Below are 72,089 nucleotides of genomic sequence, written 5' to 3'. Positions count from 1 at the left end.
AAAGAATTTTCCACATAAGAATTTTTAACAAGAAAAGTGTTTTCAAGAAAGATGATGTAGTTATGGTCCCTAGAGACATTTTCACAAGAAATACTGTGCAAATGTTTCCTGAAAAAAGGTACAACCATGGCTTTGTAGTTGTAGAAAGTAATTTGTTTCAAAAACAAATTGTGTTACCACAAAATTTTCTAGGTCAGAATTCTTTGCTAGAAACGCGTTTCCATAAAATATGCACTTATGGTCCTGGGAGACGTATTTTAAAAGAATTATTTTTCCAACGTTTCGTGAATAAGGGAACTAACGGCCATAAAGTTGTAAAAAGTAATTAGTTTCAGTAAAAATTGCTATACCAGAAAATTTTCTAGATAAGAATTTTCAACTAGAAAAGTGAAAATATTTTTCCAATGTTCCTTAAAAAAAAAGGCACTAACAAGGCCATACAGTTATAGAAGGTCATTTGTTTCAGCAAAAATTGTCTTACCATAGAATTTTCCTTGTAAGCATTTTAGGCTAGAAAAGTGTTTCAAGGAAATATAAGGCACTAATGGTCCCTAGACACATATTTTTACTACAAATATTTTACCAACTTTTCTTGAAAAAAGGCTCCAACAAAGCCTTAAAGTTGTAAAATGTAATTTATTTTAGTAAAAATTGCCTTACCACCTATTTTTCTAGGTCTGAATTTTCAATGTTTCCAAAAACAAAATGCACTAACAAGGCCTTTAGTTGTTCAAAGTAATTTGATTCAGAAACATTTGCCTAATAAAAACTTTTCCAAGTAAGAATTTTTAGCTAGAAAAGTGTTTCCAGGACACATGTGTCACTAATGGTCCCTACAGACGTATTTTTACTAGAAATACTTTTCCAATGTTTCTTGAAAAAATACACTAACAAGGCCTTGTAGTTGTAGAAAGTAATTTGTTTTAACAAAATTTTACTGGTAAGAATTTTCAGCTTGAAAAGTGCTTCATGTAAACATGATGCACTAATGATCCTTGGACACATATTTTTACTAGAAATATTTTTCCAACGTTTCTTGAAAAAATACATCAACAAGGCCTTATAGATGTAGAAAGTAATTTGTTTTAGCAAAAAACGTTTTACCTCAAAAATTTTCCTGGTAAAATGTTTTGCTAGAAACGTATTTCCAAGAAACATGAGGCATTAATGGTCCCTGGAGACATATTATTACAAGAAATAATTTTCCAACATTTCCTAAAAAAGGCACTAATAAGGCCTTATAGGGTTAAAATGTAATTTTCTCCACCAAAAATTGCCATACCACAATATTTTCCTAGTCAAAATTTTCAATTTTTCCAAAAAAAATGCACTTACAAGGCCTTATAGTTGTTGAAAGTAATTTGATTCAAAAAAAAGCTGGCTTACCAAAAAAGTTACCTAGTAAGAATTTTTGCTAGAAAAGTGTTTTCAGGAAACATGAGGCACTAATGGTCCCTACAGATGTATTTTTAAAAGAAATATTTTTCCAATGTTTCAAGAAAAAATACAATAACAAAGCCTTGTAGTTGTAGAAAGTAATTTGTTTCAGTAAAAATTTTTGAGTAGAAAATTTTCAGCTTGAAAAGTGTTTGGAGGAAAACAGGAGGCACTAATGGTCCATGGACACGTATTTTGACTACAAATACTTTTCCAAGGTTTACTAAAAAGTACGAACAAGGCCATAAAGTTACAGAAAGTTATTCGTTTTAGTAAAAAAAATTTTAGCACAAAATTTTCCTTTTAATAATTTTCCGCTAGAAAAGTGTTTCCTAGAAACATAAGGCACTAATGGTCCCAGGAGATATTTTTTTTCTAGAAATACTTTTCCAACATTTCCTGAAAAAAAAAAAGCACTAAGAAGGCCTTATAGTTGTAAAATGTAATTTGATTCAGAAAAAACGCCTTGAGCAAAAACATTTCCAAGATAGAATTTTCAACTAGAAACGTTTTTCTTGCATAAGTGTTTTTACTAGAAATACTTTTCCAACATTTCCTAAAAAAATACATTAACAAGCCTTGTAGTTGTACAAAGTAATTTGTTTTAGTAAAATTTTCCTTGTAAGAATTTTTTGCTTGAAATTTTTTTCAAGGAAATATGAGGCACTAAAGGTCCCTGGATAGGTATTTTTACTATAAATACTTTTACAATGTTTCCTAAATAATGTACTAACAAGGTCTTTTAGTAGTAGAAAGTAATTTTTTTTAGCAAAATTTTGTTGCAAAGAATTTTCCTACAAAATTGTCCCTAGAGACGTATTTTTAATTGAAATACTTTGCCAATGTTTCCTGAAAAAAAGGCACTAAAAAGGCCTAATAGTTGTAGAAAGTAATTTGTTTTAGCAAAAATTTCCTTACCACAAATTTTTCCTGGTAATTGTTTTCGACTACAAAAGTGTTTCCAAGAAACATGTGGCACTAATGGTCTGTGGAGACATATTATTACTAGAAGTACTTTTCTAATTTTTCCAAAAAAAGGCACTAACATGGGGTTAAAGTTTTAGAAAGTAATTTATTTAAGCAAATATTGACTTACCAAAACAAATTTTAGTAAGAATTTTTTGCTAGAACAGTGTTTCCAGGAAACAAGAGATAGTCCTTGGAGATGTATTTTTACTAGAAATATTTTCTAACATTTCCTGAAAAAAATGCACTAACAAGGCGTTATAGTTGTAAAACATAATTTGTTTCAGCAAAAATTGTCTTACCACAAAATTGTCATGTAAGAATTTTATGCTAGAAAAGTGTTTCCAACAAAGATGAGTCACTAATGGACCCTAGAGATGTATTTTTTATAAATTTATGTTTTCCAATTTTTCCTTAAAAAAGGCTCTATCAAGCTCTTATAAATTTTGAAAGTAATTTGTTTTAATAAAAATTGCCTTACCACAATTTTTTCCTGGTAAGAATTTTTAGCTAGAAAAGTGTTTCCAAGAAACATGAGGTTCTAAATATCTCTGAAGATGTATTTTTACTTGAAATACATTTCCAATGTTTCCTTAAAAAATGCACAAACAATGCCTTATATTTGTAGAAAGTACGGTGGTTTCACCAAAAATTGTCGTACCACAAAATTTTTTTAGTAAGAATTTTCAACTAGAAATGTTTTGCCAGGACTCGTCAGGAACTAATGGTCCCTAGAGACATACTTTTACTAGAAATAGATTTCTAACATTTCATGAAAAAAATACCCGAAAAAGGCCTTATAGTTAGAGAAAGTAATTTGTTGTAGCCAAAATTGATTTCCCACAAAATTTACCTAGTAAGAATATTCTGCTAGAAAAGTATTGAATTTAAGGAAAATAGAAATACTTCATTGACTTCATTAACTTATTATAATCAGAGTACATGAACCTCTATTTATAATAGAGGAAGGTAGTAGTGTCCAATTATAATAAAACTACCTTTGTCCCAATTACACCCAATCTCTAACACTCAAAGATAAGTCCTAGAATAATTAAATAACTCAATATAGATAAAACACAAACATAACTCAAATTAGAACTCTTCTAGGACGTGATGGTAAGATAATGATGCATTTGTGAGTTACAAGGGGGTAGTGGTCTCTCTTATAATACTCTTAGATATGTGGGTCTTCCCTGGTCGTGTGAGCTGGTGCCCATCTTCAAACAAAAAGTGTTTCCAGGAAACATGTACTTATGGTCCCTGGAGAAGTATTTTTATTAAAAATAGTTTCCCAAAATTTCTTTTAAATGTCACTAAAAAGGCCTTATAATTGTAGAAAGTAATTTGTTTTAGCAAAAAATACCTCACCACAAAATTTTCCTAGTAAAAATTCTCAGCTAGAAAAGTATTTCTAGTAAACATGAGGTACTTATCATGAGAAATATTTTTATTAGAAATACTTTTCCAATGTTTCAAATAAAAATTCAGTAACAAGGCCATATAGTTGTATAAAGTAATTTGTTTCTGTAAAAATTGTTTTATGAATTATAATTTTCGACTAGAAAAATGTTTCCAAGAAACATGAAAAACTAATGGTCCCTGGAGACGTATCCTAACTTGAAATATTTTTTGAATGTTTCTTGAAAAAATGCACTAACAGGACCTTCTAGTTGTAGGAAGTAATTTGTTTCAGCGAAAATTGCTTTATAAAAAATAATTTTGGCAAGAATTATCTGCTAGAAAAGTGTTTCCAATAAACATGAGGCACTTATGGTCCCTAGAGACGTATTTTTACAAGAAATACTTTACCAACATTTCAAGAAAAAAGGCACTAATAAGGCCTAAAAGTAGTAGAAAGTAATTAGTTTCAGAAAAAAAAATTTAGACGAAAGAATTTTTAGTTACAAAAGTTTTTCAAGGAAACATGAGGCACTAATGGTCCAAGGAGACGTATTTTTACTAGAAAATATTTTTCCAATGTTTCCTGGAAAAAAGGCACTACCAAGGCCATACTGTTATAGAAAGTAATTTATTTCGGCAAAAAATTCTTACCACAACAAGGTCTTATAGTATTTGAAAGTTATTTTATTTGAAAAAAAAATGGTTTACCAAAAAAATTTCCTAGTAAGAATTTTTGGCTAGAAAAGTATTTCCAGCAAACATGAAGCACTAATGGTCCATGTAGATGAATTTTGACTAGAAATACTTGTCCAACTTTTCCTAAAAAAAATGCACTTACAAGGCCTTGTAGTTGTAGAAATTAATTTGTTTCAGCAAAATTTTCTTGGTAAGAATTTTCATATTGAAAAGTGTTTCGAGGAAATATGAGGAACTATTGGTCTCTAGAGATGTATTTTTACTAGAAATACTTTTCCAATGTTTCCTTAAAAATACACTAACAACACCTTATAGTTGTAGAAAATAATTTTTTATAGCAAAACATTTCTTAGCACAAAATTTTCTTGTTAAGAATTCTCGACTTGAAAGGAGTTTCTAGGAAACTTGAGGCACTTATGGTTCCTGGAGACGTATTTTAACAAGAAATATTTTTCCAACATTTAATGAACAAAGGCACTAACAAGACCTTGTAGTTGTAGAAAGTAATTAGTTTCATAAAAAAATGCCTTACCTAAAAATTTTCAAGGTAAGAAATTTTAACTAGAAAAGTGTTTTAGGGAAACTTGAAGCACTAATGATCCAAGGAATTACTAAAAAATATTTTTCCAAAGTTTTTTTAAAAAAAATAGCACTAAGACGACCATAATGTTATAGAATGTAATTTGTTTAAGTAAAAATAGCTTTACCACAAAATTTTCTTAGAAATAATTTTTAGCTAGAAAAGTGTTTCCTGGAAACATGAGGCATTAATGGTCCCTATAGATGTATATTTACTACAAAATAATATTCCAACATTTCTTTAAAAAAAAGGTTCTAACAAGGCCTGAAATTTGTAAAATGAAATTTGTTTCAGCAAAAAATTGCCTTACTACATATTTTTCTAGAAGAATTTTCAACGTTTGCTAAAAAATGCACTAACAAGGCCTTATAGTGAAAGTAATTTGATTACGAAAAAATTGTCTTACCAACAAATTTTCTTGTAAGAATTTTCTGCTAGAAAAGTGTTTCTTGGAAACATGAGGCACTAATGGTCCCCATAAACATATTTTTACTAAAAATATTTTTCCAACGTTCCCTGAAAAAATGAACTACCAAGGCCTTGTACTTGTAGAAAGTAATTTGTTTCAAGAAAATTTTCCTCGTAAGAATTTTCATCTTGAAAAGTGTTTCGAGAAAACATTAGGCACTAATCGTCCTTGGAGACATATTTTTATTAGAAATATTTTCCATTATTTTCTAAAAATACTCTAGAAAAAGGCCATATAGTGGAACAAAGTAATTTGTTTCAAAAAAAAATATTTACCTCAAAATTTTCCTAGAAAAAAATTGTTAGGGATTAGACACCCTAATTCAAAACTAACGAGTGCAACAACAACAATCGTAGAAGAAAGGAAAATCAAGCAAACAAAAACACACAAGATTTGTACAGGTTCACCACTCTTCGCCGGTCTACTCACCCTTCTCGACCCCTGATAGGTATGGTTTCTCCTCCCATGTATCTCTTGCAACTACTTTATCTTCTATTTCTATTCTCTCTTGCTACAAAGATGCAATGTCACATGAGTGTTGGCAAAAGGCAATGCAAACAGAACTACAAGCTCTAGAGGAGAATCACACTTGGGATATTGTTACCGCACCCCCCGCCCCCCTCCACATCTTGCTATTTGGCCTCTTGGGAGTAAATGAGTTTTTTCTATCAAGCTGCATTCAGATGGACCTTTGGATCTATACAAAGCCAGCCTTGTAGCGCTGGGGAACAAGCAAAAATATAGGATTGATTATGAGGATACATTTGCTCCTGTTTCCAAGATGACCACAGTTCGAACCATATTAGCCATTACAGCCTCACAGTCCTGGCCACTGCATCAAATGGGTGTAAAGAATGCCTTTCTCCAAGGTGATCTACAAGAGGATATCTACATGAAGCTTCCCTCTGGTATGACTACTTCTTCTCTTAATGTTGTCTGCAATCTATGCCATCCTCTATATGGGCTTAAGCAAGCTCCTGAGATTGGTTTGACAAGTTTTGCGGTACACTTATTCTCCACAAGTTTACATAGAGTTAGTATGATTCCTCTATCTTCTATCACAAGTCTGTCGTGGGCATGGTCATTCTCTTGGTTTATGTGGATGACATTATCATTACTGGCACTGACTCTAGCCTAATTACTAAGCTTCAACAAGTGTTGCATGCAACTTTTCTTATGAAGGATCTTGGCCAGCTCACGTACTTCTTAGGGATGGAAGTACGTCATTGACCCAATGGTATTTTCTTAAACCATCATAAGTATATTCAAGATATTATTACTCTATCTAGTTTGGAGGAAACTTCATTGATCGCTACTCCTATGGATGTCAATGTTAAATACAGGAAAGATGAAGGGCTCTTCTTGATGATCCTACTATCTATCGAAGCCTAGTTGGGAGTTTGATATACTTGACCACAACTCATCCCGACATCTCCTGTGTCGTTCATCAGGTTCGTCAATTTATGTCTTCTCCTCGGCATCTTCATCTTGCGGCAGTTTAGCACATCATCCACTATCTGCGAGGTTCTCCTACTCGTGGATTATTCTTTTCTATAGGCTACATGCTTTGACTTGATACCTACAATGATGTTGATTGGGCTGGGTGCCCCGATACCCAAATCTCTACTACAGGTTGGTGTGTGTTTTTAGGAGATGCATTGATTTCTTGGAAATGTAAGAAACAAGACCGGGTGTCCAAGTCCTCTACAGAGGCCGTGTATCATGCCATGTCTACTGTGTGTTCTAAAATTATATGGCTACGCAGTCTTCTTGTTGAGCTCTATTCTTCAGACTATCCCTATACCTCTCCATGCGGATAATAGGAGTGCTATTCTGATTGTTGCCAACAGTGTTTTTCATGAGCGCACCAATCACATTGAGGTTGATTGTCACTCTATCCATGACACTTTGGAGCGCCGGGTAATATCTCTTCCATACATCTCTTTGGATCTTCAAATGGTTGATGTCTTCACCAAAGCATTGCCTCAACCCCAACATAATTTTCATATTGGCAAATTGTTGCTAGTTGACTTCCCAACATCAATTTGAGGGGGGATGTTACCATATGTTGGAATGTATATAAGATAAGTTTTATGTTAATATTTTTTTTATAAATTATGACATGTACATAGGTTAATTAGAAAGGGATTAGTTGGGCTGGGTTGCATTGTATTTAGCCCATGGGCTGTATTGTAATTTATCTAACCCTAAGTTTATATAGTAAAGAAGAAGAAGGGAGCCGCAATCCCATTTTTCCAGCCTCCTTGGTGTCTTCTTGCTCACAATAAACTCAAAGCTTGATGCTCTTCTCCTTGGCTATTCTGTCAGCCTCTTGTGGTGGTGTTTCTGTCCACCAAACTCAGAGCTTGGAACTGTTGCTCTTGGTTGTGTCGTCAATCTCATTTGGTGATGGTTCTGTCCATGCAAACTCAGAGTTGGGAGCTCTTATCCTGGATGTTCTGTCAGCCTTCAGTGGTGGACGTTGGGTGTTCTCATCAGGCTTCACTCATCTAGAAATCTTTGTCAGCACCCAAATCCTTAATTGCAAACTTCTTGGACAACTCTCTTTTCACCTTATCTATTTCCTATTTACAAGCACCTACTATCAATGTGTCATCAATATATAGTAGTAGAATGGTGTAGGAGTCATCAGGCTTCTTTAGATAACAACAATGATCCATCTAGCACCTCAAGAAACCAAGACTACTCATGAAGATGTCAAAATTCTTATACCACTATCTTGAAGCCAGTTTAAGACCATACAAGATATTTTGAAGTTTGCACACCATTTTCTCCTTTCCTTGTGCTTTGAAACCCTATGTCTGCATCATGTAAATTTCTTCCACCAAATCACCATGAAGAAATGTTGTCTTTACATCCAACTTCTCTAAGTGTAAGTCTTCATTTGCCACTAATTGAAACATTGTTCTAATAGTAGTCAATTTCACTACTGGAGAGAAAATCTCAGTGTAGTCAATGCCTTCTTTTTGTTGAATGCCCTTTACATGCAGTCTTGCTTTGTACCACTTGTCGCCATCATCTTCATCTTTTATTCGGTGCACCCATTTATTCTTCAAGTCCTTCCCTTTTGGTAACTCGGTCAATTGCCATGTCAGATTGTATAACAATTAATCCATCTCATCCTTCATGGCCAACTCCCACTTGGTTGATTCATCAACTTGCACGGCTTCCTCATAACTCTCTGGTTCACCTTTATCAGTCAACAAAATATAATTCAACGTAAGGGAGTATCTCTGTGGTGGTCTGCTAGATCTGAAAGATCTCCTACGTTCAGTCACAAGAATGTCCTGATTTACTTATGGTGGTATATTTTTTAAGTCTTCCTAAGCAATACTCTCCATCTCAATGACTGGAAGATCTCTCAACTGAATCACGTCAGACTTCTTAGCTTCATTACTTGTACTCTCAGAATCTGTTCTCAACCTATCTTTATAAAAGGCACCTTAAGTGAAGATCACATTCTTGCTCTTGATAACCTTACGACTTTGGTCATCCCAAAAATGATAATCAAACTCAGTACGACCATAGCCAATAAAAAAATATATATCATAGATTTAGCATCAAGTTTACTCCTAATAGTAGAATCAATATGAATATAAGAAACACAACCAAAAACTTTCAAGAAAGAAAGGTTTACCTCTTTGCCGATCCAAAACTCTTCTAATACTTTGCAATCCATGGTGTTGAAGGACCTCTGTTGATCAAATAGGTGGAGGTGCTAATAGCCTTAGAACCAAAACATCTTTGGCAATCTCCTATCTTCCATTGCTGGAATAATTCACTATGAAGATGAAATAGTTTACAAGAGATATCGCACACACTCACATGTGTTTTTCTCTAACCTCTCTGGGGATGCAACTCAAAATCCTTCTTCATGATGATGATGAAACCCTAATAGCAGTTTAGCATAATGTTTTGATTAGGCTCCACTACTTAACAAGAATTTTCAACGTTTTCTAAAAAAATGCACTAATAATGCCTTATGGTTGTAGAAAGTAATTTGATTCAGAAAAATTGCCTTACCAAAAAAATTTCCTAGTAAGAATTTTCAGCTAGAAAATTGTTTCTAGGAAACCTGAGGCACTAATAGTCCTTGCATATGTATTTTTACTAGAAATAGTTTTCCAATATTTCCTAAAAACAACAATAACAAGGCCTTGTAGTTGTACAAAGTACTTTGTTTCAACAAAATTTTCCTAGTAAGAATTTTCAGCTTTAAAAGTGTTTCAAAGAAACATGTGGCATTAATGGTCCATTGGAAATGTATTTTTACTAGAAATGCTTTTCCAATGATTCCTGAAAAAATACACGAACAAAGCCTTAGAGTTGTAGAAAGTAATTTGTTCCAACAAAAATTGTCTTACCCCAAAATTTTCTTGGTAAGAATTTTCAGCTATAAAAGTGTTTCCCGGACAAAAGAGGCACTAATTGGCCCTGGAGACATATGTTTACTAGATCATTTTTCCAATATTTCCTACAAAATGTAATAACAAGGCCTTATAGTTGTAGAAATTTATTTGTTTCAGCAAAATTTTCCCGGTAAGAATTTTCATCTAGAAAACTTTTACAACCTACACAAGGCACTAATGGTCCTCAAAGACATATTTTTACTAAAATATTTTGCCAACGTTTCCTAAAAAAAAAAACAGCCACTAACAAGGCCTAATAGTGTAGAAAAGTGTTTCCAGGAAACAAGATGCACTAATGGTCTGTGGAGACGTATTATTACTAGAAACAATTTTGCAATGTTTCCTAAAAAAAAAGGTATTAACAAGGCCTTATAGTTGTAGAAAGTAATTTTTTTTAGCAAAAATTGCCTTACCACAAAATATTTTTGGTAAAAAATTTCAGCTACAAAAGTGTTTCCAGGAAACATGAGGCACTAATAGTTCTTGGAGCCATATATTTTTATAAGAAATACTTTTCGAAAACTTCCACAAAAAAGGCACTAATAAGGCATTGTAGTTGTAAAATGTAATTTTATTCTGCAAAGATTGCCTTACCACAAAATTTTCCTGGTAAGAATTGTCAACTAGAAAAGTGTTTCTAGCAAATATAACTCACTAATGGACCTTGCAAATATATTTTTACTAGATATACTTTTCCAATGTTTCTTTAAAACGCACTAACAAGGCCTTAAGGTTGTAGAAAATAATTTATTTCACCAAAAATTGCCTTACCACAATATTTCTGATAAGAATTTTCATTTCCAGCTAGAAAAGTGTTTCTAGGAAACATGAGGCACCAAATGTCTCCAAAGACATATTTTTACTCGAAATAATTTTTCAACATTTCCTGAAAAAATACACTAACAATGCCTTATAGTTGTAGAAAGTAATTTGTATCACCAAAAATTGTCTTACCACAAAATTTTCCAAGTAAGAATTTTCAGATAGAAATGTGTTTCCAGGACACATGAGGCACTAATAGTCCCTATAGATGTATTTTTACTAAAAATACTTTCCCAATGTTTCAAGAAAAAATACACAAAATAGCCATATAGTTGGAGAAGGTAATTTTTTAAGCAAAAATTGAATTACCACAAAATGTTTTGCTAAAAAATTGTTTCCAAGAAAAACAAATTAAATCAATTGAGACTTTTTATTGGTACCTTTGGGTTTTTTATCCTTTTCTTGTGAAAGACAAGCATTACCCAGTTTAGTGATTATTTTCACTATTTTTGTTCGAAATCCTTTGATGTTGGTTTCGACTTATGTTTTATCATCCATTTTTTGAGAGTGCTTCCTGATTCATACTTATCCTTGGGACTTTATGATGGAGAAAATTATTACTAAATCTATGTTATTTGTTTCAAGTTGAGATCACCGCCATTACCTCCCAGTTTGAGGGGGAGAAGTAGAGGAGAAGTACAAGAAAGAGATACTTTATTCTGTAAAATTACAACATATGGAATAAAATATCTCTTTCTTGTACTTCTTCTTCTACTTCTTCCCCTCAAATTGGGAGGTAATGGCAATGATCTCAGCTTGAAAAAAATAACATAGATGTAGTAATAATCTCATCCATCATGGTGTCCCAAGGATAAGTACGAAACTGGACATGGACTCTCAAAAGGTAAAAAGGGGTGATAAAACATAAGTCAAAACTAACTTCAAAGGATTTTGAACAAAAATAGTGACAATAATCACTGAAGTGGGTAATGTTTATCATTCACAAGAAAATGATAAAAAAACCCAAGGGTACCAATAAAAAGTCTCAATGGATTAAAAAATACCCACATATATAAAAAGGTAAATCAACCGAAGCGACACACAAGAGTTTGGGCCAAAGGGGTATGTGAGAGTCAAAAAAGGATGGTATGAGAAAGGTGTTCATTTTCAGGATTCCATAGATGGTAATCTAGGGAAAAGAGATAAGGAAGAAGGAAGAAGGAAGAAGAGAGAAGAGAAAGAGAAGATAGAAATATGGTACATGTCCAAAGTGAGGAGAAATTAGGGTCTTGGACTTCATCCAAACCCTTCCCATACGGTATATTTATAGGTATCAAAACTACCAATATTACAAGTATACCCTTCACCCAAACAAGAGTGAAGAAGAGACAAAAAATTTAAACTAATTACATTAGTGCCACCCTAATTAAATCATATCTTCCAACTCTCCCCCTCAAGCTGGGAGGTAATGGTAATGATCTCAAATTGAACCAAATAACATACATGTAGTAATAAGCTTCTCCATCACGATGTCCCAAGGATAAGTATGACCCCAGGTACAAACTCTCAAAGGGTAGAAATGGGTGATAAAACATAAGTCAAAACCAAACTCAAAGGATTTCGAACAAATATAGTGAAAATAATCACTAAAGTGGATAATGCCTGTCATTCACAAGACGGCGATAAAGACCCACGGGTACCAATAAAATATTTCAATGGACTAAAAATACCCATATGAATAAAAGGGACCAGTCAAAGAAATGCTTCAAAAGGGTTGACCAATAAGGGTAAGTGAGAGTCAAATAAAGGATGGTAGGAGAAAGACTGGCAAAGGGTAATGGGTAAAGAGGAAAATAAGATGTTGAGGCCACCATATGCTTTATTTTTTTAAGAAATTCAAATTCCACATTAGACAAAACAATGCCGACAAAAGTCAGCAAATAATGAACCCAAGGCAATCAACCGAGGAGTTCTTCTTCAGAAAAAAATGTCTCAATCAAAGAGACACAATAGCAGTAGCGAAAATGGGCCAATGCCCAAATAACATGCACCACATGTGCAGTTGTATAGTAGTGGATAACCGGTAAATAATAGAAGTCCTTAAGATTAATAAGGACATATGAGATAATTTGCAGCGAGTCCATCAGGAAGTGGTGCCCCAAGTAATAAGTTTGATCTGAGTAATAAGCTACCTATACTTCAAAATAATAATCTAGGCAGAGATAGAAAACCGAGTTGAACGGAGTGAAATAGTAGACTAATATAACTGAGTCATAGAAGAAATATGTATAGAACTTGGGACCTGAACAAGTATAAACAAGGCAAAAAATAAGTGGGCCGAGTCAGGTTGACCTGGACCCGAGTTGACCACTGAGTTGACTTGGTCCGAGTTGGCCCGAGTTAACTCGATAGACTAGTGCAGAAACAGTAAGCTTTCACTTGGTGAACTTTGGCAGGTCCGATTCGAGATTCGGATAGAACCAGTACTAGTTTAATTTTTCCTAACTTAGGAAAACTTAAATCAGCAGTCATCTTCTTCCTTGACATCGAACGGAGCAAGAGAGCAGCTTATAGAAATGGCAACCACAGTAGGAAACTTTCAAAGAGAACCTCGACAGAACGGAATGGTAGAGGATCAAGATCAACATTCAAGAAAATCAGTAGTATGATCAAGATCAAGTTTTCGGAGCAGAGTTTCTTCCTCAATGGTGCTTCGAAATAGAGTGATGAATCTCTCTTCTCCGTCGAAGAAATAATCCAGCAAGATACTCAGCAGCTTCTGTCAATGATGAATAAGAAAAATAGAATAGCGAAGCAGTAGTAAACAAACAGAGAAGAGGATCTGTTGGAAGATAAGCTCAAGCTCACACGACCAAGGAAGGCCCACATCTAAGATTATTATAAGATGGGCCACACGACCAAGGAAGGCCCACAAGATGGGACCAAGCCCATAAGAAGTAGGACCCACAATGATTACCATGAGCTGGCATCCTTATCACATTAGTTAGAAGATCAAGAAGGACTCACAAAAGTATCTTATCTTATGGTTATGTCAAAGAAGAGTTTTAGTTTGAGTTATGTTTGTCTTTTAACTATATTGAGTTATTTAATTATGTTAGGACTTATCTTTAAGTGTTAGAGTTTGGGTGTAATTGGGACAAGGGTAGTTTTATTGTAATTGGACTCTACTACCTTCCTCTATTATAAATAGAGGTTCATGTACTCTGATTACAACAAGTTATTGAAGTCAATGAAGTATTTCTCTTTTCCATAAATTCATTAGGATCCTTCTAAGACTTCGTCAGATTTCATCAAAATAACAACGTCTTCAGGATAATTTGGATCCTGAAAATCATAGCTCTGATACCATGTTGATTTTCAGTATTCCATAGATGATCATTTAGGGAAAACAAATAAGGAAGCAGGAAGAAGAGAGAAGAGAAAGAGAGGACAGAAATATGGTACATGTCCAAAGAGAGGAGGAAATTAGGGTCTTGGACTTCATTCAAACCCTTTCCCATATGGTTTATTTATCGGTATCAAAACTACCAAGATTACAAGTATACCCTTCACCCTAATAAGAGTGAAGAAGAGACAAGAAATTTAAACTAATTACATTAGTGACACCCTAATTACATCACAACAAAATGTAACTGACAAAAAAGGGTAAGTGAGATATTTTTCTGATATTGTTGATCAATAACAGCAACTCAAAAAGTGACACAAAATATTCGGTTTAAATTCAGATTTTTGAATGCAACAAGATACCGGCATGACCTTTGATTCTTCCAATATATATACTTAAATATATATCAGATTGACATAAATTTTTTTTTTATGAAACTAGGATTAAATACCTTTCATCCAAGTATTACTTCTCTTCATAAAATATACTTCTTTTGAGATAAATAATTTGATAGATTTCGGTCTCTCTAATCTGGCCAAATTAAGTACTCTTTTTCCTTTTTCCAGCATGACCATTGACTCCTCCAAGGTCAATATCTCCATATAAAGAACTCAGATTGAGAATTGGTTGAATAGGTAAGCACTTTTGTTCCTTGAACCTCTCTGTTGTTGCTCGAACCTCTCTTGCAATCTGACACTTGTTGCTTCCAATATTTATTTCTATTTTTAGAAAACTCAAATTGTAAAAAATCATTTTTTGTTGGAAAGTAGACTCAAATATCTTTTTTGTCAATATATAAAATGCAATATGAAAAGCTAAGTATAGAGGTGAGAACACAAAGCAAACAACAAGTATAGGGACAAAAAAAAAAGATAATTATGAACCTAAACTATTAGAGATAATAGATCAGAAAATGATCACATTATCTTTGTGGATTGACCGAATCAACTCACAGAACCTGCTCTAATACCATTTGAAGTTGGGTCCAAGGCCCATCCCATATTGACTAGCCCATATAGAAAGCCTCTTTCCCAACTAATAAACTCATGATCTTTGTACTCAATAACCCATGTAGGACTATTCCTTAACATATTTGAAGAGACTTTTGTTTATGATTTTGTAGGTACTTTTGGGAACTTCCGAGGTTTCATGTTGCAGACGGTTGGGAATTGGAATCTGATGTTTTTTATGTTCTATGGAAAAGGATAACAAAGAGAATTTTCATTTATGATTTCTGAATTATCTTTGGGCTAAGGCGCTTTGCACTTTAGTATTACCAAAATTTGAAACAATCATTAAAGTATTTGTAATCAAGTTGAAATTTAGAAAATGTTGCACAAAAGATTATTTATTTTTTCAATGTTTTTTTATGTGATTCAATATGTTTCACATTTGGTAATATACGCATAAAAAAATGTGGATGTAAGAAAATGGACAAAATGAACCTCAATTTTTATTATAATTTGTTATATAGTTTTAAGTTAAAGAAAAAAAAATTTCTGGTTGGTTGCATGGAGTAATCAAATTAATGGTAATTAAATTAAATTGAATTATTTTATTAATTAATATATAAAATTAAATTTTATTACAATAATTTGAAGGAAAAGAATGTGTATCAATAAAGAAAATTTTTAGAAATAAAATAGAGTTTTTTTAATATTTTTAAGGTTTGACAATATATTAAATTGATAATGAAAGGTATGAAATTGATTAGAATATAATTTTTAATGTTAATATATATTTCAAAATTTTAAAAAATAGAAAGTAATAAAAAACATATTGACAAATAATATTTAAAAAAATTAATTTTTTTTAAATTTTAAAATATCTTTTTAATATATAATGATGTGATTTTTATTAGTTAATATTTATATTTTATATTTTATTAAAATAAATAGAAGATAACTGACAAATAAGATTGTTAAAAACTAAAATAAATTTTAAAATACATTAAATCGATAATCATAGTTGTCAATCATATTTGAATATTTTTAATAAACAATAAATATTAAAATTTATATATTTTTAAAAAATTAAATTTATTGAAATGTGTTCCGACAAAAAATATTTATGAAAACCATTAAAAAATTACTAATTATTTTTAAAATTATGAAATGTCTAAAATCAATAATAAAAGGTATTAAATAGGTTATATTTTTTAATTACTTAACTTATTTTTTTATCATTATAAATATAAGGTAATAAATATTTTAGTAATAAATTTTATTTCTAAACTCGATAATAATTTTTCATATATGTTTCAATTAAGAAATATTTTAAATCTATAATAATAGGTGTTAAATAGGTAAGAGTAAGATTTTTTAATTAATTAATATTAAAATTTTATATTTTATTATTATAAATATAAGGTAATTAAAATTTTACAAATAAATTATATTTTTAAACACTAAAATAATTTTTTAATATTTTTATTTAATAAATATTTTAAATTGATAATAAACGGTGTGAAATAGCGAGGATTAAAATTTATTATTTAAAAATATACCTTTTTAATAAATTATTATTATAAATATATCGTTTTAAAAAGTGTACCATTAAATTTTATTTTAAATTCTAAAATGTTTGTTTCAAATACTTTTTCAATTAATAGATATTTTAAATTGGTAATAAAAGGTATTAAATAGGTATGAATAATATTTTTAATTAATTAATATAATTATTTTATTTTTATTACTATAAGGTAATAAAAAAGTGTGCCAATAAATTTGTTTTCTAAACTCTAAAAGAAAAATTTTCGAGTAGTTTTTCAATTAATAAGTATTTTAAATAGATAATAAAAGGTGTAAAATAGGTAAGAGTAATATTTTAAATTAATTTAATATACTTATTTTATATTTTATTATTTTAAATATAAGGTAATAAAAAGTGTATTGATAAATTTGATTTTTAAACTCTAAAATAAAATTTTCAATTAATAAATAATTTAAATTGATAATAATAGGTAGTACATGGATGATGAGGTAGTTTACCACGTAATATTTTAAATTGATCTTGAGGGTTTGTGTCATTTAATGACATGGCATCCTACATGGGTGATGAAGTGTCTTGAAGATGGCGTGTCAGTTGTGTCGTTCGATTCATCGGGTGCTGATGTGTTATTATGATGTGGCACTTTGTAATCGGTCAAAAATTATGTGTCACTTTTAACTATACATATGTGCATTTGATAGTCAAAGTTGGGTTTTTTTTTAATAAGTTAAAAATTTCTTATTTGTGTAATTATGTTTAAAAAGTTGGGTAATGTCGTAAAAGTCATTTTTTAAATACAGAAAGGAGTGCATCTTTCACCTTAATAGCTTTCTACCTCTTTTTTGCTCCTCATTGTACTGCGAAAGGTAGGAGATACTAAAAGTGTATCATTCAGCAAGAAACCTCACACTCCCAGCTTTCTCTGCAATGAAGCCTCTGCCTCAGGCATAATGGCCCTTTTTGCTTCTTCTAGTTCGTCTTCTTCTCCTTCTCCTTTCAAGCCATCTCTTTCATCTCATTTGACCGTAATGTCGCTCAAAGATAAGATCGTTGAGAAGATTTTAGAGAATCGTGTCACATTGATCGTTGGAGATTCGGGTTGTGGTAAGTCGGTTTGATATACCTAATCGATTTTTTAGCATTCTTTACAGTTGAAGAAGTTTCAAGAAGACATTGTCTTCATCTTTCTTGGATAACGCGGTCACTGGTTATCATGCAAGTTGAACTACTCTAGTTCTGCCTTCTTTTATTTGCTTCTTTGTTTTGATTTTGGTGTTTCATGGTTTCTCCTTGTTATCCTGGTGCTTCTGGTGTTATATTGGTCCTTTTGCAATTGCTCTATTGCTTCATTCGCAGAGCACCGTGACTTTGAAATAAGAATGGGGCTTCTTCTATTCGAGGGGAATTTATTTGGTTAGCTATGTTAAATCGGTGTTGCATGAAGCAAGGTTGTTTCGGGGGAAAGCACAAATAGTATAGGTTGCGAATCCGGTTCACAAGAGAACATCACCTGGATTTTTTACGTGACTACCATGCAGTTTTCTTTTTAAAGAAATTGATGGCACGATCGGGCTCAGTTTCTCAAGAAAATTTCGTCCATATTGGCTTTCCTAGTGTAATGGTGTTATACCTTTCTAGTAAAATGTGGAGTCGTAATTAATTTTTTTCTGAAAGTCTAAAACAAGAAGCGGAAAAATGTCACACATTTTGTTGTTAGTGATGTAGGCCTTGATCCTCTGTCAATTCCTCATCATTTTGTTCCTCTTGCTCTACTCTTCAAAGTTATATGATAATTGAGGAACCTTTTTAGTTACTCATATATTATCATCTTCCAAGTCACTTCACTTTTCCTTTTTTCACAATAAAAAACTTTGTTACTAAGGCATTTTTTGGATCATTTCTATCTTATTGTTTGTTATTCCTTGTTTCTATTTCAGTACATTCATTGATTTTTGCCTATTTTCCCTTATAGGATTTACATACACACGTATCACTTGATGGAAATAGAGATAAAGACAACTGGTGATTGAATTAGAGACATACTCAAATTGTAGACTTCTAATCATTTACTGTCTCTGTTGTAACTCTATAAGTAGTATACACTTAATCAGTAATAATCACGGTAATATTATTCTTCATTCCTATACTCTACATAGTATCAGAGTTTGATCGATTAATCATAACCAGTTTGTCATCGCTGGAAATACTTATAGAAAGCAGCATTCATCTCTACAATTTGAGTCTGTCTCTAATTCAATCACCAGTTGTCTTTATCTCTATCTTTATCTCTATCTCTATCATCATTGTCTAGAGTTAATTCTTTATTTTTTTTTTGGAGAAAAGTATTTGTAGAGATTTTGTATCACTTTATGTATGAAACTGATATTTTTCTGCTTTTCACTTATATTTCTTTCTTTTTAAAAAAAATTCCCCCTTCTTCTTACGAAAGTTAAGAATCGGTCATCAATCTGGTTGCAAGGCTATTGTAAATGTGATAAGAAACTATGTTGGAAATTTACATTCTAATTCTTTAATCGAGTTGAATTGTTTATCTATTTGATACTTTACTGGGCATTTTGATTGGGTTAAATAGATGAAATTGAGTTTGCTAAAATGAGATCAAACTCACATTCCAATGTTGCATGATATGTTCAGACGAATTTGTCTACTTCGTAGAGGGCACTAAACATTAGGGTGCTATAAAATATGTGATTTTTTTTTGTGGCCACTTCACCATAAAAAGCTTCATAATAAACAAGGCAAAGGAAATGTTGTCACTATAGACTTAAGGGCACATGAACTATCAGGAATTGGGAAACAGCCATACCATAGATGATCTTCTTACATGGAAATTAGAAAAGGCTTTTTTGGAGAAAAACCATGCCGTAAGCAATGGACATAATGTTGTTGTCAATGTATACATGAGAAGGTCATATGAAAAAGGTGGAAGGCCATGTAATTATGTAATCAATAGTTTAACTTAGTACTCTTTCATTAGGAGCAGGTACATGTTATGGTCCCTAGCCATGGATCGAGTAACTCGGCATGGGATTTGTGAATCCAGCACTGTCATAGAGTTGCTGCTCTTGGTAAGGAGGAAAAGAAGGCTTTTTTCTTTGGTGTTCTCGGTAAGACTGAAAAGGAGTCTCCTTTCTTTGTTTTTCATGGTAAGGGTTGAGAACCCTTGCTGGTCGTAGACAGTAAGGGGTTGAACCCTTGGTTGCTCACTTCTAAGAGGCTAAGGACCCTCTTGGCCAGGTACTGATGTTCACGTATGATGGATTAGGTGTTCCTAATCCTGCCTTGTTCGTGTATAGGCTGAAGCAACTCTTTAGAGGTTCCTCTTGGGTTGGGGATTGGGGAAACCCCTAACCTTGCTTGGAATGAAGGAGGGAAGGCCCCTGTTGCTGCTGTGGATGAGGGAGGCTACAGCCTCTGAGTGAACTCGAAAAAAACTCGAAAACAGCAACAATCCTTTCCTCTTTAATTTTGTAAAATCAATGCAAACAGAATTCAAAAAGGAAGAGAATAAACCCAAATCAAGAGAGAAACTATACCTGGAGCTCGTCAAGGAGACCTCCGAAACCCTAGAGCTCTTCAAGGAGAACTCCAAACTCTATTTAATCTAATTCAATGCTTGACCTTCTTCTATTTCTCTACCCTCTAAATAGGGTTTGACGTCATTAGAGTTTTAGGGCTTTAATTGATAATTCTGCCCATGCGACCTGGATCCTTACATACTTAATGAAAAAAATATACTTAAAACAATATAAATTATGAAATTTAAAAGTAATTAACTCAGTGAGTCATTGTCGCTTCCTTTGGGTGACTCGATGAGCTATTGAGTCTTCAACATCTGCACCCCCCCCCCCCCCCCCCCCCCTGCCCCCTCCTTGGAGAAAGAGCTTGTCCTCAAGCTCATAAGTTGGGTAGACCAGTTTGAAGTTGGCCAGTTGTTCCCATGTAGCAGCCTCTTGTCCGGTGTCCTTCCATTGTACTAGAATCTCCCACTGGTTATTAATACGATTGGCACACAATACCGTAGCTGGAGTAAGAATAACCCATCCATTGTCCACCGGAGGAAGGGACGGGATCAACGAAGGAGGTAGACCCTTAAAGGGTTTAAGTAAGGAGACATGGAATACATCATGGAGTTTAGCCATTGTGGGAAGTTGTAATTGATAGGGGACTGGCCCGATGCATGGAATAATAGAGAAAGTGGTAAGGATGGACTCATAGCTAGACATAGTCACCTTCTTTGTATGTGATATCCTGTTGTCCCTCGTCGTAGAAGTCCTTCATACGAACTTGTGATTTGAGGAGGCGATCCAAAATATTTTGTAAGACCTGGTCTCGTTCAATGAGTGCTTGATCAATAGAGTCCACGCGAGTGGAGCCTAGAGTATATGAGAGAAGCAAAGGAGGATCTCTGCCATAGAGAATGCTGAAGGGAGTAGACTATAAAGCGGTGTGGAAGGAAGTGTTGTAACAATATTCCACTCACGGTAGCCATTGAACCCAATTTTTAGGACGATCGCCACTAGACATCGAAAATACATTTCCACAGTGCGGTTAACCACCTCTGTTTGGCTGTCTGTTTGAGGATGATAGGATGATGAGAACTTCAACTTGGTGTCGCATAGATGAAACAATTCACGACAAAAAGTGCTGGTAAAGACATCATTAAGATCACTAACAATCGATTCGGGAATACCATGTAAACGAACAATATGCCTAAGAAATATTTGTGCCACTCTGGATGTTGTATATGGGTGTGCCATGGGGATAAAGTGAGCATACATGGAGAACCGATCCATATCCACAAATAAAATTGACTTGCCCAAAGATTGTGGAAGACCTTCGACGAAGTCCATAGAAATATCGGCCTACACCTGTGTAGGAAGTGCCAAAGGCTGTAGAAGACCAGTGGAACTTAAGTGTTCGGCCTTATTACATTGACACACCAAACAAGATCATACATATGCTACAATGGAGGTCTTCATAGCCTACCAATAGAAATCCGCTCGAATGTAATGCAATGTTTTCTGGATGCCTTCATGAGTGTTGTCATGGTATGCGGAGATGATGGCTGAAACAAAAATTTGTAATAAATAAGAGAATCATGAATGGTCCATCTAGAGTCCATGGCCCCCTCTATAAATTTCTTGTGCATATCGAGAAGAACCGAATTGCTGGCATTTTCCTCCTTGACCAAGTCTAAAAGAATAAAACGAGGCTGATTGATAGCATATAGAAGCGGCAGAGTCTCCAAACGTCGTGATAAGGCATTGGCTGCCTTGTTTAACCTGTCTGCACGGTATTCCATAGTAAAGTCGAATCCCATCAATTTACAAATCCATTGTTGTTGAGGAGAAGTCGTGAGTCACGGCTCCAACAAATATTTAAGGTTGTAATGATCAGTACGAATAAGAAATGCGCAACCCCATAAGGACGGGCGCCAATGTTGGATAGTTTTGGCCGACCCGATTAACTCGTGTTCATATACTGGCAATTTGTGTGTCGTACTGCCAGCTATCAGCTGAAATATGCAATAGGGTGAAAGTGCTACTGTAGAACGGCCCAATGCCCCCACCTGATGCGTCACACTCAACCTCAAATAAATCTTCAAAATTGGGAAGTTGCAAAACTGGTGCAGATGCAAGAGCTAATTTGATATCTGAGAAGGACTGTGTGGCCTGATCATTCCAAATAAAGGAATTTTTCATGAGGAGATTTGTCAATGGTGTTGTTATCGGTCCATAGTTTATGATAAATTTCCTATAATATTCTGCCAATCCCAAAAACCCTCTAAAAGCAGAGGTATTCATAGGTTGCGGCCAATCGACAATAAATTAAATTTTCTCCGAATCAACTGTGACCCCATCATGGGAAATAATATGGCCGAGATAGCCACATGTGATGTCACAAATGAGCATTTCGATTTCTTTATATATAATTGATGGGCATGTAACAGTTGAAATACCAATCTTAAATGATCTAAATGTTGATGCCCGAATTGGCTGTAAATGAGTATGTCATCAAAGAAAACAAGTACGAATTTGCAAAGATAGTTGCAGAATACCTCATTAACGCCTAGAATGTGGATGGGGCGTTGGATAACCCAAATGGCATGACCAAAAATTCAAAGTGGTCGTGATGAGTGTGATAGGACATTTTCTCGATGTCATCTAGATGCATACGAACCTGATGATATCCAAAGCGCAAGTCCAATTAGGTGAATATATATGACTCGTGCAATTCATCTAAAAGCTCCTCCACCACAAGAATAGGGAACTTATCTTTCACATTTTGGGCATTCAAATCCCAATAATCGACACAAAATCGCCATGTACCATCATGTTTCTTAACGAGGACTAGTGACAAAAATGGTGAACGACTACTGCAAATAAGGCCTTGTTGTAGCATGGTTTGGCATTGTCTTTAAATTTCATCTTTCTGTAGGTATGGGTACCAATAAGGTCAAACGATCACCACTTTTGAGCCCTATTTTAAACATATCCAATGGTCACAATGCCTCAAGGGAGGCAGCCTAGAGGGCTCTTGTAACAAGTCCGAGAACTCATCCAGGAGATGTTCTATATTATTGTCCGGATTGTCCTGTGTGTGAATCGTATGAATGTGACGTGGCTTGTCCACGTGACTGCCCTATAATAGTACTTGTTGTCCGCCCGTTTCAAAACTCATAGTAAAATCCCATAAAATAGGGCCTAATTTTTGCAACCATTTAATACCCAATACCATATCATACCCAAATAGAAGTATGACAAAAAAAATTGAATGAAAGAAAGTCGTACCGATTGAGAATTTTACTTTTTTACTGATGTCGTAGCTAGGAACATTTTCTCCATGGGCAACCGAAATTGTTGTTGTTGAGTGTGGAAGTATTTTTAGTTGAAGGTGTTGAGCAGCGGTCCAATGGAAAAAATTATGTGTACTTCCCGAATCCGGAAGGTTGACAAGGTCCTGGTCCATCACCCAAGTGCGGACTTGCATGGTTTTGGTGGATTTCTGTCCTATAATGGCATGCAAAGAGATTTCTGGTGGATCCTCCTCAGTAGAATCATCAAGTTGTTGTGGTTTTGTGATTTCATCAACCTCTAACCATAACAAACATTTATATTGATGGCCTGCCCTGTATGTTTCATCACAGTTGTAACATTAGTTCTTTGCCCTGCGCTTAGCCATCTCCACACTCGTTAATTTTTTAATATACTGGGCGGGCGGGTTGCTAGGCCTTGAATCTGCTACAGGAGTAATACTGGGATGATTTCTGACCTGTTGCCCTGTTGGAGAGGCTATCTGTGGGTTAGTGTTTCACCTCCTTTGCTAGTTATTGGAAGGGTTCCAGTCCCTTTGCCAAGTTGGTCTCTTGTTTTGAACTTTTTGTCAAAGTTCCAGTGCACGAGCTAGATTCATTGTTCGATCTAAGTCAGCAGGTGCGTGGAGCTCCATCTCTAACCTTAATGACTCAGTAAGGCCTGGTGTAAATAAATTGACTAGCTGGTATACGCGAACCATCTGAATGGCTCATGCCAATTTTTCTTGGAACTGTTTTTGATATAGTTCCACTAGGCCAGTTTGTTGTAATAGCAATAGATCCCCCAAGGGGTTACTGTGGGTTGGAGGACTTAATCGGATAGTGCATAACTCCTTAAACTCTTCCCAATCCAGCACCAATATATTCAACTCTACTTGATGAAACCAGAGTTGTGCTTCATCAAGCATGTGGAAGTCGGACAGTCCCACCTTATCAATTTCTAATGTTCTCTGATGGGTAAAAAACTTTTTGCAGCTATGTAACCAAATCAAGGGGTCATCTGACCCATTAAAAGTATGGAAGTCAAGTTTTGTATACCTTGGTACGGTGCCTCCTCATTGGCTGAAATTTCCCATCTGGTTAGGAAAGGCAGTGTGCCCTGTAAATTGGTCTCTCCCTGTGTTTAATGAGTTGTCCTCACCTCTTTGTTCCGGGGTTGAATTTCTTCCCACTATAATATTTCCCAACATTCCAGACAATCTATCAATCTGGAGATTAATATTTGGAATTTTTTGTAACTTCTCCATGATTATGGCAAACTTTCATTCATTCTCTACTTATTTTTCTTCCTGTGTTTGCTGCTCTCTGATCATCAACTCTTTTAACTCACCATTGTTGGGCTCCCCCGTGTTACCCTACTCTGATACCAAGTTTTTATAGTCCCTAGCCATAGATCGAGTAACTCGGTGTGGGATTTATGAATCCAACACTGTAATAAAACTGTTGCTCTCGGTAAGGATGAAAAGGAGGCTCTTTTCTTTGGCTGTTCTCGATAAGACTGAAAAGAAGTCTCCTTTCTTTGTTTTTCTCAGTAAGGGTTGAGAACCCTTGCTGCTCGTGCTCACTACTGAGAGAGTAAGGACCCTCTTGGCCAGGTACTGATGTTCACGTATGAGGGATTGGTGTTCCTAATCATGCCTTGCTCGTGTATAGGCTAAAGCACCTCTTTAGAGGTTGCTCTCGGGTTGGGGATTGGGGAAACCCCTACCCTTTCTCGGAATGAAGGAGGGAATGCCCCTCTTGCTGCTGTTGATGAAGGGGAGGCTACAGCAGCTGAGTGAACTCAGAAACATAAACAATCCTTTCCACTTTGATTCGGTAAAATCAATGCAAACAGAATTTAAAAAGGAAGAGAATAAACCAAAATCTAGAGAGAAACTATACCTGGAGCTCGTCAAGGAGACCTTAAAAACCCTAGAGCTCGTCAAGGAGAACTCCAAACCCTGTTTAACCTAATTCAATGCTTGTCCTTCTTCTATTTCTCTACCCTCTAAATAGGGTTTGATGTCATTAAAGTTTTAGGGCTTAAATTGACAATTTTGTCCCTACGACCTGGATCCTTACATACTTAATGAAAAAATATACTTAAAAAATATAAAATATGAAATTTAAAAGTAATTAACTCAAAGAGTGATTGCCGCCTCTTTTGGGTGACTCAGTGAGCTATTGAGTCCTCAACATTACAAAACCTTGTTTCTGGTACCATAAATGTGTTAAAATTTCCAGATATGAACCAAGGTGGAGACATCCATTTGTCAAAGTAAAAAGGCTTGCTATTAGATTTTTTGTATCAAATAGATTTATGTTTAAAACAACAATCTAGCCAATTGATGGGCCAACCAACTAGGGGTTTCATTGGTCAAACTGTTGGAAGTGGGTGTATAGTCTGGTTTAGGCCTCTCATGTGGTTTCAGATTTTTGAGAAGGGTGCAAATGCCTGTTTGAATGAACAAACCTATTGTAACCAACTTGATTTATTCAATTGACAGCAATGATTTACGTTGCTTGATCTATTAATAGAGTTTTGACTCTAAACTATGGGACACCTAGGTCTTTTGGTAAACTTCATCTTATTTGAAGACTTTAGATGGAAAAAATAACTGGTCAATGGTGATTAAATAGAGTCAATGTTGCTAGCTTTTTCCCATCCTTGTATTTTCTTGAGTATATATTGATGTGTGTTAGAAAAAGGATGTATAGTCAATTTTTTCTAGTAAATAGGTCAATATTTTTTCTATTTTAGCCATTTGATTTAGATTGAAAAGTAAATTTCATTTTTCCTCTTTTAATGTTTTTTACATTTCTGATGTCTTCATGCTTGATATTCAGTTCTCTATGGATTATACAGTCTCATTTTTCAAGCTTGTCAAAGTATCATGATATGTAGTGCTCATGGAAGTGTGGTTTCTCTTTCTCTTTTTATTTTTTATTGTTTCTAAATAAGTTACTCTAGTTTTGCTTAAAGGATGTAAGTTGTTACAATGGGGGACCCACCATGGTGCTCGACCTGGTGGGACCCACCATGAGGACTTGGGACACCAAGAAGAGTCCTCTCCCAAGCAAGCACGAATTAAGGAATTAAGAATCACAAGCTGAATTGGGTTAGAAGACTTGAGGATCAAATGGGGAACACAAATATCTCACGAGCTGGCAAACTTATCAAGATGAGCTGGTAGATCGTGAGGGACCCCCAAGGATAAGGCCATGAACTTGCCTCCTCCCTTATATTTTCATGAATGAAGAAAGAGTTCTAGTTCAACTCATATTAGTCTTCTAGTAGATTGGTTTGAATAGATTTACCCTAGAGAGTTAGAGTTGGAATGTAATTAGGATTGAAAGGCTAATTTTATAAGGACTTTACCTCTTCCTCTACTATAAATAGAGGTGTTGTAATTCGGTATTAATCAAGTTACACATCTCATTCTTGAGTTAATCTCTCTCTCTCTCTCTTTGCTTGGCACCACCTCTCTTTTCTATTTTATTTTTTCTTCTCTCTACTCTGGAGTTGTTCTTCCCTTTTCTTCTTTTTTTATTTCTTCTTTATCTTGCTCGGAATTATGAAAAAGGGATCCTAAATTCAACATGGTATCAAAGCATTATATTTAGGATCCCTCGTCAAAGGAATGCTCTAAAGAAGTGATGATCAACACCACTCAAAGAAAGCTCTTTTATGAAGGAAGAGCACAAGCCGAGAGATAAGTGTTCAATTTTTTTCATTTCATGTTACTCATTTCTGAATTTAGAAGATGATTTAAGGATGAGTATGTAAATTCTTTCATCTTATTATATTATGGATATGCATGCCTCTCTATATAGAAGGAGCTATCAAAACAATTTTGTCGGTTTGGAAATTCTGTATACCGAGACCAGTCCATGATCATATTATTGGATTTTTTTCCATGGGATAAGAGTTCCCTGATATAGAAGATTGTTATTGAGTCTCTTATGAGTGGTATTAGAGAAAAAAATCAGAATAATAATTTAGCATCAATGCTAAAATTTCCCATACATCGAGTTGTTTGAAGTGTACTACTTGGTGTTATTATTAGATTTTTTTTGAAGAAGAAGGGCCTATCATGGCTGAAGAAAATATGAATATCAACGGTGATATACTGAGAATTACCACCATACCCTTATGTGGGGTATCAAATTTTATGAGTTGGTCCACATCGGTTTGGAGGTTCCTTATAACTAAAGACCTACTTGGTCACCTCACCACCCAAGGACCACCTATTGATGAAGATGATATTTTTTATAACAAATGGTTGAAAAATGATACTTTGGTGATTAGTTGGCTAATCAATAGCATGGAAGAACATGTCTCAAACAATGTTATTCATCTTGACACTGCTAAACAAATTTGGGAGACATGTGCTAAATTGTACTCTTGCCCGGATACTCTACATAGACCATATGATATTCTCCAAAGAATGTTGAATACTAAACAAGAAGAAAATATCCATGAGTACTTGGCTCGCTTTAGAGATTTTCTTCAAGAGTGGAAGTTATCTCAGCCTTCAAGCACATATATTTTTATACAAGACAAATAGAAGGAAGCCTTAATTATTGCCATTTGTCTTGCAAATGTTAAACCCCAACTTGAGATTGCCAAGAGTCAACTTTTGAGTGCTTCTGATGTCCCCAAGTTTGATGATGTATGCACAACACTACTTCGTATTCTAGACACTTCTTCCTCCACTACTGAAGTATCATCTGCTATGTATTTCGATCATAGAGGATCATCATCTGACCGCGACCGAGGCTAAGGTAGAGGTTATAGAGGAAGCAAAGGAAGAGGTGGAAGGACAGGTGCTGGCATAGCAGATGGGAAAGAATGTACTCATTGTAAAAAAATTGGCCACACTATAGATCATTGCTATTACGGGGCATGCACATACTGTGGACAATATGGCCATTATAAAGAAATATGCTATAAAGCCAATAGATAGTCAGAATTAACAAGGGCTAATCAAGCCTTTATAAGTTATACAAAAGAAGAACAACCCACAAAATCAGCAGCACAAAAAATTTTTACTGATGAAGAGTATGAGCTAATTCAGAAAATGAAGACAATGCTGGGTTCTTCTCCTAGTTCCTCCACAACTACTGCTGCCACTACCGCTTTAGGTATGCTATCTGCCTCATCTTCATCCTGGATAATTGACTCAGGAACCTCTAAGCATCTTACAGGTAACAAAAATTTATTACATTCTCTATTTCTGAGTCTTTCACACAAGTTTGTTATCATAGCTGAATGTTCTCAAACCAAGTCCAAGGGAAAGGTTCCACTTCTGTCACACCATCACTTCTGCTCACTGATATTCTTTTCGTTCCTACTTTCCCTTTGAATCTATTATCTGTTAGTCAGTTGACAAAATATTTTAATTGATCTATTACCTTCTCACCCATTTCATGTGTCTTTCAGGATCTTATAACGAAGCAGGTGATTGGTGAAGGCCATGAACAAGGGCGACTTTACTACTTGGATATGCTGAAAATAAATATGGTTTCTACTACTGAAAATGAGACACGGTTATGGCACAATCGGTTGGGACATCCATATGCACAGTCTCTTCATTATATGTTTCCTTCTCTTAAAGTAAGGCCAGAATTTCATTGTGAGGTTTGTCAATTGAGTAATCATCAAAGAAGTACATACTCTCCTCGCTCAGAAGTCAAAAGTGTCATTCCATTTTCTTTAATTCATACTGATGTTTGGGGGCCCTTGAGTATCTCCAACATTTCTCAAGCAAAATATTTTATTACATTTATTGATGATTTCACTCCCACAACTTGGTTGTTTATATTTAAGGAGCATTCTAAGATACCATTCATTTTTAAGTCATTTCATACTATGGTACTCACACAATTTGGTCAGAAAATAAAAATTCTCCAGTCTGATAATGCCAAAGAATATGTTTCCAAAAACCTTGACTCATTTTATCAAGAAAATGGCATTATCCCTCAAACATCATGTGCCTACACTCCTCAACAAAATGGTGTCGTTGAATGAAAAAATCATCATATTCTTGAGGTGGCTTGAGGTTTATTATATGCCATGAAAATTCCATACTTTTATTGGCCTCATGCAGTCCTTACGGTTTGCTTTCTTATAAATCGCCTACCATCTACCATTCTTGGTAATAAATCTCCTTACTCTAGATTATTACCAAATGATGGTCCGTTTTCACTACCTTTGAAAGTCTTTGGATGTCAATGTTTTGTTCATAATTCATTATCTAGACACAGCAAACTTGATCCTAAATCTATCAAGTGTATCTTTTTAGGATACTCTCGCACACAAAAGGGTTATGTTTGTTGTAGTCCTACTCGTCAACGTTAATTTGTGTCAAGGGATATAACATTTTTTTAAGACTCCTCATTTTATCCTGATAGTGCTCCTTCTGGTCTGTCCACAGTACTAGGTTCCCCTCGAATGGTTATGCCTTGTGATACATAGATTATTCAACCCCCAGAACAAGTGGCCGACACCACACCTACCGAGTTAACAGATCCAACAGACGTAAGTTCTTCATTACCAGTTATTTTTGGCCCTCAATATGATACTCGTCCTATTTCTATAAGGAAAGAACCTATATCATGCACTAGACCTTCTACTTCTCATGTCATATCAAAATTTGTGTCTTATCATCGCCTCTCACCTTTATGTTATCAGTTTCTTTCTTCTATTTCCTCCATATTTGTTCCTCAATCCTATCAGGAGGCTCTACAATATCTAGGGTGGAAGGCAGTAATGGATGAAGAAATGAAGGCCCTTATTGACAATCATACATGGTCACTGGTTCCTCTTCCCACATATAAAAAACTCTGCGGTTTCAAGTGGGTTTATACTGTCAAACATAATCCGGATGGGTCAATTGGACAACTAAAGGCTTGACTGGTTGCCAATGGTTATACTCAGTGCTATAGAATCTATTATGAAAAAACCTTCTCTCCAGTGGCAAAAATGAATTTGGTACGTATATTATTATCTATGGCAGCCAACTCATCATGGTCGATATATCAAATTGATGTGAAAATTGCATTTCTTAATGGTGATATTAAAGAAGAAATGTACATGCAACAACCACCTGGGGTATGTGGTTGAGGGGGAGTCGGTAAGCAGCCTAAAAAATTCTTTATATGGTCTAAAGCAGTCCCCTCGGGCATGGTTTAAGAAATTTAGTCAAGCCATCATAAGGGTCGGCTTTCACAAATGCTCTAGAGATCACTCAGTATTTATAGAAAATACACCGAGAGGTATGGTGATTCTGGCTGTATATGTTGATAATATTATTTTATCTGGGTGTGATTCCGAGGGCATCCAGAAAACAAAGGAGAAAATATGTGCTGAATTCAAGACGGAGGATCTTGGACTACTCAAATATTTTTTGGGTATTGAAGTATTACAATCCAGACATGGGATTGTGCTATCCCAAAGGAAGTATGCCCTTGATCTACTAGAGGAGACAAGAATGATGGGATGCAAACCAGCAGACACTCCTATGGACTCAAATACAAAATTATGTGGAGGCACTGGAGAAGATGTAGATATTGGGAAATATCAAAGACTACTGGGACGACTTATTTACCTGTGTGTAACAAGGCTAGATATTTCATATACAGTAAGTGTGGTAAGTCAATACATGCACAAGCCACAACTTAGTCATTGGCAAGCACTTGAAAGAATACTACGATATCTGAAAGGAGCTCCAGGAAAGGGGCTTCTTTATAAAAACCATGGTCACTTCAACATCGAAGGATTCTCAGATGCAGACTAGACCAGATCCCCAAATGACAGAAAATCTACTTCGGGATTTTGTACGATGGTTGGAGGGAATTTGGTTACATGGAAAAGCAAGAAGCAAAATGTAGTAGCAAGCAAAATGTAGTAGCACGGTCTAGTGCAGAAGCAAAATACAAGGCCATGGCACACACTGTTAGTGAACTCATATGGATAAGATCTCTTCTCACTAAGTTGGGATTCTACAAAGAAGCTCCAATATATCTATACTATGACAATCAAGTAACAATACACATTACATCGAATCCAGTCTTCTATGAAATAACAAAGCATATTGAAGTGGATTGCCATTTTATACAAGAAATGTTCCAAGCTAGTTTCCTATCTCTGAAGCATATATCAACACAAAGTCAAGTTGCAGATATTCTCACCAAGCCGGTCACTCACAAGATTATGTCTACCATATGCAGCAAGCTGGGCATTTATGATGTCTTCTCACCCCCAGCATGAAGGGGAGTGTTACAATGTGGGACCCACCATGAGGACATGGGACACCAAGAAGAGTCCTCACCCAAGCAAGCACGAGTTAAGGAATTAAGTAGCACAAGTAGAATTGAGTTAGAAAACTTGAAGATCATGTGGGACCCAAAAATATATCACGAGCTGGCAACCTTATCAAGATGAGCTGGAAGATCATGAGGAACCCACAAGGATAAGGCCACGAGTTGGTGTCTTCCCTTGTATTCACGTGAATGAAGAAAAAGTTCTAGTTCAACTCATATTAGTCTTCTAGTAGATTGGTTTGAATAGACTTATCTTAGAGAGTTAAAGTTGGAATATAATTAGCATTGAAAGACTAATTGTATAAGGACTCTACCTCTTCCTTTACTATAAATAGAGGTGTTGTAATTCGGAATTAATCAATTTACACATCTCATCCTTGAGTTAATCTCTCTCTCTCTCTCTCTCTCTTTGCTTGGTGCCACCTCTCTTTTCTCTTTTATTTTTTCTTCTCTCTACCCGAGAGCTCTTTTTCCCTTCTGTTCTTTTTTTCTTTCTTCTTTCTCTTGCTTGGAATTATGGAAAATGGATCCTAATGCTACATAAGTGTTGAGCAAACTGATCACTCTTTCCTTGTACATTTTATGAGTGCAAACCTATCTATAATATGGGATAATTTTTTGCCGATAAAGTATAATATGGGATAATTTTGCTAACAAAGTATAATATGGGATAGTGATGCCAACTGGATATAACATTTAAAGACACTAGGTGTATTGGTCTATTTGTGTTTGCAATAGGTGCAAGTGTTGTCACCTAAAACTCTATAAAGTTATCCTTGATTACAAGATCCACCATAGAAGCTGAAATAATAACTTTAAAAATGGTCAGAGGAGCCAAACAACTTATGGATTTATTACCATTGATTCCAAAGACAAGCAACCCTGTTTTTTTATCTTGATTAATTGATAACCAGTTAAGGATTGCTTGGACTAAAAATGAAAGCCTCAATTCCAAGTCTTTTGAAGATAGAGAACTCACATATATAATTGTGAGAAACCTCACTTGGTCGATTGTTTGATTAAATGATTATAAAGAAACAAATTTAAAATGCTTCAAAAGGGGTCAAATTAATTAAAGGCAATTAAATGAGTCATTGGTAGCGACAACCCAACATATCTAAGTGGAGGTGGCAAGGTGAAATTTCAATAGAAATAAAAAGTGGATGGATTGAAACCTGTAATATTGAGTCTTATTAAGACATTGAGATGCAGAATACCCTTAGGTACACATCAATTTGAGTGTGACGATGAGGGTAGAGTCTCTAGAGAAGTAGGAACTTTCTTTCAAGCGACACTCATAAGACAAGACAATCGTTGGCGCTAGCCAATTAAATATTCAAGTAATTTTACATGTTTACTATTATTAAATAAAACACTTTGGTATGATTATTTTGTATTTGATTACCCAATTAGGGGAAGGATACTTTTAGAATTTTAGTTCAATAATATCAAACTTACAATACCTTAACGTTCTTTCCCAAATCCATAGCCCAATCTCGTTCTTCTCCTTTGTTAACTGTCATTTAGCAAAGTAGTAAATTTTAGCTATGAAAAATTAATTGAATTTGTTTTCAGTTTCTATGTGAAGTTAGAAGAACAAAAGCGATGCCACCCTCATCAAGTGCATCTCTTTTACAAAATTTAGGAAAAAAACACAGTTTTCCCCTCCCCTATTTTCTAATCTTATTGATAGGTTGATAGTTTTTTATAAATATTTTAATTTTAAAATTTTTTCTATATTATTCAAGGAGGCGATACCAGGTTGCTGCAAATTAAATGATCTATACAAGTTATTTAATTGGTATAGATAGTAACCCCACATGAGGGCAGCCCCTCACAGATGATGCAAATCCAACCTGCAAAGCATGCCTGCATCAATGGTAACCATGTGAATGTGTTCCACACCAACTCCCTTACATGATTCATGGGGACTAAAAACCTATACAACCTGCAAATTCAAACTAGAATATTCCAATTTGGTCCAATTTCCATTCTCTCTAGAAGTTAAATCTTAAAACCAACTTTCACATGCTCTTTGTTTGTCACTGATGTAATCGGTATTAATACTTAATAAGCATAGGGAAAATGCCATACAAAAGTAGCTTTTTGATTGACCATCTCTCCCATCTCATGCGGCATCAACTCATCTCTTTGCTTCCATAGGTCCTCGTTTCCCAGGTGGAGCTGTCATCATCTCTGCCTCCAGGGGAAACAGGACCAAATCAGTGCTAGTACGATTGTTCAGCAATTTCTCTCTTTCACGTACTGTTGTATCACCATGAAGCTGCAGATTTGTCAGCTGTGTTGCCCTCGAGTTAGTCCCAATGTCCAGCCTGGCCAATGGTGTTGGTGCATCATAGCTTTGAGAATAGGATCTGAAAGCTGGTTGGGGAAACCTGTCAGTCTGCAATGAAGACAGGTTTCTGACATCTCCAATTTTCAGATTACGTGCTGGCTGAATGGTTTGTGAGGATCCATATTGCCCGTCACTGACGGGGTAAGTAGAAAGACGGCTGCTTTTGTTCTGTAACCTATCGCTTCTTCCCTTTGAGTCTTCTTCATCATTGCTTAAGTTTATGATAAGAGAGGCCTTGGGGAGTGGGTTCTGTCTTTCCCTGAATAACCCCCACAAATAGCACTTGCCGAAGATCCCTGAATGTCATTTAAATATTAGTGCAGAAACGGTAAGAACTGGGAGCTGGTAGTGATATGGCGTCTGCCAATGTAGAAAGAGTGCTTACTCCAGTAGCTCTGGGGCAGTTCAAGGGAAGTGAAAATGAGAAGCTCAGTGCGGCCAACTGATGCTCTCAACACCAATTCTCTGGACATAGTTTCATCGAGCAGGTCATTGTACAGATTCTCATCCCTAGCACGGAAAGTGGGAATCCCAGATTCAAGGAAAGAACTAGCAAAGAAATACTGTGTGCCCTTCAATGAACACAAGCAATGGAAGTACCTTTCAGTTTCTGGAAAGAAATACAGTGAAATGTTGTCATCAGTGGGGGGTGAGATTGCAAAGTTTCTTGGCCATGCGGCAGCTTTTGGTAGCTTTTCAAAGTGAAGAAATGGCTTTAGAGTAGTGGCCTCTTGAAGTATCCTCGGGCATGCTTTATCTGATAGATGTGCTGCAATTCTGCCATAGATATCGCCGCTTATTTTGAAACATCCCCTGCAGCGACGACGAATTACAACAAGATTACAGTTCATATACAAGATCTATATGCAGTATGTATAACAGGAAACCATAAGAAAAAAGTATAAACGAAAAATGTTTTATGTTTGTGTCAAGATCACAGTTCAAGTACAAGATCTATTTCTTGAAGAGAGATTTTGGGTGAACAATTGGAGATTGCACTGGTTGGGCACAACGGAACCGTGAATCCTTTCATGATTACTATGAGGATTAATGAATTTTTCAAGTTAAGAGTTCTTGAGGGGTGACTATCACTAGGGGAACATCAATAAATCTTTATGTTATGGTTTTTTTGTTTTATTTTTTACATTTACATTTCTTAATTACATTAACACTTAAATTTTCAATAAGCATTAAATTCACCCCCACCCCCCATCTTGAGACGCCCTGCCAATAACTGTAAGTCACTACCATTTCATATGTTGTTACCTGGAGAGAAGATTCATGAAAAATCCTGGGAAAATTCATTTGGATATACAAAGCACATGATAATTAGATATTTGAAGGAAAGAGAAAGAAAGAGGTTCTTGTACATCTCTGACAAAGGAAATCTAGTGACTTGAAAAAGTAAGAAACAAAATATAGTAGTAAGATCCAATGAAGATGTTGAATATAGACCAAGGGTGCACACAACTTGTGAGTTGATTTGGGTGACCTCCATTCTATTCAAGTTTGATATGGTGATAAAATTCATATATTTCATACTATAGTCATGCAAGGGGAGTAGGGGGAATCAAAATCAGATATTTAGAGGAGACTTGGGTGCCAAGCAAGATAAAGGAAGGGGGGAGCCAGCCCAGGGATATGTGTGGTATTTTGTGAAAAAAAGTCAAAAAATTTAGTCAGCAAAGAAGTAGTCAGTAAAAAGATGTCTTAGTTTCCTCTTAAGAGTTCTAATTTTCTATTTGATATAATCTCTTAGTTAAAGTTTTAGTTAAAGTAGGAGTTTCCTATTTGATGTAATGGAGCAATTATAAACAGAGGAAGCTTGGTTAGGGGCAAATCAGCCTAACTCTTTATTCCTTTTCGTCTTTGTTCCACTCTTCCCTCTCACTCTACTAGTGCCCTATCTCTCTGTCCCTTCTCTATCCTCCTCTTTCCAAACTTTTCCCTCTTCTCTTCTTCTTGCACGAATACTCTCTTTCTCTCTTTCTCTCTCCTTCCTTCTTCCCTTCTCTTCCCTTTCCTTCTTCTCTAGATCTACTTTCACCCTTTTCCGAAGCCTCTCAATTTTTCCTTGTACTTTCCCGAAAAGACGGTTCTATCAAAGTGTTATTAAATTAATCCTTTGTGATCTTCTCCAATCATGGTGAAACACGAGATACATGGAACTAAAATAGCAAGAGGAAGCTGCTGTTCACGAGTTCAATTCAGAAAATTGGACAAATATCTACACACAAGTGGAGAAACTTTGAAATTTGAGAAACAAGATGGATCACTTGACATGTCTAGTGCAATCTCTCATGGAAGAGAGGCTTTCAAGACCTTCCCCTTCAATGAATGTTGGACAGAGAAGCCTTGTCCAAATCTATTTTTGAAATGGTATCCTCCCATCACCACCGTTATTGCCTACACCAACCATTCCCAACTTATCTCCTTATCAAAATGTTTCTTCGATTCCTAACCTCACACATCCTCCTTAACCAAGACACTCCCTCTCCACAAATCTACCTCCATTTTCTCAGTCATCACACCCTAATTCCTATCATCTTGACATGTCGCATACCATACCCATGGTTGCCCAAACAATTCCACTTTTTTCACCTCAATCTCCCATTTGATTCCATACCATATAGCCTCGTATGGCCATGTTGGATTTTCCTAGGTGCAAGTCTAAAGGGATCCAGACAAATAGGCCTATATGGCTGAGGAATTGTTTGCCTACCACCAAACCGAGATCAATGGATTTTATTAGTCTCATTTCATCATGAATATGATGGTAGAAGGTGGTTCCAATGGCATGAAAAGGACAACTCCTCTCTTGGCAAGTGTTTTTGCAAGCTCTCTATGTTTGTTTTGGACCCACTCAGTATTAAGACTTTGATTCTCTCTTAACCATGCTCAAGCAGATAAGCTCTGTCAAGAATATCAAGCTATGTTTGAAAGAATTGCAAATAGAGCTCAATAGTCAGAACACATCCGGGTGGGAAGTTTCATTGGAGGACATAAGCCTGATTTGGCAGCGGAAGTGGGAGTATTTCATTCGAAAACTCTTATTCAGGTAATTTCCATGCTACACTTCAGTAAGAAAAACAATCACTCTAATAGCCTCAACCCAAGGAACCTCCTTTTCTGCCATTCCAGTCCCCAACTCCAATAACAACCAACAAAGCTACCCTCATTTCCCCTTGAGTCCATTCAAAAAGCAAGGGTTCGTGTTTTAATTGTTGCGAGAAATTTGTTCCAGGTCATAGGTACAAAACATTTCAAATGTACCTTTTCGAGGAGGAGGAGGAGGAGGAGGAAGATCATCACCTCAAATTGTTTTTACTAAACCCTGAAGTATCCTTCCATGCCCTTTCTAGGATACTCCAATTTCTAACCATGCAACTCAACAATGAGATCCAAGGTCATATGGTACATATTGTTAGAAGATGGGGCTCCAGCCCACATGTCAAAGGAAGAATGCCCAGACGTCCAAGAGGCGACATCTTGGTAAATAAGAAGACTTCTCATAAATATGGCATGAAAGTGTAATTAGTTAAAGAGATATGTCTTTTATTTTGTAATAAGGCATGAAATGGTTGTGCACTTGAGGAGAGGCTGTATGGGACTTTAGTAAGATGACAATGGAATTTTTCTGTTGATGCTGCACCATATAAATGATAGGTTGTTTCAAATGGTGAGCCTCACTCTTTAAGGCAGAATATTTTGCAAAGGTGGGCACCCTTAGAAGCCAGTCTTCTTCCAAATAGTGGCACCAATAGAAGCACAAGGTGAACAAAATATTCCCCCTCGAATGAAGAATTTATTAACTATTTTCCATGATATTGTCTCAGCACCAATGGCTTACCACCAAAGAGAAATCAAGACCATTGAATTCAACCAACTAAGTGCCTCCCTACCAGCACATAGCCTTATTTTAATAGTTAAGAAAAATTATGGATCTCATAGGTTTAGTGTGGACAACCAGGCCCTCAACAACATCACTTCCAAAGACAAGTATCCCTTTCCCATTATTGATGAAGTACTAGATGAATTATGTGGTGCAGAGATTTTTTCTAAGCTTGACCTTTGCTCGGGCTACCATTAAATTTGAATAGCTAATAATGATGACTAGAAAACCGCATTTAGAACACATGATGGACAACATGAGTTTCTTGTGATGCGTTTTGAACTGATTAATGTCCTGACTTCCTTTCAATACTTGATGAATGATGTTTTCTGGCCCTACTAGAGGAAATGTGTACTTATTTTCTTTGATGATATACTAGTCTACAAGAAGAGTTTTGAGGATCATCTAGGTAACTTACATGAAGTGTTAAGATTCTCCAAGTCAAGTCACCAAAGTGTATTTTTGCCTCAGCTAAAGTTCACTACTTAGAGCATGTGGTCTCCAAAGAAAGGGTGTCAACTGAACATGACAAAATTCAAGCCATGCAAGATAGACCTCAACCTACCATCCTAAAAAAATTGAGAGGCTTCATGGGATTAACAAGGTATTATAGGAGATTTTTGCAAAACTATGCTACTATTATTAGGTCTTTAAATTTTCTACTTAAAAATATACATTCTTATGTCCTCAAATAACTGAATATGAACTTCCTCCCCTTTGAAATCCTTGCCTAACTTCTCTAAAAAATTAATTATTGAGTGTGATGCTTTTGGATTTGGAATTGAGGTTGTTTTGATGAAAGAAGAGCAATTTATTTCCCACTTTAGCTGACCTCTCAAGGGGAGAATGCTCTCTTGGTCCACCTATGATAAGGAAATCTCTAAATTGGTACATGTGGTTCAACATTAGAGACCTTACTACATTTGGAAAACAATTACTTTCTGAACCAACCATTGCTTACATTAAATTTTGCTTCCAAAGAGAATTACTACACCATGCGGCAAAGGTGGTTGGTTAAATTGATGAGATATGACTTTGATATTATATACAAAAAACGGAATGGGAATGGTACAGTTGATAGTCTAGTTGATAGTCTGCCAAGGAAACATGACCATACACTTCTTACTCTATGTGCTTCTCTTGTTCCTTTGGTTTTACGAGATATCAAAACTATGTATAGCACTGATCCACTACTCCTAGAACAACTTCTTAAGGATTTGGAAGACCGTACATTGGTCCCCAACTAAAAAAGAGTCAATTCCTTACTCTTCCTCTATAATCAGGTAGTGGTTCTGTGCAAAACAAAGAAATGGTACATGCAATTTTGAGAGAGATGCACAACATCTCTACAACCAATCATGAGGGTTTCCTAAAAACCTTCCATAGGGTGAGAAACACTTTTTCTTAGCTGGGGCTCAAAGCTAATGTTAAAAACTAAATAGTAGCATGTGATAAATAATCAAATATGACACAACTACTCCAACGGGTCTCGTGCAGTATTTGCCCCATCCAGAAAGAATATGGAAGATGTTTCCATAGATTTTATTGAGGGACTACCACCATCTAAGGGAAAGACAAATAGTCTAGTACTAATGGATACATTGAGCAAGTATGCTCACTTTTTGTGTCATGCAACATCCACTCACTATCAAAACAATTGTTGAAGTATATGTTATACATCTGGCCAAATCCATGGCATGACATAAACTATATTCTTGGATAAGGACTAAATTTTATAAGCTCCTTTTTTAGAGAATATTTGTTTTGCAAGGTACCACCTTGAAGATGATCACAACTCACCACCGTCAGACGATGACCAAACAAAGGTGGTGAATCATTGATTGGAGATGTACTTGTGAGGGTTTGTCAATAAGAAACCCATTACTTGGACTTTTTATCTGCCAAGGGCAGTTGAATATTCCTAAAATACCTCCTATCACACTTCCTTGAGGTTGTCTATTGCAGGCCTCTCCCCACTTTTTCTTCCTGTAGGTGAGCACTACAAAGGTCATTGCTCTAGAAGAAGCCTTCTAAGACTGAGCTTAGTCATTAAAGGTCATCAAGCACCAGCTCACCTTAGCCAAACAAAAAATCATCATGACACAAGGCACTAAGAGGTGGAGTTTGTGGTTCAGGACTTCGTAATTCAAGCTTCAACCCTATAGGAAATAGTCAATTGCGGCTAGGAGGAATCAAAAGTTGTCTCCATGATTCTATGGACTTTACAAAATACTTCAAAGATTGGGAAGGTGGCCTATAAGTTAGAGTTGTTATAAAAGCTTCTATTTGTCCAGTCTTCCATATTTCCTATTTAATAAACACATTGTCTCAACCACACTTCTAACCATTGAAGCTGATGCTGCTGCCATTCTTTATTCATTCTCGAAATGCAACAGGTTCAACATGGAACCAGATTACACACAGAGCTATTAGTGCAATGGGCTCATGCCCAAATTCAAGAAGCAACTCGGGAACTTGAAAGTAGATGTTTTACAACAGTTCCCCAATTTTCAACCTTGAAGGCAAGCTTGGTCTTCCGGGGGGTGGAATGATAGAATTCATAATTTTTATACTATACTTATGTGGGCTATGCAAGGAGGATCTAAGGGAATCAAATTAGAAAGTTTGGAGATGTACTTGTGAGGGAAAATCAGCCTAAGCCTTTATTCTTTTTCCTCTTTGTTCTTCTCTTCCTCTCTTTCTCTACTCGTGCATTATCTCTTTCTCTCCTATCGCTCTCTTCCCTCTTTTCTTCTCCTCCCATGAGCTCTCTCTCTCTCTCTCTCTCACACACACACACACACACACACACACACCTTCCTTCTTCCCTTCTCTTCCCATGTTTTTTTTCTCTATGTTAACTTTCAAAGAGGAAGCATGAAAGAATGAGAGAAAAGGAGAAAAAGTAAGAAAGAGATGAGAAAAGAGAGTGAACAAGGAGGAGCACATGTATTGATATGAAGAGAAAATTATGAGTGTTGTATTCCTTGCTCTCATATAATAAAAATACAATGTCTTATGCTACAAATAAGTTTTTCTAAAGTTTTTAATTACATCTAATAATATCTCACTAAATCTAATCACAATAATTGGTAAAAAAGAAACTAAAACTAAGAGAATAAGGAGAAAAATTTCCTTGCACATGTTCTCCATTTAGATTATTTTTCTCCTCTTATTCTTTGACTTTGTTTCAACTACGAGAACTCAACATAGATTCCTTGGTCATAGCTTCTTTTACACTCCCCCTCAAATTAGGATTTGTAACTTCAACTTGCAAATAATCTTGGTCATGACACATGTTTAGCTAAAAAAGAAATTCTAATGTTTTGTCACTTGGAAAAGAAATTGTGATTGCAAAAGAAATTCTAATTTTCTTGGTTCATCTTGCTTGTAGTCTTTATCTTGTTCTCCCTCTTACTTGGATATTTTGGTTACATAAAATTTGATTACCACAAATTATAGAATCCTTCATTATCTGTTACCTCGTACTTGTACTTATTCTTTTACTTCTCATCCTCAAGCTGAGGATAGTTTTAGTTCTTTACCAAGTGATCCAATATTCAAAAAATAATGATGAGAGAAGAAAAATCACCCCTAGACCAATGACAAAACTCTAACTCCAATCTAAAATGATTGTTCAAATTTAAGGCAGCCTGTCTTAATTTAGGGCAATAAAAAGAATCAATTCACTTTTAAGGGTGGCTCAAAAATACCACTTGGGTAAAAACTAAAATAATTGATTTAAGCAATATGTTGGGGTGCAATTCTGTTCTTTGCAAGTAGTGGGTTTGAAGGCTTTAATCAAAAGTTATTTTAATTAAAAATAAATTAAATAAATTACTTTGAGGAATAGATAGAACCTCTCATACTAGCATTGCTCTTCATAGTTCTAAATAAGAAGGAGTCGCTTTTAGACCAATAGATGGGATGAAAAAAAACCAAGTTTAACACTAAAGGGAGATAAAAAAATGATTTCTCTATAAACATGTATGATTGAGGAAACATAAAAAAACACCAATAAATAAATTTTTAGATAGAACATAATAATATAAACTATCTAAAAATAGAATTCTCATCTAAGATAATTGTTTTTCAAAAAAACTTGACCAATCTGGAAAAAACTTTTCAACAAAGAAATTCTAGAATAAGGAAGATTCAAGAAAAAATATATTTTGAGTTTAAATTGAGGAGAAAATATTTTATAATATAGAAATTTCAGACTTTGTTAAGAAAGCAAACTAAACTCATGTAAGTAGAAGAATGGGAAACTCGTGTTATGTGAGATACAAAAATAGAAACTCTTACGGAATGATGCTCAAGTTGGGAAACACTTAATTCAAATTTGAAAACAACTAAAAACTTAGTCAAACCAATATTATCATCTCAAAAAGGAAAAACATTGGCATAAAATTCGAAGTTTCACATGCAACAAGCTACCAACATGACCTTCGATTTTTCCAATGTTGATATCTGTCTTTGGAAGTATCCAATTGAGAAACGGTTTGTTGGATTAGAAAATAGACTCACATACCTTTTTTTACATCAAATTTTATTGCTACTTAAGATATTGATTTCTTTTTTTAGAAAACTCCGATTGACAAAATCCTTTTTGAGTTGAAAACTAGACTAAAATATACTTCCATAAATTTTTAATTTCAAAAATTAAATATGGTATATGCAAATGCAAACTCCAAAGACAAAAATGTGTGCTAGGTAAAAAGGAAGATTAAATGGAAAGGAAAAAAATTTTCCTTTTATCTTTTTCTTCTTCCCCTTATTCGCTATCTGCTTTTGCTTCTCCATCTCAAAACCTTGCCACTTTGATACCATGTTAACTTACAAAGAGGAAGCATGGAAGAGCGAGAACATGAGAAAAAGTAAGAAAGAGAGGAGACACAAGAGGGAACCAAGGAGGAGCATGTGTATTGATATGAAGAGGAAAATTTGAGAATAGTGCATTCTTTGATCCCTTACATGATTTTTAAAAAAATGATACAATGACTCGTGCTAAAAATAAACTTTCCCAAACTTACAATGACTCGTGCTAAAAATAAACTTTCCAAAACTTACAAATTACACCCAATAATATCTCACTAAACCTAATCACTATAATTTATAATAAGGAAACTAAAGAACAAGGAAGAAATCTTCAACACCCCCTCCCCCCCCCCCCCCCCCCCCCCCCCCCCCCCCCCCCCATACATGCTCCATGTAGGGTCTTCTTTGAATTTTCTTAACTATTAAACATCCTTTGCTTGAGACACAACTTAAATTCTTTTGTAATAAACTTCTTCCACACCCTCCCCCCAAGTTAGAGTTTGTAACTTCAATAAGAAAACAATCTTTGTCATAAAATTTATGTGGCTGAAAAAGAAATTTTTTATCTTGTGTAGATTGAACAAGAAATTATGATTCCAAAAGAAGTTCTAATTGTCTTGATTAATCTTGTTCTTGTCCATATCTTGTTTTAATCTCATCTTGTTGTCCCCCCTAAGATATTCTGGTTGCACAAAATTTGATTACCACTTGTAGAATCTGTTGTTGCATATTACCTCATAATTACACTTCTTCTTCGACACCCCTCAAGCTAGGGATCTCTTTTTTATTTTCCAAGAAACCCTAGTTTCCACAAAATAATGGTGAGAAAAGAAAAACCACCCTAGTCTAATGATCAAACTTCAACTCCTATCTGAAATATCCATTTAAATTTAAAGGCGGTTCAATCCATTGTAGGGCAATGGAAAGAGTCTATTCACTTTTTAAGGGTAGGTTAAAACTTCTACATGGGTAAAAACTAAAATAATAGATTTAAGATATGTTGGGTGCACTCCTTTTTTATGCAAGTAATGGGTCTATAGGCATTGCTCTTAAGTCATTTTAGAAAAAAAATTGAAGTAGTTTGAGGAATTAAGGGTGTGAATAAAAAGATAGCAGTGCTTATATTTCAAATGGAAGGAGGCACACAATGTAGCACTTCATAATTCCAATTAAGGATGAAGCTTTAGACTAATAGATGGATGAAAAATAACCAGATTTGACTCAAAATGGAAATAAAAAAACGTAATTCCTCTAAGAATATTTATGATGAGTAGTTACACCAATGGTAAAGTCATGTTGGCCTCCATTATTTTATGATAATAAAATGGGTAACTTGAAAGTGTGCTACTAATAGAGTTATCAATGTATTTTAGACATTTTAGAGAAAAAAATTGAAACAGTTTGAGGAAGTAAGTGTGAGTAAAAAGATAACAGTACTTATATTTCAAATGGAAGGAGGCACACATTGTAGCACTTCATAATTCCAATTAAGGATGAAGCTTTAGACTAATAGATGGATGAAAAATGACCAGATTTGACTCAAAAGGGAAATAGAAAAATTATGATTGAGGAGCTACACCAATGGTAAAATCATGTTGGCCTCCATTATTTTAAGATAATAAAATGGGTAGTTTGAAAGTATGCTACTAACAAAGTTATCAGTATATTTTAGACACATGCCTTCTATGTGGTCTACGACAAAAGCTAAAAACAAAAGAAATATCAATCAAGTTTCCAAGTTAAGACCCAAAACCAAAACTCATTGAAGATTGTAGCTTGGAAGAAGAACTTACACAAAATAAGCTTGAAAACTTGAAGACCTAGAGTAAAAGTAAAATAAAAAATTTCAAAAACTCTAGTTATGTAAGTAGGTAACCAACCAAATTTAGTTTCTCAAGCACAAATATGTAATAGAGCTTTAGGGCATAAATTTTTTAATCCCCCCCATCCTCCCCCCCCCCCCCCCCCCCCCCCCCCCCCCGCCTTCTTCCCTGTTGGGGAGGATTAGTTGAGTATTTCTTGGCCATTCAAAGCATTCCAAGGCTTTTTTAATTGAAACTATCAACAAACCCTCTTGAGAGAAAAAAAAAAGTAGTTTTATCTCAAAATAACTTCATTCTCTTTCAAATCACTCAACATTCCTAGGTATCTCAAGCTCTTCTACATAATCTCTTGTGTTTAAAGATTTGGAAGTTTAGATTGCATAGGAGAGGGTATCTCTCCAACAAAAAGTTATATTTTACTCTTTTATATTTTAGTTTTTTTAATAGAGGTTCTCTAGTACCTTAAAGAGAGAAGAATTGGCATTCTAGAGTATGGAATCAAGAAATGCAGCCCAAGCGGTTAGAGAGAAACACCTATAATTGTGCGATTTCTCTTTTAAATTATTTCTTCATAGTGGATTACTGCAACGGCAGAAGACAGGACGTAGGCTTAGCTTGAGGCAAACTTGTATAAATCTTGTTGTGTTTTTTCCATGGTTTGTTTTCCCTTCTTTCACAATGTGGTGTGGAGGAAAACTACGACGGGGATGATGAAGATTCTGTTCGACATGTATGAGAAGCCTTCTACAAATAATAAGGTACATCTCATGAAAAAACTCTTCAATTTAATGATGACAGAAAATACACTAGTGGCATCGTATTTGAATGAGTTTAGCATGATTGTTAATCAATTGACCTCGGTTCAGATTAAATTTAACTATGAGGTTCGTGCTTTAATTCTTTTGGCATCTCTACCAAATTTTTAGGAGCCTATGAGGACTCCAGTCAGCATCTTTGTAGGCAATGGGAAGTTAATTTTTAATGATATTCGGGATACCATTCTTATGGAGGCAGTTCGTAGAAAGGACTTTGGAGAATCGTTGAATTATGCCCTAAGTGTTGATACTGGGGGCAGGAACTTTGAGAGGAATTCCAAGTAGGGCAATGGTAGAGGGAAGTCAAAGAATGGAAGAAGCAAGTCCAAATTCGGAAGGAATGTCGAGTTCTAGAATTGTGGGAAGTCTGGTTACATAAAGAAGATCTACAAAGCACCGAAGAAGGATGAAAAGAAAGGTGATGTTGCAAATGCGGTGACTGAAGAAGTTAAGATGCTTTACTCTTGTCGATTGATAGCCCTATTCATTCTTTGGTGTTAGATTGAAGGGCTTCTTTTCACACCACTGCGCACACTGAGATCATGGAGAATTACGTTGCTAGAGATCATGGGAAGGTGTATCTTGCTAATGGAAAATCTTTGGATATTGTTGGTATTGGTAATATCAGTTTGAGGATATCAAACGGGTCAGTGTGGAAAATTCATCAGGTGAGACTTGTACCAAAATTGACTAGTAATCTGATCTCAGTAGGGCAACTTGATGATAAAGGTCATAATGTGACTTTTAGTGGTGCTGGATGGAAAGTCACTAAGGGTGCCATGGTTGTTGTTCGAACAGTTAAAACTGGAACTCTGTACATCACTTCCAGTTGCTAATGTTGTTACTAATTCTGATTTGTGGCATTATAGGCTAGGTCACTTGAGTGAGAAGGGAATGAAAGTGCGTCGGTCCAAAGAGAAGCTACCAAGGTTGAAAAGTATAAATAAAAGTTTGTGTTAGGGTTGTATCTTTGGCAAGCAAAAAAGGGTTAGCTTTTCTAAGGCTAGAAAGGAGCAAAGTTGGAGTTTGTTCACACATATGTGTGGGCGCCTTCAATTGTTACCTCCCTTAGTGGTTTTAACTAATATGTGACATTTATTGTTGTTGGAAACAGAAAGGTATGGGTTTATTTCCTGAAAAAGAAATTTGATGTCTTTGATACCTTCAAGAGATGGAAAGCAGTGGTTGAGAATGAAACTGATTTGAAGCTGAAATGTTTGCAGTCAGATAATGGGGGAGAATACATAGATAATGATTTCAATCGATACTGTACTGATAATAGAATCAAGATGAAGAAGACCATACCTAGAAAACCTCAACAAAATGGTGTGGCTAAGAGGATGAAAAAATATTTGAATGAGCGTGCTAGGAGCATTTACATGCAGGATTGTCAAAGATGTTCTGGTATGAGGCTATTAGCACCTCTGCCTATTTGATCAAAAGAGGTCCCTCAACACCATTGGATTACAAAATACTAGAAGAGGTCTAGTGCGGCAAAGAGCTAAACCTTTCTTTCTTGAAAGTGTTTGGTTGTGTTTCTTATCTTCATATTGATTATGTTGCAAGAAGTAAACTTGATGCTAAATCTAAAATAGGTTTCTTTATTGGCCATGGTGATACCAAGTTTGGTTATCACTTAAGGGTTGACTAAAGTTGAAATGTTATCAAGAGCAAGGACGTGATCTTCAATGAAGGTGTCTTGTATAAAGACAGGTTGAGAACATATTCTGAGAGCACAAGCAATGAAGCTAAGAAGCCTGAAGTTATTTAGTTGAGAGATATTCTAGTTATTGAGATTGAGAATATTGCTCAAGAAGATCAGGAAAACATACTCCCAGAAGTAAATCAGAAGATTCCTATGAATGAAGTCAAGAGAACTACTAGAACTGGAAGACCACCATAGAGGTACTCCCCCTACACTAAATTATATTTTATTGGCTAATAAAAGTGAACAAGAGAGTTATGAGGAAGGAATGCATGTTGATGAATCAACCAAGAGGGAGTTGGCCATGAAGAATGAGATGGATTCACTATTATCCAATCAGACTTGGCAGTTGACCGAGTTACCAAAAGGGATGAAGGCCTTGCATAAAAAATGGGTCTAAAAATAAAAGATGAACATGATGGTAGCAAGTGGTACAAGGAAAGATTGGTGGTAAAAGGCTTTCAACAAAAAGAAGGCATTGACTACACTGAGATTTTCTCTCCAGTAGTGAAATTGACTACTATTTGAACAGTGCTTGGACTAGTAGCAAATGATGACTTGCACTTAGAGCAGTTGGATGTAAAGACAACCTTTCTTCATGGTGATTTGGAGGAAGAAATTTACATGATCCAACCACTGGGTTTCAAAGCACAAGGAAAGGAGAAAATGGTGTGCAAACTTCAAAAGAGCTTGTAGGGTCTTAAACAAGCTCCAAGACAATTGTATAAGAAGTTTGACACCTTTACATGTAGTAATGGTTCTTAAGGTGACAGGTGGATCATTGTTGTTATGTGAAGAAGCTTGATGACTCCTACATCATTCTACTTCTATATGTTGATGACATGCTGATAGCTGGTGCTTGAAAATAGGAAATAGATAAGTTGAAAAGGGAGTTGTCCAAGAAATTTTCAATGAAGGATTTGGGTGCTACAAAATAAATCCATGGGATGTGGATTACTAGAAATACTGATGTCTTTAAACTATCACAAGAAGAATATGTAAAGAAGGTGATGAGTAGGTTCAACATGAATGATACAAAACTAGTGAGTTCTCCTTTAGCTAGTCACTTTAGGCTATCTAAGGAGCAATCACTTTCTAAAGAGCAGGAGCGATCCTACATGGCCAATGTGCCTTATGCTTTTGCTATTGGCAGTCTCATGTATGCCATGGTGTGCACTAGACCAGACATAGCTCATGAAATGGGAGTTGTGAGCAGGTATATCCGGGTAAGCAACATGGGAAGCAGTGAAGTGGGTTCTCAAGTATCTGAGAGGCACTATAGACTCAACTTTATGTTTTAGAAAGTCAGAATTGGGATTAAAAGGTTACGTAGATGCTGACATGGTTGGACACATTGATGGCAGGAAGAGTACCACTGGATATGTATACACATTGGGTGGTATAGCAGTTAGTTGGGTCTCTAAGTTGTAAAAAATAGTTGCTCTTTTCCCAATGAGGCAAAATATGTCGCCGTGACTGAAGCTAGCAAAGAGATGGTATGGCTCCAATATTTTTGGGAAGAATTTCATCTCAAACATGGGAAGAATGTGTTGTATTGTGACAATCAAAGTTCTAGTCATTCAACAAAGAATCTTGTTTATCATGCTAGAACAAACCACATACAGGTACATTATAACTTCATCAGATCGGCTCTAGAGGATGGAGTCTCAGTGTTACAATGTGGGACCCACCATTGTTGCACGAGCTGGTGGGACCCACCATGAGAACATGAGATGCCATAAGGAGTCATCACACGAGCTGGCATGAGTTGGAAGATAAGAAGCACAAGCTGGAATGAGTTGAAATATTTGAAGATCAAGTGGGACCTACAAAGATACCACGAGATGGTATCCTTATCACATGAGTTGGAAGAACAAGTGGAACCCACAAAGATAACCACGAGTTGGCATATTTATCCTATGGTCACATCCTCATAGAAGAATTTTAGTTTGAGTTATATTAGTCTTCTCATTATGTTGAATTATTTTATTATAATAAACTTATCTTTAAGTGTTATAGTTTGAATGTAATTAGGAGAATGGTAGTTTAATTGTACTTGGACTTTACTACTTTCCTCTAATATAAAGAGAGGTGTTTGTACACGAACTTAAATCATCAAAGAGAAGTAGTTCTCAACTTCTCTCTCGTGAAGATTTCTTCTCTTGCCTAAACTCTTTTTTTCCGTTTTTTTCTCTTCTCTCCTCCCTACCTGAGAACCCTCTTTCTCCTTCTTTTATTTTCTCCCTCTCTCACCTTGCTTGCGATTTCAGTAAAGGGATCCAAAATTCAACACTTATCACTTGAGAAGATACAAGAGAGTCAAAATCCAACTGATATGTTGACGAAGATTGTTACGATCGAGAAACTAAAGTTGTGTGCAACTTAAGTTGGACTTCTCTCTGAGGATTGAGAAGTAGTTGCCGCTGTAGAGGAGATATTGATGATAGATTAATCTCCAAGTGGGAGATTGTTAAGTTGTGGAGCCTAATTAATGTCTTACGTTGAGTTGGTCATGGATATATTAACTATTGTTTCATTAAGGGTAGTTTTGGAATTTCTCTCTTGTAATGTGGTTGCCCTAGCTTTCTCTTTAAATTGGAGGGGGGGAGGGGGGGGGGGGTATTACTGTAGTGGCGGAAGATAGGATGTAGTCTCTCCTTGAGGCGAACCTGTATAAATCTTGTTGTGCTTTTTATGTGCTTGTTTTTCCCTTCTTCCGATTTTATTGTGATTGCTCTCATTAGTTTGGAATTAGGTGTCTAATTCCTAACATCAAATACTTGAGAATCCACCTCAAGTGACTCGCTGGTTTTGCATCATTCATGTTGAACTTGCTCAGCACCTCTTCACATATTCTTCTTGTGATTGTTTCAAGACATCAGTATCCCTACTAACCCTCATCCCAAAGATTTGTTTTTCAGCACCCAAATCCTTCATTGCAAACTTCTTGGAAAACTCCATTTTCAACTTATCTATTTCCTTTTTGCAAGAACCTATAATCAATATGTCATCAACATATAGCATTAGAATGATGTAGAAGTTATCAAGGTTCTTTATGCAACAACAATGATCCCGCTAGAACCTTAAGAAACCAATACTACTGATGATGATGTCAAACTTCTTATACCACCGTCTTGGAGCCTGTTTAAGACCATACAAGCACTTTCAAAGTTTGCACACCATTTTCTCCTTTCATGTGCTTTGAAACCCTGTGGCTGGATCATGTAAATTTCTTCCTCCAAATCACCATGAAGAAAAGTTGTCTTTACATCCAATTGCTCTAAGTGCAAGTCTTCATTTGCCACTAGTCCAAACACTTTTCTAATAGTAGTCAATTTCACTACTAGAGAGAAAATCTCAGTGTAGTCAATGCCTTCCTTTTGTTGAAAGCCCATTACAATCAGTCTTGCCTTGTACCACTTGCTGCCATCATATTTGTCTTTTATTCAATACACCTATTTATTCTACAAAGACTTCTTCCCTTTTGGTAACTTGGTAAGCTGCCATGTCTAATTGGATAATAGTGAATCCATCTCATCCCTCATGGCCAGCTCCCACTTGGGTGATTCATCAACTTGCACAACTTCCTCATAACTCTCTGGTTCACCTTTATCAGTCAATAGAATATAATTCAATACAGGGGAGTATCTCTATGGTGGTCTTCTAGTTCTGGTAGATCTTATGAGTTCAGTCACAAAAATGTTCTAATTTACTTTTGGGGCTATGTTTTCTTGGTCCTGAGCTCTCAACTGAAAAATAACTGAATAACTGAATCACTTCAAAGTTCTTAGCTTCATTACTTGTGCTCTCAGAATCTGTTCTCAACATGTTTTTATAAAGGGTACCTTCATTGAAGATCACATCCTTGCTCCAGATAACCTTAAGACTTTGGTCATCCCAGAAATGTTATCCAAGCACGGTACCACCATAGCCAATAAAGAAATATATCTTGGATTTGGCATCCAATTTACTTCTAATAGCAGAATCAATGTGAATATATGAAACACAACCAAACACTTTCAAGAAAGAAAGGTTTACCTCTTTGCCCCTCCATACCTCTTCTAGTATTTTGCAATCCAATGGTGTTGAAGCACCTTTTTTTATCAAATAGGCAGCAATGCTAATAGCCTCAAACCAGAACATCTTTGGCAATCCCGCATGTAATCTCATGCGCCTAGCACGCTCGTTCAAAGTCCTATTCATCCTCTTAGCCACACCATTCTATTGATGTTTTTTGGGAATGGTCTTCTTCATCTTGATTCCATTATCAACACAATTCCACTTGAAATCATCGCCTATGTATTCTCCCTCATTATCTGACTACAAGTACTCCACCTTCAAATCTGTCTCATTCTCAACCATTGCTATCCATCTCTTCAATGTATCAAAAACATCATATTTATTTTTTAGGAAATAAAATCAAATTATTCTGCTTGCTTCATAAAAAAATATCATATAGTAATTAGAACCACCAAGAGGTAAAAGTTTAAGGTCCCCACACATCTATATGAACGAACACCAATTTTGTTGTCTTTTGCTACTTTCCAACCTTAGAAAAGCTAACCTTTTTTCTATTTGCTGAAAATACAACCTTCACACAAACTGTTGTTTACAGATTTCAACCCTGGTAGCTTCCCTTTGGATTAAAGCACTTTCATTCCCTTCTCACTCATGTGACCGAGCCTATAATGCCACAAATCAGAATTAGTAACAAAACCAGCAACCGCAATCGTGTCTCTGCAACTAGAAGTGATGTAAAGAGTTCCAGTTTTAACTCCTCGTGCAACAACCATGACTCCCTTAGTGACTTTCTATGTGACACCATTAAAAGTCTCATTATGATCTTCACTATCAAGATACCCTACTGAGATCAGATTATGCATCAGTTTTTGCACATGTCTCTCCTTGTCAAATTTTCACACTAACCTGTTTGACATCCTCAAACTGACATCACCAATATTGACAATGTCCAATGGTTCTCCATCAGTAAGATACACCTTCCCGTGATTTTCATCATCATAATTCTCCTTGATCTTGCGATGCACAGTGGTGTGAAAGGAAGCTCCTGATTCTAATAACCAAGAGTCAATAGGGCTATCAATTGACAAGAGTAAAGTATCTTGTACTTCTTTAGTCACCGCATTTTCAACATCTTTTTTCTTTCATCCATCTTTGGTGCTCTACAGTTCTTCTTTATATGACCAGACTTGCCACAATTCCACCATTCCACATTTGTTCCAACTTGGGACTTGCTTCTTCAATCCTTGCCATCTATTGTTGCCCTTGTTGGAATTACACTCAAAGTTCTTGCCACTAGTATCAACATTTAGGGCAGAATTAGATGTCAACGATTCTCTGGAGTCCTTTCTACAAACTTTCTTAGAAAGAATAGTAACCTGAACATCATTAAATTTCAACTTCCCATTGCATACAGAATTGTTGACCGCAACCCTCATAGGCTCCCAACTATTTGGCAGAGATGCCAAAAGAATTAACGCACGAACCTCATTATCAAATTTAATCTAAAAGGAGGTCAATTGATTGACAATCGTACTAAACTCATTCAAATGTGTTGCCACTGGTGTATTTTCTGTCATTTTTAAATTGAACAATTTTTTTCATGAGAGGTACCTTATTATTTGCAGAAGGCTTGTCATACATATCAAACATAGGAATTAGACGCCCTAATTCTAAACTAACTAGAGAAATAATAATAATCGTGGAAGAAAGGAAAAACAAGCACGGTAACAAACAAGATTTATACAAGTTCGCGTCAAGGTGAGCCTACATCCTGTCTTTCGTCGTTGCTGTAATCCACTATAAAGATGAAATTTTTTACAAGAGAAATCACACACACTTACATGTGGTTTTTCTCTAACCTCTCTCGGCCACAACTGATACACCTCGGATGATAAAATCCTAATAACAACACCCCAAATATAAAGAGGAAACAAGGGCAATAGTGATACAAGAGTTAAATTCTCAAACTACCCTTAATGAAAAAGTAGTTAATATAGCGTGGACCAGGAGGGGGGCTTCTTGCCCCCCTTCTAACCCCCTCGACGATCTTACTGCTAAGGTCGATCCGCATATCGACTAAGCATAGGGCGTTGATAACAATCTTCATCATTCTTGTTGTGATTTTCTCCATTGCCATGTTATGAGTGACATTCTTTGACAGTGTCAACTAGATCACTCCCAACACCTATCATCTTTCATGCCTTCTAGTTTCATATCCAAAAGTGGTGAATGCAACTTTTTACTATACAGATAATCTTCAATCTACATCATCCAGAACGCAAAATCCATATCATCAAACTTGTTGATTCCAAGTGTTGATCCTTCTCCGCTTGTCATTGCTCTCAAACACGAACATAGCTTTGGTACTACTTGTTAGGAATTAGATGCCCTAATTCAATACTAACGAGAGAAATAATAATCGCAGAAGAAGAAATAATCAAGCATGAAAAACTCAAGATTTATACAGGTTCGCCTCAAGGTGAGACCGCCTCCTATCTTTCGCCGCTGCAACACTTCACTATGATGATAAAGAAGTTTACAAGAGAAATACACCCACACACACAAGATCTATCCACATACTAACTTTTCTTAAGACGTTATTTAGACTCCACAATTTAACACTACCATGTTAACTTTCGAATAGTAAGCATGGTAGACAAAGAGAAGAGGAGAAAACGCAAGAGAGAGGAGAAAAGAGAGGAAATCGAAGAGTGCATGCATCGATATGAAGAGGAAATTTTGAGAGTGGTGTATTTATTGCTCTTTTACATGGTCCTTTTTATAATAGAATACTGACTTATGCTAAAAATAAATTTTTTTAAAGTTTCTAATTACACCCAATAATCTCTCACTAAATCTAATCACAATACTTTGCAATAAGAAAACTATAACTAAGAGAATAAGGAGGAAATCTTCCTCTCACATACGATCCACTTAGATTCTTCTGCTTCTCCTCTTTGACTTTACTTTATTAGTGAGACCTCCTTTTCATGAGACTCACCTTAGATTATTTGGTAATAGCTTTCTTCAACACTTCATATCTACCTTCACCCTCTTCCAAACCTTTTAATCAACCTATCTCAATCTTCCATTGCACTTGAGTACAAGGGTAGGACCTTTCCAATTAGGGTTCTATCATACGGAAGTTAAGTTTCCTATGGTGATGAAATGTGATAATCAAACAACTATATTAATAGAATAATCTAGTACTTTATGAAAGAACTAAACACATAGAGGTGGATTATCACTATATTATAGACCAAGTTATGAATGGGAAGATAATTACTTATCATGTGAGACATGAAGATCAAGTAGACCTCTCCAACAAGGCTTTCCAAAGAGCTCAATTTACTAAATTGGCTTCCAAGTCAGGAGTGTTTGATTTTTATTATCCAACTTGAGGGGAGTGTTAGAATAAGGAGATAGTTTGCAAAATTTAGTATTTAAATAAGAGTAGAAGAGTGTAATTTAACTAACTTTTATTAGTTGATCTATTGTATAGCTCATTGGCTAGTATAACAATTTTCAGTGTTCCTCTTATATAACTTGATGGAGAACTTTAGTGAGCTTAAGCTGCCCTAATCTTTTGGGGCAAGCCTTTGAACAATTCAATTTCTCTCTTTCCTTCTTTCCTACTTCTTTTTCAAAATCTTATGTAATTAATTTCAGATTAAGCTCACACTTAATCACAGTTACCTTGTCTAAATTTGATAAAAAAATTTGATAAAAACATTTGATAACCTATATTTATCGAGTCCAAACTAGAGTCGGCTCGTTGATAGACAAAAACATGGTTTTCTTTCTTTTCCTTGGAAATCATAGTAATAACTACCATAAAAATCTTATTATATTTCAAAATAATTTCAAATAAGAAAGTAATAAGATTTTAAATTAGAGATTTCTAGAAAACCTTTAATCATGAAAAACTTTGTAGGAAATGCTTTCCCTGGGATACTCATGATTTTCAACCAGGGCAGTAACATGGCCTAAGAATTGTACTAACTAAAAAGAAAATCATATGTTGTACAAGACATAGAACTGTGCTCTTTTAACCTCCATCCTATTTACTTTTTACAAGCATTCTTTACGTGGTACAACTAGTACTATCACTTCTGCAGCAACTTTTAAGATAGACTGGCCAAGAATATTAGTAATGTCGCTTATAAGATAGAAATTTACTGTATTAGTTGAAGAGAGTAAGACTTACCTCCAAATGGGATCCTCAATTGGCTGAGAATAGATACTAATCATCTTATCTTCATTTCTCTTCTTCACAAAGCCTAAACAGATCTCCGTGGGGTCTTTCTGAGGTGCAGTCTCTTGACGTCTTTTTTTCTCTGATTCACGAGGAGCTGAACTTGTTTCTCCATCCAAACGTTTCCTTGGGCTGCTAGTCCCCCGCTTCCTTTGGGCAGGAGTCAAGTTGAGATCAAACTTAACAAGTCTTGAGCTCATTCCGATTCACTTTTATGCAAGAATTACTGCAAGACCAAACGATTGCAGAGCTCAAACAAAATGGGTGCAGTAAAAGAAGAAGAATCGGCAATCATGAAACTAGTTTTGTTTCAACAGTTTGCATCTGACAACTGTATTATGATACATATAGAGCGCAAATGAATCTAAGTACTTTGATTATTTATGATTTTTGAAAGAGCATTAGCAACTTGTAACAGAGGACTGTATCTTAGTGCAGTCATGAGGAGCATGTAGCAGCGTTGGCGAGAATAGTTGTTTGGCTATGACCGTACGGCTAGAGAAAAACTAATGCCATTTTGATAATGAACTTTTTTACTCAATAGTACTGAAATTTGTGTTACACTTTTGAGTTCTTTCATCCTTTGTAGATTTTCTTTGGTGTAGGGAATGGAACGATGCATGAGACTCATTGACTAAGGAGAGCAGTTCCTATTCACTCCAATGGATCTAACCCCATGCTAACATGGGCTAGCATATCTAAACTCAATTTTTTATATCTTTTGTAAGACAGAAATACACATCACACATAACAAAGTTTAAAAGAAAAAAGAAAAACACATAGATATGATAATATATCAACTCACTTCTACTCTATTGTCTCTTTTTTTATTGTGTTTTGCTTGTTTGTTGTTTCAAGACAGATGCAATTTTTCACTATTTAATAGGAAACATACCCTAAAATTCGGATTCTCAATACGTTGGCTCTTACTACTTTCCCCCAATTAATCCGCAATGGAATCTTAAAAGAGTAAAAACCTTGGATGAAAGATTTTCAGGATCTTCAATCGTCTCTCATCAACAAACGATACTCTCCAAACTTACCTTTATATAATGTGGAAATCACAAAATTAAAAAAAAAACATCAAATGGGTGATTTGTTTGTAGCTGATATATGTTTCATATTTTTCCAAAAATAATATTATCTCCACAGGTCACCAAATTGAAAAATACTACAATGAATTCTACCCATATAAAAAGTAATGAAATTAATATTTTAACATCTTACCACAAACGCTTTTTTTTTTTTTTTGTAAAATCTGAACAAGTTATTGCCATGTTTACAAAAATTATAAATAACCTTTAAACATAGTTTTGTGTGTCTTAAGTGTTTTTTGTCTACCAAAGTAGTAAAACAAAAGGTTCAAAAAAATTCTAAATTGTAAACTACTAAAATAATTCTTATTACATTCAAAAGACAAGGAGTTTGGACTTGTGTTCTCCCAAGTTTAGTTACATGCATCCTTTTCCCATGCTTATAAAACTCATAATATCGACTGGGTTGTAGACTACCACATTTCATCTACAAAGGTTTTTTTTTATCTTTTATCCTTCAATAACATAAACTTTTTATTTATTTTATAAATATTTTAAAAAATATTATAATATAAAAACTTAAACATCATCAACTATGAATAATTTAAAAAAGATATTTCATTGAAATCCAACAATTAATTAAATATGGAATAGCAAATGACTACTCGGATTAAATCCATGTTCTTGATTTCTTCATATAAAATGACTCTTATTATTTTATACCTATAAATTTTCTCTTATTGGAAATTTCATTTATAATCATTTATACATATATATCTCTAGGCACACTCATGATGTGCAAGGGCGATAAAGAAAATAATTGTATATCTTCAACTAACCATACAAAATTAAATTGTTAAATTTAAGAAACATTTTATTAATTTTATTAACACATGAATAATTTCATCGAAGCAATTTTTTGTTTTAATATATATATTAGTAAAATATCTATTTGCAATGGGTTAATTTGGTAATCGTTTCAAAAAGCCCAAACATATGTCTTGCTTCTCGGTTCTTATTGAATTATAGCCTAGCTTGAGGGTAATAAAAGCCTCATATAAATCATAGCACTAAGAAACCACAATCTAATCAATCTATTTCTCATGTGGAGTGAGATAGACTTCATGTGGTGTGAAAAAAAATACGGTAAAATGGACAAGGACTTTAGACCAATAAAACCTACAAAACACAATTTAGAGAGGTGAAGATTTCAGGATGGAAACTATAGAGTAATATTCTTAAAAAAAGAAGAAGAAGAATAAGAAGAAGAAGAAGAAGAAGAATACAACCATACATAAACATTAAGGATCTAAAACAGAAATACTCTTACTTGGAAGACTGGAAGTGCGATATTTCAAATCTGCCTCAAGCAATCTTTTTGTGCTTCCGTAGCAATGCGCCGCGTAATATGACTGCTTGAAAGATATGTAGAAGGAAGAAAAAGAATTCCTAGGGTTTTGATTTATATACTTTAAATTTCTTAACCTTAATTAATACCCCCCTAAATATTTATAGTAAGAAATCGTAAAGATGTATAAAAAACAATTGCATGTGAATAGGACTATTCATTATGGGGTACATACATCTAAAATCCATTCAGAACTGAGTTAGCTTAGAACCTGGCTTAGATTTTTAGACCCAAACTCAAACTTAAGTTAAAATCCTAAACCAACAACAAAAGTTTTTCGGATGCCTTTACCTAGTACTTACCCTTATAATAGATTACATCTCCTAGAAAATATTAAGATAGATGATGATAAGCTCGGGGTGGCAACAAGGTGGGATAACAAGATATAATGTCATAGTACAATGGCCATTTATCCTCACAAGACAAGTATAAGGCCAAGTGGTTTAGTTTGAGGTTAGAATGTGTTTTTTTACCCCTAGTTACCTTTTAAAATTTTAAAGAAATGTGACAAATAAGTAGAATAAAGAATAATTATAACCTATTTTTTAAATGATAAAAAAATTCAGATGCAAAAAACCCTCAATTGATTGACAAGAGAGAAAAAATTGATGGCTTAATTTTGATTACCTCTTTAAAGAATAAATATTTGTTATTAGATGATATCTCCATCTGATTTTCTTCTTTGTAACAATCAATATGAGGTTTGCTTTGGGTTCTCAATTTAAAGTTTTTTTTTTGAAATTTTTGGTTTTCTTTGTCGGTCAAAATTAGATTTGCTTTCTTATTTGTTTGCTTCAAATCATTCGATATTTTCCATTTCTACCTAACCAAAAGTTTACTTTTTTGTTTGTTTTCACTAATAACCAACTCGACATTGATTTTACCCATGAATGTTGCTTGTTTTCTTCAAGTATTGCATTTTCTCCAAATTAATAACACTTGATATATCCTAACTGGAGCATTTATTGAGTTTTCACATTTGTTTTGCAAAAGTTTTGAGGTAGGTAGGACAATGCAAGACAATTAGATAAGGAGGTAGGGCTTGAAAAAGGAAATAGTTAAATGAGGTTAGAACAAGGTTGAGAATTCAACCCACAATATGATTAGAAGCCTGCTATGAATAAATTTTTATGTGACCAGTAATAAAGAATTCAAAGAGTTGTGTAGAAATTATCCAATTAAGGGGAAGGATTAGAGACAAAACCCAAGTATTAAAGAAGGAAGAATGGAATCTTAAAGACCAAAGAAATTTTCTTAATTGCTAAGATTTTCTATTTTTAAAGTGAAGTGACCAACTCCAACTTGAAGGGGATTGTTGAAGCATCAAAGAGTCTAAGATGAGTTTCATGCACAACATTTCTCACAAGGGAGTCTAAGAAGAATCTCATGCAAGACAAGTCTCACAAGAGAAGCAAGGTAAAAAGAAAAAAATCATGTAAAAGAAGACGTTTTCTAGTTTTTTTTTTTTTTTTTTTTGTTTCTTTCATGTTTAATTTAGCAAGTTATAGTTTGAGTGTAATTGGATATCTTGGGCAGTATAGTTAGTTTGTAACTAGGAAATCTTTTTTTCTTTATTAATAAGAATGCCATAGAGGAAGGGAGACAAGCATGTTAATCTCCTCTCCTAGTTTATTTTCTCTTAATGTGCCTTTACCTCTCTTGTCTCTTGTTCTCTTCTTCCTCTCTCATGTTTTCCTCTCAAGCATGCCCATTTTATGAAATGAAACACTAACCTTCATGTGAACAACCCTTCTGCATCCCCTAACTAAGCTAAATATTTTAGCCACAAACATGTTAAATTTTTTGTCTTCCAATAACCACAATATTCAATGTAACTATCTTTTAGATTTTCTTATTATTTATTTATGGTTGTCATAAAAAATCCTGAATGCATTTGTTTATTATTTTTTTTTATAGTTGTGATAAAAAAATCCCAATAGCATAAATTGGGAGTAAGGGGGTGAGGATGCTAACCAAAAACCCACCTTGTCAAGGGTGATGAGCCTAATTTGTAATAACAAATAAGGCTCATATAATAGGTTGGATTTTTTATATGAATAGGAAGAAAGGAGTCTGGGCCTAACTCTATATAAACATAGGTCAATTTTTAATTTAATCATAAAATTTTAATTGAATAAATAAAAAATAATTGCTTCGTATTTGGCATGTATTTGTTTGTTCCATTAAAAAACAAATGTAGAGTGAGAGTGAATAGATTTTTGATTATCCCTCAAGTATTTTCAAAGTTTCTAGAATTTAATTGTGAAATGTAAAAATTAAAATCAGAGTTCAACCACAAAAATTCATACAATCACATGATGATCATATGATGATCTATCACATCTTAAAATATTCTAGAGTTTCCAATCCACCTACAAGTTGTTTTCACCTTAAGTTAATTCACTATGTTTTGGGTTGTCTAATTGTACATACAATAAATAGTCTCTAAGACAATTATATTGTTGTCCACACAAGGATTTACACTTATCAATTAAAATACAGTAGCTGGCATACAAAACTTCACCCTCATAAAGGAATACAGTAACAATTACATTATCCAACCTAGACCCACAAAGGAATATTCCAGCAACTTGCTAGGCAATCTTGCCTAGACCCACAAAGGAATTTTGCAACAACAGCTCAATAGGCACATTAGGCCTAAACCCACCAAGGGATTTTCAGTACCACTTGCTTTCACAATGATTTATGGTTCACAACAGCTTATAAGGCCTAATGGTTCTTTCCTATTCAACCAAACTGGACCCTCTTAATACAGAAGAGGAGAGGATGGTCTTGCCTTAACAAGGCTTAAGTCAACAATGCAAAGGTTACTTGCTTATAGTTCAAGCTAAATATAGAAATGTCTTAATATAGCAGATATTGTAATACAAACATAGTATGGATAGATACACCAATCCTAATTATCTATTTGAGGTAATAGTAGCTCAATCAGTTCCTCAAATGACTAGATTTAAAGTTCAAAAATCAGCGTAAAATTGGATAGATTTTGAAAAATGGCTTCGGGCGGGGGGGGGGGGGGGGGGGGGGGGGGGGGGGGGGGGGTGTTGCGCTTAGATGTAGTTCAATCAAATAAAGATTCCACAATCTAAGCCCACAAGTAACATTTTGTTGGAGCTTTAAACTTCAGAAGAGTTTGAACATGTAGCTTTTCTTTTTCTCTACTTTTTTGTTTCTTATTATGTAAAAGGGGTAGTCTTGTAATTCTTGATATCTAGTGAATGTTACAGATAAAGTTGGAAAGGGGTGTGGGTGGAACGACATACACATGAATCTCTTTTCTCTCTTTCTCACATATTCTCTCTCATTCAAGTTGTCCCTACTTTTGTGCACTTTCATCTTCTTCCACATGGCTAACTAAGAAAGTTCTCAAAGGTATTTCATAGAACTCTAGAATCTAACAGGTTCAAAAAAACTTTGATGTTTATAAAGTATAAGATCTTATAGTTTAGACTTACTTGACCAAGTGTATTTTATGGATTTTAAAATAGGAGTCACATAAGCACTTTTATTTTTAAAACAAGTAGTGATATTAATAAAACAATTGGTCTCAAAGTAAGTGCACTTCAATTCATTATGCTTCATCAAGTATCATGAACTCATTTCAAAATATGTGCACCAAAATACTTGGATTTTTGTAACAACCCAATTTTTTAATATAACACAAATGACTCCAAAAATTTTCTTGCTAGAAGAAAAATAAAATATCAAAATCAAGGTGCATAAAAACCAGCGAGGATTAAGCTAAGTAAACAATATTTCAAAGTAAAAGCACAAGAAATACGTAGTTTTTTTATGAATAGCATTTAAAATTCCTAAATCTATTTCCAAAAAATCTGTTTCTAAGTATGAGAAATGCTTATGAGTGATTTTTTTTGCTTTATGAGTCAAAAGTGGCAAATCTTGGAGTGAAATCAACTCATAAAGACGAGTTCTTGATGTTAAAAAATAGAGTCATAAAACATAGAAAGGGAAACTTGTCCTTTTTAAAATCACAATAGAATCTCAAATATATCTCTCAAGAAAAACATAAAATTCTTGCAATAACGTGCTTCTAATATAGATAGCTTATGTACATATTTTGAAGACCTATCTTTCTTAGATTGAAGCTTCATTCTTAATTTGAAATTTTTTTGGAATGGGTTGTTTAAATGATTGTGGATCAGTCGAATGATCTTCACTAGATTCTTGTTGTTCTTCCTCAAAGTGTTTGGTTTCTTTGTGTTGGATTTAGGATCCCATGATAAGGTCCTCGACCAAGAGGGTAAGAGAGAGGAGAAGAAAAGGAGAGGAAGAATGAAGAGAGAACAAAGAGGGACGAGGTTGGGGGGGGGGGGGGGGGGGGGGGGGGGGAAGAGAGAGAGACTTTGAGAGAAAAGTCTATGGACGAATTTGAGAGAGAAGAGGGGAGACTTAATGGACTTAATGATCCAACCCTTGCCTTGAGCCTCTATTTATAGTTTATGAAGGAAGGTTACAATGACTACAATGGCCTTAGGGATACAATCTCTCAAAAGGAAAAGATATAAGTTGCATATATCATCTTCATTAGTTACAACCTTATGCCCCTTAATCATTAAATTACACATTGTGCCACCTCCTTGATGTGGGAAGGTATTTACCGTAGCCACTTTGAGATGTCTTCCAACACTCCCCTCAAGCTGGTGGAGAGAAAACATCATTGATATCCAATTTGCCACATATAGTGGTTAAGATCTTGAGTGTGACTGGTTTCGTAAGAATGTTTGCCACCTGCCCTTGTGATGGAACATGTCTGAGATATAAGATTCCAGCCTGAAATGTTTCTCGAATAAAGTGGCAGTCTACCTCAATGTGGTTTATCCTCTCCTGGAAAATAGGATTTGAAGTGATATGAATGACTACCTAGTTGTCGCAATATAATTCCATAGAAGCTCCTTTATAGAATCCCAATTTAGTTAGAAGAAATCTGATCCATAGAAGCTCTATTTAGGCCTAACTTATTTACTCTGCTTCTGCACTTGAGCTTGCAACAATATTTTACTTTTTGCTTCTCTATGCAACCAGGTTACCTCCAACTAAGGTACAATACCCTGAAGTGGACTTCTTGTCATTAGGTGATCCAGTCAATCTACATATGAGAAACCTTCTATGTTGAAATGGCCAAGATTCTTATAGAGAAGCTCTTTTCTTTGGAGCTCCTTTGAAATATCTTTGTATCCTCTCCAAGACTTGACAATGGGTAAGTTGTGGTTGGTCCGTATATTGACTCACCACACTTGCTACATATGATATATCTGGTCTGGTCACTGTGAGGTAAATAAACTTTCCCACAAGCCTCTAATATTTACCTATATCAACATTTTCGCCAAAGCTTGCACATAGGTTTTCATTAGCATCCATTGGAGTGTCAATAGGTCAACTCCCCATCCATGTGTCCTCGAGTAGGTCCAAGGTATACTTTCTCTAAGATAATATGATCCCATGCTTTGATTGGTATACCTCAATTCCTAGAAAATATTTTAGAAGTTTAAGATCCTTTGCTTAAAATTCTTGGTAAATACTTTCTTTGACATCTTTGATGTTGTCCTCACTACCAGTTAAGACGATATCATCCACATAAACTACTAGTAATACTTTGCCATTTGAGGTATTTTTGATAAAGGCAAAATGATCTATTGAGCACCGGTTGAATCCATACCATAACATTGCTTAGCTAAAATTTTGCAAACCAAGCCTGAGAAGACTATTTAAGGCCACTGAAAGACTTTCTCAATTTGCATACCGACTCTCCCTCAACCACAAAACCAAGTGGTTGGTGCATATACATCTCTTCTTTTATGTCCCCATTCAAATTTGTTTTTTTTTTACATCCAACTGAAATATTGCCCAAGTGGAATTAGTAGCCAGAGATTATAAGATGTGTATCGAGCTTAATTTAGAAACTAGAGAAATTTTTTTCCCATAATCCACTCCATAACATTGAGCGTATGTCTTGGAAATGAGTCGGTCTTTGAGGCGTGTTGAATTTATGGAAAGAGAAATACTTTATTGACTTATTATAATCAAAGTACATGAACCTCTATTTATAATAGAGGAAGGAAGTAGAGTCCAATTACAATTAAACTACATTTGTCCCAATTATACCCAAACTCTAACACTTAAAAATAAGTCCTAGCATAATTAAATAACACAATATAAAAAAAAGACTAACATGACTAAAAAACCTTTAAATTGAAACTCTTTTGTGAGACCTACTTCTATAATAATTCTGGGTCTGTAAGACTTCTTATGCCACCTCACATGATCATGGTGGGTCTCACCAGCTTGTGTGTTCATGGTGGGTCCATATCTTATGGGCTTTGGCCCATCTTCCAAATCTTCCCTCAAGCTGGGGGTGACAGAACATCATGAACTCCAGCTTGTAGCAAATGATGTAAAAGATCGTCTTGTAAAATTGCAGTCCTCCATATCTTCCAATGCCCCCCCTCATGCTAGTGGTCTCTTCCATGAAGTTGAGCTAGCATAAGATAAGTGAGATTAAAATCACTCCAAGCCGTATGACATTGTCTTTACGCAATACTCAGAAGTGTAACAAAACTCCTGCATCACCGTGTCCCTCCACAGGACAACGAATCTCAAGTGGTAGGATTAATAAATGCCAATAAAGGGGGGTAACAAATATGTAGTAATAAGCTCCTCCATCATAGTGTCCCAACCCGGGAACCGACTCTCATAGGTAGAAATGGATGATAAATGCTTGTCATTCACAAGATGTCTATAAAAGATGTGATACATGATAAATGATAGTCATTCACAAGATAGCAATAAAAGATGTCATAAGTAGGTAATGTTTGTCATTCATGAGACAACAATAAAAGACCCACGGGTATATATATGTATATATAAAGTCTCAATGGTCTTAAAACACCCAAACATGATGGACTTAACTCCCAACCGAAGCAACACACGGGAGATTGGCCCAAAGAGGTATGTGAGAGTCAAATAACAACTGGTAGGAGAAAGGTTGTCAAATAACCAATGGGTAATGGGTAAAGAGGAAGATAGGATGCTGAGGCCATCACTTCTTCAATAATAACATCTCATCCAAAGAGACAATAGTTGCAGCTGAAATAGGCTGGGCCCATATAACACAAACCAAAATAATAAAAATCATTGTAAAATGACCCATGAAATAATCCAATGCGAGTAGTTGCACCGAATATATGTTGTCAATACTTCAAAATAATAATCCACCTGGAGAAAAAGAATCGAGTCGAGACAATTAAGATATCACCAATAACTAATTCAATTATTATTGCAACTTAGGATTCTTGGTCTTCAATGTTTTTTTGTGCTCTCCCTTTCTTGAATATTTTGATCACATAATACTTACCACAACATATGGAATAAAATACCTCTTTCTTGTACTTCTACTTCTCCCCCTCAAGCTTGGAGGTAATGACACTGATCCCAGATTGAACCAAATAACATAGATGTAGTATGGCAGTGATATAGTTGATCAATAATAGCAACTCAAAAATTGATGCAAAACATTCGGCTTAAACTCGGATTTTTCAATGCAACAGGATATCAGCATGACCTTCGATTCTTCCAATGAGAATATATCTTTAAATATAGATCAGATTGGCATGAAAATTTCTCCTTATGAAACTAGACTTAAATAAATTTCATCCAAGTATAATTTATCTTCATAAAATATACTTATATTGATATATATAATCTAATAGATTTGGGTCTTTGTAATTTGGCTGAACTAAGTACTCTTTCCCCTTTTTCCAACATGACCATTGAATCTTCCAAGATCAATATCTCCGTATAAAAAACTCAGATAAAGAATTGGTTTAATAGTTAAGAAAATAGAATTAGAGATATTTCTTTTGATATGTAATTCTCCATATAAAGTTTCATTCTTGATAGCATTAAATAGCTCAGAAGTTGAAGCTTTCTGCTGCTGCTCGAATCTCTTTTGTAATCCGACCTTTGCTACTTCAAATATCGATTTCTATTTAAAGATAAATCTAATTTTAAAAAATAACTTTTACTTGGAAATTAGACTTGAATATCTTTCTATCAATATATAATATGCAATATTAAAAGCTCAGTATAAAGGTAAAAATTCAAAGCAAACAAAGGGTATAGGGATTGACAGGAGAAAAAAAAAAGATAAATACGAACCTAAACAACTAAAGATAATAGATCAGAAAAGGATATCATTATCTTTGTGGGTTGATTGAGTCAATACCATGTTGAATTTATGGAAAAGAGAAATACTTCATTGACTTATTATAATCAAAGTACATGAAACTCTATTTATGATAGAGGAAGGTAATAGAGTCCAATTACAATTAAACTACCTTTGTCCCAATTACACCCAAACTCTAACACTTAAAGATAAAGATAAGCCCTAGCATAATGAAATAACTCAATATAAATAGAAGACTGACATGACTAAAAAACCTTTAAACTGAAACTTTTCTATGAGATCTGCTTCCATTATAATTTTGGGTCTGTAAGACTTCTTATTGTGTAAGACTTCTTATGCCACCTCAAGTGATCATGGTGAGTCAATATCTTATGGGCTTGGGCCAATCTTCCAACAAACATGGATATGTGGGCCTTCCTTGTTCATGTGGACTTGGGCCCATCTTCCAACAGAACAAGCAACATAACCATCTGGAATGTGTTTGATAGTAAAAACCCATTTATAGCCAACTAGTTTCTTTCCAAGAGGAAGGGGAACAAAGACCCAAGTTTGATTTCCATACAAGGCATGCATTTCTTCTTCCATGGCTACCTTCCATCCTAGATGTCTTAAAGCCTCCTGATAGGACTGCGGAACAAAGTTGAAGAAATAGATGCAAGAAACTAATAGCATGAAGAAAACAATTGATGGTGAGAAACAAAGTTTGATATAGGATGAGAAGTGGATGTTAGAAATTAGACGCCCTAATTCCAAACTATCGAGAGCAACAATAATAATCAAAGAAGAAAAATAAGCAAGCAAAAAAATACAACAAGATTTACATAGGTTCGCCTCAAGGTGAGACTATGTCTTGTCTTTTGCCACTATAGTAATTCACTATCAAGATGAAATTGTTTACAAGAGAAATTGCACACACTCATAGGTGTTTTTATCTAACCTCTCTCGGGCCACACCACAATACAAGAGGGAAAGATTAGTGGTCCACGTACCGACTCAGTGTAAGGCATTGATTAAGCTCCACAACTTAACAGCGGAGGGCCTATTGCAAGTATGAGGCTCCTTCTACAGAGCTATGGGCCAAATACAATAGGAGAAGACTGACTTACCTCAGATAGATCTATAAACTTCACAAGTGTGGTGTTGGCTGAGTCTTCAGGGAGCTGAAGTAGATCCACATCAAGTGGCACAACGGGTTTCAAAGTTTCTTGTACTAATGAAAGACCCGGAGGTGCATCTTTTGAGATATAAAAAGATGTGTCCTAAAAAAAGGTGAACTTATTAGAGACAATTAACTTCTAAAGATAAGGATTATAATAGACATAACCTTTTTGGGTACGAGAGTAGCCCAAAAAGATACACTTTAGAGACTTAGGCTCAAGCTAACTCTTTGGAGAGGATGTGATATGAACAAAGAATGTGCAACCAAAGACCTTCAAACAAAGTGAGTATGGGTCTTCATCTGAAAAAAAATAATGAGTAAAGGGATTTATGGCTAAGAACTAAAGAAGGTAGCCTATTAATAAAGAAGTAGGTTGTAAGAATGGCATGTGGCTAGTAATAGTATAGCACCTTCATAGAGTAGAGTAAGCCATGGGCTACCTCAAGAAGTTGCAGTTTTTTCTTTCAGTTACACCATTTTGTTGAGGGGCTTAGGCACAAAGTTTGATGAATAATACCACTATCATGACAAAAAGGATTGAAATTCACCTTTTGGCATTATTCAATCAAACAATTGTATTTGTTTTCCAAATTGTGTGGACACCATAGCATGAAAAGAGTTAAATATGGAAAAAAATTCAGATCGTTCTTTAAAAAAAAATAGCCATGTTACTCTAGTGAAGTCATCAACAAAGGTGACAAAATATTTAACTTGAGATATCTTCGAGACATTTAAGGGTCCCCATACATCTAAATGAATTAATGAAAGGGAGCAACACCTTTAAGTTTATTTCGAGGAGAATATGTTGTCCTCTGGTGTTTGCTCAATTGATAGACTTAACAATTGAAATTTGATAAAGTTTTTAAAAATGAAAATAAGCTCTGAAGCAATGCTACTGATGGATGACCAAACCGGTTGTGTCGCAACCTTGCCTTTGTCCAAGAAGTGGCAATTGCAGTGAGTGGAAGAGAGTTTAAGTAATAAATGCTCCTTTGTTCATGGCCGCCATAATCATGTGCTTAGTTGTGAGATCCTGGAAAACACATGAAGAAGGTGAGAAGGTTATGGAGAAATTAAAACATTTTGTTTAATGGCTAACAAATAAAAACATTTAAGGGAAATTGAGGGACAAATAGGACATAATTAAGCGAAAGGGATGGTGTAATAGAGGAGGATCCCTTCCCAAGAACTTTGGTTATGGATCCATTAACCATGGTAAAAAAACTTATTTGGTAGACATGGCTATAGGAAATTTAATAGACTCTTATTACCTATAAGATGCTCGGAGGCCCCTGAGTCGATGATCCAAAAGATAAAGAGGATGAAGTTGGAGAAATTATACCCAAAGTAGTGGCAGTAGTAGTAGTAGTTGAAGATGCAAAAAAAGATGGAGGGGATACCATCAAAGTTTTTATCCTTTATAAGATATCATAATCATCATCGGTGATACTCTTCTTTTCTCTTTGTGACTTAGATTGGGTAGCATTATTCTCATTTTGAACCGAGGCTTGGTTGGCAATGACCCAGTTCGGTTTGCCATGAAGCTTCCAATAGGTATCGACCAGATGGTTACTCCACCATAGTGAGTGCAGACACATTTGTCTAACCTTGAAGGACCTGAGCCACTTCTACCACCTCTTGCTCGGCCTCCTCTATAATTTCTACCGTGCCCTCGGGTGGTAGAAGATTTACCCCTATTTCCTGACTACATAGCAGATGATACATTAGTTTGAGAGGTGGAGGAAGGATCTCGTATCTGAAGTAATATTTCACTTATGTCATCAAAAGATGAAAATGTGGAGGAGCTAAGGAGTTGAGATTTTTCCACTTCAAGAAATAACTTGATATTTGACAAATAAATAGCAACTGCTAAGGCCTCCCATTGTTTTTCTTGAACCGATATATCAATGGACTAGGTTTGAGAAAATTTCCCACTCATTAATCACCCCTCTAAACCTAGCCAAGAAATCATGCAAGTTTTATCCTTATTTAGTAATAAACATGTTATTAAACACATCATATAGTTTCCTCCTTGTTGTCAATTAGCCAACTAATGACAATTGTGTCCTTCTTGAGCCATTTAATATAGAAATTATCAACTTCATCTATGGGTGGAGCTGGTTTAGCCAAATGTCCTAAGAGATCTCTAGTTATAAGGAATCTCTTAACCGACTGATCTCAACTAAAGTAATTTGAGAAACTGTTATGGTCCGGGTCATGGATCTTGTAACATGGCACTGGAAAGGGTAATCCAGAGTTTTGGGGATGAGTTTTGCACTGCTAAGGTCACTATTGGTTTTGGAAAATGGAAAAGAGAAAGAAGAAAAGAGAAGAAAATCAGATTCATAAGGGAATCTAGACCTTTGGGTTAGTTGAGGAGAACTCCAACCCTAGAGCTCATTGAGGAGAACTCCAAATCCCAATTTAGGCTAAAATCAGACTTGTCTTTTCCCATTCCTCTTTCCCCTTTAAGTAGGGTTTGTGCCAACAAGAGTTCAAGAAAAATAATTAAAATAATGCCCCTACAACATATTAATTCTTCAATTGAAATAAAAATGAAGTAAAAACAAATTGAAAGAAAAGCAATTAACTGAATAACTAAATGGCTCAGCCGCGGCGCCTCTGAATGACATAGCCTGCTATTGAGTCCATAACATCACTTCCCTTGGAGAAAGAACTTGTCCTCATGCTCAAAGGTAAGGTAGGCTTGGCGGAATGTCTCCAGATCTTCCCATGTTGCAGATGCTTCATATGTGTTAGCCACTGGATGAGAACCTCCCACCTATTATGAATTTGTCAAGCTTGCAAAATTGTGGCTGGAGAGAGGATAACATGCCCCTCTATCACTGGAGGTAAGAATGGAGGTGGATTTGTACCCTTGAATGGTTTGAGGAGTGACACATGAAAGACATTATGAAGTTGAGAGTGTGGTGGAAGTTGAAGCTGGTAAGCCACTCGGCCGATGCCCTGGATAACCGTGAAGGGCCCAAAAATTTTGGGTGATAGCTTGTGGCAGGGGCCAGCAATGGAATGTTGATGGTAGGGTTGGAGGCGGAGCCACACATAATCACCTGGGTTGTCTGTAACATCTTTGTGCCCCTTGTCATAGTATTCCTTCATCCGAGCCTAAGCTTTCTTGAGATGTTGGGTAGCATCTTGGAGTACTTGATCATGGTCCAGCAATGCCTAGTCAAGAAATTCAACTCTGGTGGAGCCAAATATATGAAAAAAATCGTAGAAGATCCCTGTCATAGAGAACCTTGAAAAGGGTAGCTTGCAAAGTTGTATGAAAAGATGTATTGTAGCAATGTTCTGCCCATGGAAGCCATTCGAACCATCGTTTAGGGCGGTCACCCACAAAGCACAGTAAATACATTTCCACCGTACGGTTAACAACCTCAGGGTGGCCATTGGATTGAGGTTGAAAAGAAGATGAAAAGTTGAGTTTGGTACCGCATAATTGGAAAAGCTCTCTCCAAAAATGGCAGGTAAAGACTGCATCATGATCACTCATGATGGACTTCGGAATGCCGTGCAAACAAACAATATTTTCTAAAAACACTTGAGCTACTCTGGAAGCCGTATAAGGATGAGCCAATGGAATAAAGTGAGAGTACTTTGAAAATTTTTCAACCACCACAAATAGGATGGATTTTCCATAAGTTTTGGGGAGGCCATCAATGAAGTCCATGGAAAGATCAACCCAAACCTGTGTGGGAAGGATTAGTGGTTGAAGGATGCCAACTGGTGATAAATGTTCAGCCTTGTCACATTGGCATACATGACACGAGGTCACGTAATCTGCAAGAAAAAAATTGGCCCTAATCCAATGCAAGAAAAATCTGCTCTAATCCGATGCAACGTCTTTTGAACACCCTCATGAGTGCTATCATGATAAGTGGATAAAATTACTACAATCAAGGAAAAGGAGTGTTGTAAATAGATACAATTGTCATACATTATAATGTTGTCCTGGATATCCCACTTGGAGTCCATTGTCCTTGCCGTAATCTTATGAGACAATTCTTGGAGTGCTAGAGTAGTCTAATGGTCCTCTTTAATGGAGTCTAACAGGAGAGACTTTGGCTGACTAATCGCATATAATTGGTGTTGTTCGTCCAAACGTCGGGATAAGGCAACAACCACCTTATTCTATTTGCCCAACTTATGTTTCATCATAAAGTCAAATCCCATTAATTTTCTATTCTAATGCCGCTATAGAGAAGTAGAGATGCATTGCTCCAGTAAAAATTTTGAAGCTGTAATGATCAGTGCGGATGAGGAAGGTGCGTCCCCGCAAGTATGGCCACCAATGTTGAACAGCCTTGGCCAAACCAATTAGCTCTCAATAATAAGCGAGTAACTTCTCGTGATGTGCCACTAATTTGCAGCCAATTATGCAATGGGATGCTGAGTTTGTAGTAGAACCGCCCCAATACCTCCCTCGGAAGTGTCACACTCAACCAAAAATAAGGCCTCAAAGTCTTGCAATTGCAGGACTGGGGTGGAAGCTCAAGCCTATTTGAGTGCATTGAAAGAGTCTATAGCCACATCGCTCCAATTGAAGGCATTGTGTTTGAGAAGACTGGTCAAGGGAATGGCCAGCGTTCCATAAATTTTTTATGAACTTCCGATAATATCCTACTAACCCCAAAAATTCTCTTATGGCTGAAATGTTGTGCGGTTGTGGCCAATTGGTGACCACTGTAATTTTTTCTAGGTCCACAGTTACACCCTTTACTGAGATTATGTGGCCAAGAACTTGGGGTTCCCCAAATGAATATTTAGAGCATTTCAA

The 72,089-nt window shown here is 35.4% G+C and overlaps 1 protein-coding gene across 1 annotated transcript; it reads right to left on the bottom strand.

The window, feature by feature from the left end:
• Positions 1-33,726: 33,726 nt before the first annotated feature.
• Positions 33,727-55,666, bottom strand: LOC137938320 (PHD finger-containing protein 1-like). Its single transcript, XM_068783298.1, has 4 exons — positions 55,419-55,666; positions 34,739-34,951; positions 34,524-34,648; positions 33,727-34,434 (listed from the first exon to the last, which is right to left on the bottom strand). The coding sequence occupies exons 1-4, from the start codon at positions 55,664-55,666 to the stop codon at positions 33,926-33,928; spliced, it is 1,095 nt and encodes a 364-aa protein (XP_068639399.1). The 3' UTR covers positions 33,727-33,925.
• Positions 55,667-72,089: the final 16,423 nt, after the last annotated feature.

This window comes from Aristolochia californica, unplaced genomic scaffold, assembly GCF_029961685.1.
Source record: "Aristolochia californica isolate CCGP_79_NKW_82.1479 unplaced genomic scaffold, dmAriCali1.0.hap1 SCAF_8, whole genome shotgun sequence".
NCBI lineage: Eukaryota > Viridiplantae > Streptophyta > Magnoliopsida > Piperales > Aristolochiaceae > Aristolochia > Aristolochia californica.
The sequence above is the reverse complement of the archived record's forward strand: the minus strand, read 5'-3'. Positions and strand labels throughout refer to the sequence as shown.

Bases quoted from the DNA above. Each gene is read 5' to 3' on its own strand.
- LOC137938320 (XM_068783298.1), bottom strand. From the start codon at position 55,666: ATGAGCTCAAGACTTGTTAAGTTTGATCTCAACTTGACTCCTGCCCAA. The intron at 34,952-55,418 runs GTAAGTCTTACT...TCGTCGCTGCAG, and splicing joins ATTGAGGATCCCATTTGGAG to GGGATGTTTCAAAATAAGCG. The intron at 34,435-34,523 runs GTAAGCACTCTT...AATGACATTCAG, and splicing joins ACTGCCCCAGAGCTACTGGA to GGATCTTCGGCAAGTGCTAT.